At 42.8% G+C, this 60,000-nt stretch overlaps 3 protein-coding genes across 8 annotated transcripts in view; 2 read left to right on the top strand and 1 right to left on the bottom strand.

The window, feature by feature from the left end:
• The first annotated feature begins 6,626 nt into the window (after window positions 1-6,626).
• Window positions 6,627-41,807, top strand: LOC143277199 (uncharacterized). 6 transcript variants are annotated; one of them, XM_076581980.1, is made up of 11 exons: window positions 6,627-7,024; window positions 8,540-8,714; window positions 13,068-13,298; window positions 14,636-14,740; window positions 16,332-16,406; window positions 17,524-17,598; window positions 21,268-25,373; window positions 28,830-28,956; window positions 32,720-32,893; window positions 35,514-35,731; window positions 39,187-41,807. In XM_076581980.1, exons 3-11 carry the CDS (start codon window positions 13,070-13,072, stop codon window positions 39,349-39,351), a joined length of 5,274 nt encoding a protein of 1,757 aa, XP_076438095.1. In that variant the 5' UTR covers window positions 6,627-7,024; window positions 8,540-8,714; window positions 13,068-13,069; the 3' UTR covers window positions 39,352-41,807. The 6 variants fall into 6 exon arrangements, with proteins under 6 accessions (XP_076438095.1, XP_076438094.1, XP_076438096.1 ...); XM_076581979.1 differs by having other exon boundaries at window positions 8,509-8,714; XM_076581981.1 differs by having other exon boundaries at window positions 6,627-7,123.
• LOC143277200 (uncharacterized) lies at window positions 39,835-45,027 on the bottom strand. The gene has a single exon (XM_076581984.1). The coding sequence runs from the start codon at window positions 44,794-44,796 to the stop codon at window positions 43,666-43,668; it is 1,131 nt and encodes a 376-aa protein (XP_076438099.1). The 5' UTR covers window positions 44,797-45,027; the 3' UTR covers window positions 39,835-43,665.
• Window positions 45,028-59,287: 14,260 nt separating this feature from the next.
• LOC143276914 (histone H3.3-like) overlaps window positions 59,288-60,000 on the top strand; it is a 4,267-nt gene continuing 3,554 nt past the window's right edge. The window contains exon 1 of the mRNA XM_076581578.1: window positions 59,288-59,445. The gene's annotated coding sequence lies outside the window, so the exon portion shown is untranslated. The remainder of the gene's footprint in view (window positions 59,446-60,000) is intronic.

Genomic DNA, 60,000 nt, shown 5'->3' with positions numbered 1-60,000 from the left:
GTGGGTAAAGGGTGGAGATTTTTCCGAGTCCGATCTCACAGGTCAACATATGAGCAAACCTGAACCCCCTTCGTGTGTATACGCACACACAAGATCAAATACGCACGTTAAAGATCCTGTAATCCATGTCAGCGTTCGGTGGGATGTTGAAACAAAACACACCCAGCATGCACACCCCCGAAAACGGTATATGGCTGCCTACATGGCAGGGTAAATGATCAAAGCGATTATACACATAAAATGTTATGTTTGTCTGAGTGTGTATGTGTGCATGCCTGAAACCTGATTGAATGACACAGGAAGCGAATGATGCACGCCCAGTGGCAACCGTCTGTCGGCTCTACCCAGGTAGGCAGCCGAAAATGACCCCGTGTTTGTAAAGCGCTTAGAGCTTGGTCTCCGACTGAGGATAGGCGCTATATAAGTATCCATAATATTATCATCAAATGACCCCGTGTTTGTAAAGCGCTTAGAGCTTGGTCTCCGACCGAAGATAGGCGCTATGTAAGTATTCATATCATATCACATCATATCAGACATTATATTAAACAGATCAAACAGTGCTTGATGCTGCTACCGACTGGATGTACACAAATGGTAAGCCAAAGTCCCCAAAGCTACCTTCCGCAAACCTCGTTCAGTTGTTTCTCGGCTATGTCTTTCTGGTCTGGGTCTGCGATGATTCTGAAGAACCTGCGATGCGAAACAGCCACCTGGGTCCCCTTCTTCTGTGCTGTCTTCTGGAACTTTCAGAGTCTTCTTCTTCGCGGGATGCCGTTGCGCGAAATTGCATTCTGCGTCAGGATTCTCAACTGTGGTGTTTTTCTTTCGAAAGCTGAGCAAGTGGGTTGCTTTTTTGGTTGTTTTTGGATTCTGCTGGACATAAGTGGCCGGTCTGAAGGAAAGCGAGAGCTGAGCGTTCGTGCTCTTTCCCGTACACTTTTCAACCGTCATCATAAGTCTTCTTCTTCTCTCCTTGGAACTATCATTGGGACGGACGACAGGGCTTTCTTCTGCTTTCCTTTCTCACGGTGGGCTCATGTCGAGAACGTTCCAGACTTCGTGACGTCATTGACTTCAATGCTACGCCAGAATAAGACGTCACGCACGCACGCGTGTGCACACCATTGAAATCCTCAACTCGGTCTCTTGACTTGACTTGCTCGTGGTTGAGGCCTTGCTACAGGCCTGTTCACGTTCCAAGCTTAGCTTAGCATGCGTGGCTAGCAGTTCCTTGAGGCTTATCGAATGCACTGAGGGTCGTAAATGGTTGGCAGGTCCTTCCAGTGGCTGTCAAGGCGCCTTTTGAAGGCGGCGACTGATGGTGCTGTGACTACCTGATCTGGAAGTTCATTCTATGCTGAGATCACTCTCTGTGAAAAGAAATTGCCCCTGACGTTGAGGTGAAGCCTGTTTGTTAACAGCTTAAAAGATTTGCCTCGGAGGTTCAGCGTGCGAGATAACTGAAAATGTGGTTTCTCACTGGTGTAATGTCCATTAAGGTATTTATACACCTCGGTAAGATCTCCCCTCTTTCCTCTGTTCTCCAAACTGGGTAGTCTCAAGATCCTCAGTCTCTCAGGGTAGTGTTTGTCTCAGATATGGCCCAGAAGTTTTGTGGCTCGGCGCTGGATGTCCTCAACGTCGTTACAGAGGGACTTTGACTGAGGCTGCCAGACACAGTGACCGTATTCTAAGAGAGGTCTAACCAGGCTCTTGTATAGCTGCGTGAATGTCTTTTCAGTGACGTAGTCAAACGATCTCGCTGCGTGTTTGGAGGGGAAGACAAGGGACATCCAAGGTGTATATTATTTTGGCGTTAATGAAATGCGACAGAGAAAAAAAAATGGGACAGACTGCAAGAAAATGTCCAACTTTAGTAACCCAAATTCCTGGAGGTAAATGCACGGTATATTTCGTGTATGTTGCAATGCAGACATGAAGTATAACATAAATAGCAATAATTTGTCGCACCATAGCCTCCTAAATCCCTGGAGCTGAATTTAGGATTCTAAAGTGGGACGGAAAGCGAACGGTAATGTCGCACTTTAGCATCGGACTGAAATTCCTGGAGCTGAATTTGGGATGCTAAAGTGCAGTTATACCCGATTGGTAATGACCTTTGTCATCCACTCTGAGTCGGCAAATTGTGGAAAAATTGCCCGAAAAATTACCGTCATAAACCCATACAAACCTGATAACGACATGCACGCTTTCCTGTAAAGCCGCCGAAATTGCAATTGCAGGATAGCGTGTGATGTCGTTATCAGGATAGGGGTTATGACGGTGGTTTTTCAGGCAATTTACGCCACAATTTACCGACTCAGAGTGGATGACAAAGGTCAAAATATTGTTGATTTTGTTATACTTCAGGCCTGCACTGCAAAGAACACGATATATACCGTGCATTGAGCTCCAGGAATTTGAGTTGCTAAAGTTGGACACAGGCTGCTATATGTTTATCAGAGGTTTGTAAGAGGATGATGACGATAATAATTATGGATATTTAAATAGCAGCTATCCTCGATCAGAGGCCAAGCTACAGATGCTTTCAGTCTGGCCTAGGTAGAGCCGACTGACAGCTGCCACTGGGCGCTCATCATTCGTTTCCTGTGTCATTCAGTATGTTTTCAGTCAATCAGTCACACACGTACACACACACACACACACACCGTCACACACACACACACACACACACACACACATGTAACATTTTACGTGTATGACCGTTTTGTTTACTACCCCGCCATGTAGGCAACCATACTCCGTTTTCGGGGAGTGCATGCTGGATATGTTTTTGTGTCCATTGAACGCTGGCATGGATTACAGAATCTTGAATATGTGTATTTGATCAGTATGCGAATACGACACACGACGAAGGGGGTTCAGGCACTTGCAGGTCTGCACATGATATGTTGACCTGGGAGATCGGAAAAAATCTCCACCCTTAATCCACCAGGTGCGACGCAGACAGAACTCCAGCGCTCTAACCATCGAACCACCGTATCTGCACATTACAAACCAATATGAAACTGACCCGCAATTTACTGATGGCTGTGTATGCCGTTGACTGTCAAGTTCGTCAAGCAATGAGAGAGAGAGAGAAACGTCGGATGTAATAATAATAATAATGATGATGATATATTGCACTTATATGGTGCAAACTCCCCATAGATGGGTTCTAAGCCCCTCACGTTAAACAGCACACACACACACACACACACACACACACACACAAACATATATATATATATATAATAGATAAAACATAGTTGAAAACCCACACCTGTTTTGTTAATCAAAAGAATTAAAATCTGAATTTTCGCTGCCACCCGGCAGCTTGGTCACAAACTACACTTATAACAGGTGACGTAACGCTATTTTTACGTCATCTTTCTGACCTTACATGACGTCTTATACTACGTATGTTCTAAATATTCCTTCAATTGTCTATGTACACATCTCTCTCTCTCTCTCTCTCTCTCTCTGTATTTCAGTGATCGTGTGTAACCACCACCACGACAAACCAGACTGGTAACTCCACGAATTAGGGTTCACATGCATGTCACTCCTCAAATTCAGTCCACCAAAACTGTCCCAAGGCTACATATTCAGAACAGTTCTCTTCTTTTCAGCTCCTCCACTTTGTTGACCTGCTACGCTATCACCTGTAAAAAGCTGAGGTTGTCGTCAGAAGGGTGAGGGATGGAAGAAACGTGGGCAGCGACCAAACACTTGGTGCCTTTCCTCAGTTTGCAGTCACTTTTGTGGTTTGCCCATCTCTTCTCAAGATCGTAGGAGCATCCCACATATTGTGCCTCTGGCTGAAGTCTGCAGGTCAATAGATAGACCAAGTTTGGCGTGGTGCAGGAGAGGTGTTGGTTGATCTGCCAGCGCCTTCCATCCCGTGGAGAAATGACATGGTCTGTGAAGGGGCCATGACTGCAGGTGTCACAGCGAGGTGCCTTACATTTGAAGGAGCCTCGGATCTTGTATAATGCGCTAATATATATATATATATATATATATATATATATATATATATATATATATATATATATATATATATATATATTTAGTGCATTATACAACACAAGGGCACGTGAAGACAGAAGTGGAAAACAAGATCAGTATCAACCAATACAAAACTACAAATTGCAGAGATATGAATAATCACAGGAAAAAGACACAACACACACACACTGACACACACACACACACACACACACACACACACACACTGACACACACACACACACACACGCACGCACACGCTCTAAAACCTACCCACAAGCACACACACACAGCGCATGAATCAATACTACAATGGAGGTGGATACAAGAAGAGTGCAGAAGGTGGGAGGAGACAGAGAACTATGCTTCGTCACGTCCAAAGGCCATATTGAACAGGTGGGTTTTCAGTTTACTTTTGAAAGAGGACAGAGTTGGTGAGTGCCGGAGATCCAGGGGAAGAGAATTCCAAACAGAAGGTGCTTGATGCTGAAAAGCCCTTTGACCAAAATAATGTCTTTGAAGAGACTTTGGGGACTCAAAGGAGCTTTCTCCAGAAGACCTGAGAGAACGGGATGGGGTGTATGACGGACAGAAGATGAGAAGGAACCTTCGAAGTGGCGATAAGCCAATTTGCCAATTTTGTACTGAATGAAGTCGACGCAAGAGAGGGGTTACGTGATCTTTTTTTTATTTTTATTTTTTTAATTTAATTTTAATATTTTGAGATCGTGGCCATAACTCACAATTATATCTATATCAACGTTTAAGAGGATACTTTTCACCAGCCTTGGCTGCAATTCTTCTTTGGACATTTACAGAATAACTAAATCGCCTGCAGATATGCCTAGAAGTCACGCGGGATTCAATAAGTTGACTGAAGTACTGCCAATCGTCGGAGAGTGCATATCCGTCGTATCTATGGTGATACTATCATTTAATGCAGAAAATACAGAACAGGGTTGGGCTACATCTATTATCTTGATGCATCCCCTTTCGAATGATAAGTCACGCGATCTTTTGCATATATACATATTTCAATGATATCAAAATATTTGCCTTTATTCATAACAGTGTGCAGTTTCAGTGCACTAGCAGTGCATCATACCATAATCATATTGTCGAATGCTTTTTGAAAATTTGCAAAACAGCCACACAGCCGACATTTTAAAGTAAATTATTTATCTATTTTTTGGGTTATCTAGTCTACCATGCAGGTTCAGTTGTCGGTTCAGTTGAAAATAAAACGAAGACTTGATGGAGGATTTGAAAAATAAAGAAAAAGAAAAAAAAGTAATAGTACGGCAGACAATTGGTATCAGTATCAGTAGCTCAAGGAGGCGTCACTGCGTTCGGACAAATCCCCGGCATATACGCTACACCACTGACATCTCAGTGCGAAGCAGATGCCTGACCAGCAGCGTAACCCCGCACATACTCCGGCAGGCCTTGAGAAGCTTTTACACAGTCCTTTTACATTACGGTATCATAGCTTGGTAAAACTGAGTAGACGTTCTTTGCCAGAATTAATATATCTCGTCAAAACTCAAACATATTTGACTGAGAGAAATCAGCGATGCACTTCTTTACTTGCATAATTTCGCCGGGTTCTGTGGCTGCTTCTTTGGTGTGTATGTTTTCCGAACTGCGTATTCATCAAAGAATCTGTTAAACCTAGTATTGCACGTCTTGGCCTAGTTTTTACGACGGTGACGACAGTTTAACGAAAATACTGATCAGTATTTGATATCAGTATAGAAAGGTCTGTATATGAATGATGAGTTTTCTAATGGAGGTCAGATCATCTCAGCGAGCGTTTCTACATTTATATGTCTTAATTTCTCTGCAGAAATAGCCTTTTTTTTTTTTACTGGTATACCGGCATGTTAAAAATGTCACACGAAGGGGGTTTTGGCACCGTCAAGTCAACTGACTTGATACGCGGCAGGTATGCATATCTGTTGACCTGGGAGATCGGACAAATCTGCATCTTTTACCCACCAGGGATCCTCGTTGGTAGGATAGGGTGGAGATTTTCCGAGCTCCCACCTGAGTCCACAGATGTACAGACCTCAGTGCTAATCACCGCCAAAGACTTGAATCACACAGACCGGACGCCGCAAACACACTGACACAGACATACAGCCGAGTGACTCGGGACACACACACACACACACATGCGCGCGCACATGCAGAGACTATGTCAGTTAATAAAAGGAACATAAGAAGTAGCAAGGCATTAATAAACGCGCAAAGCGATTTTCCCGCTCCATATTCAAGCGGCTCACGATGCAACGAATGCCTGGCATCAGCACAGTTGACCAAAGGGACACAACTGACTGTTCAAAGTGTTCATGACGCAGAGTACTGCGCATTAAATGTCAGTCACTGATCTGCCGAAAGAAACTGAAGCCCAACCAGGACTCTTGACTCCACACGGATCCGTCTGTCTGTCACCCGGCCGGGCTTAACACTGACTGATCTCTTCGGATCAAATGAATTACCAACAATCTCCCACTATTTTTTTTCGGTCTTTTTGATTTTATTAATTTTTTTTAAACATTTTTTTTTTACCGATGAACTTGACTCCCACCAAAAACATCGGAATTTGCGACGGACGGCCGGGTTACCCCGGTACGGTATGTCGTCAGCGGCCCGCCGCGGTTCAATGACTGATTTTTCTCACTGTCGGGATCTCTGAAGCACCGAATTTCGCCGTATTGATCGAGGATCGACGCCCAGCTAATTCAGTCGATATAAAAAGTCCGCCATGCTCCCACTGAGCAGACCGAAGCGCCGTTAATTGTTACGTCATCATTTAGTCAGTTCTTTTTTTGGATTCGGAAAATGTTCAGTCGAGCAAATAGGTGTGTCAGAGGACGAATGGCGGAGTGTATGATTCCAGTCCCATGAAAAATATTATCAACATTGTCCGGAACGCCATCACACGTTCCTCAGTAAACAAAAAACTGATATAATTTGGGGCTCGCTTCTTTTGACTGTGCTTTATTGGGTAAGTTAAAAGGCGCGACGAAAAAAAATTGAGGTGATACTGCATACTTACGTGTCCCGTCTTGTTTGATTCGAAAATGGCGGTCACTGACAGCACAAGGTTGGCGTTTTTCTTCTTTTGTTTTTAAAATCTGAATTTTCTTGCTTTGACATTTTATGCACAATGCCAAGTAGACCGGCGTCAGTTAAACATGCCGGTGTTCATCAGTGAGACAGATATCGAAACATTTGAACTTGAACTGTACGATGTTTTAGGTCTGAAGACCTGTTCATCGCTCCGTGTGGGTCATCAGTTGTACATACAAAACTTTGCATGCGTGGCTTATTGGCAAGACGGAGTGTACTTGTCTGGTTTGTTCTTCCAGTAGACATCCAGTCTGTTCTTGAAGGCATTCACTGACGGTGCCAGGACCACTTCGTCTGGGAGACTATTCCACTGACGTTTTGGTGACCCTTTCACGGAAGAAGTGTTTCCTGGCGTCGCAGTGGATGTGGTGCGGGAACATTTTCTTCGCGTTTCCTCTGGTGCTTGATTCCTCGGCGGTTTCAAGTTTTAGTTTTTCAGTTTTATGGAGTCCGTGGACATAGGGATCGAGTGTGTGAAACAATTGAAGGCCGGACTCGAGTGTGCGCTGTTCGAGTGTTTGATTTCAATAGCAAGAAGTCTTAATAAATAAACTTTATGTAAACTTGTTTCAAGTTGTGTGCGTGCAGTGCGTCGTGGTGTTTGTTCTGTCCACTGCCCTTCACCGTCAATGCCACAGTGTGACAGAATTGAAGATTTGCGTTCGTTCCCAACCAAGACCGTATTGCGTGTGTTTTGCAGGAAAAAACGTGTAGACGGTGTGCATATATATATATATATGTTTGTCAGTACTTCTTTTTATCACAACAGACTGATTTCTCTGTGTGAAATTACCAGTAGTTCGGGCTGCTCTCCCCAGGGAGAGCGCGTCGCTATGCTACAGCGCCACCCATTCTTTTTGTATTTTTTCCTGGTGCAGTTTCATTTGTTTTCAGTTCCTATCCAAGTGGATTTTTTCTACAGAATTTTGCCACTGAGGAACAATCCTCAGTTTTGTTGCCGCGGTGCACTGGGTTCCGTTCGGTGGTTTTGTGCGCTAAGCCAGTGCAGTGCTGCACACGCCCGGGGACCTCGGTTTAGTCGTCTCATCCGAATGACTAGCGTCCAGACCACCACTCAAGGTCTGGTGGAGGGGGCGGAGAAAATATCGGCGGCTGACGGAGCCGTGATTCGAACCAGCGCGCTCAGATTTTCTCGCTTCCCAGGCGGACGCCGTTACCTTTAGGTCATCACTCCACTGAATATATATTAATCACTATATTTTTTTTTCTCTCTCTCTTTTTTCAGTTTCCCCCCCAATCATTATAATTTACGAGGCATTCTGTCAGGATTCGTGTTCTAAGTTAAGGAGTCGGAGGGTATGCAAACATAGCGACTGCCATGTTTCGATGTTTGCCAAGGTGTCAACTTTCCGTTCGGCGGATTTTCCAGGAACGGTCAGCCATGTCATTTCCTGCATTTCGAGGCTTGCCTCTGACGTTGTTCTGTCAGTCAACTGCCTGATTTCTTCATGGATACTGAAGTGTCAACTTCTTCTGAACTTGGGTTTCTTGTCACCGTTGAATAGATTGTGTTGGGAACCATTCATCTGGCACAACCTAATCAGGTAAAATGTGTGAAAATACTTATGCTTCATGTTACCAAAAGTTTGTGACTTTGTGCATTTGAATAGTTATATATATATGTGTTATACATGTAACCTCCTCCAACTCAGTAACTCGGATTGGGAAACGAAAAAGGAAAGCATTTTTTTTAGTGAACGGATGAGATTTAAGACTTATTGGGAACTAGCGATGACGTAGCGTTCCTAATAAAGCGGAGTGATGTCCGCCATGATAATAATACAGTGATAAGAGGTGGCGTTTCCCGTCTTTTCATTTCGTTCCTCGTGTCAGTCGAATTTAATATTTGAGTATGGAAGAACTCATGGTGAACGACAATAGAACGTAAGTCAGTAAATCAGTTGGACACAAAGGCTAGATCGAGCGCGTTATTTGGTTTTGATCCAAGCCGTTCAAAGGAATGAGAATGAACGGATTCCATCAAGATTTACGATTGCACAATCAGGGCAAACGTAAGACTTAGAATCAAACCAGATTTCTCACTCCTGCTTCAGTTTCTTCCGAATGTTACATGTCCCTACAGCAACCATTGTCTCTGAGACTCCAAGTTTCGTTGTGTGCTGCATTTAAGACTTACATGATCACTGGTGGGGATAGTACTTGGCGGCCGCCCGACTAATTGTGATCTAAATCACGTCAAAAAATTGAAAAATGAATATTGTATTTTTAGGGTTTTGTTTTGTCTTTGTTTTCTAATTCAAGAGTAAGTCAGTAAATGGCGATGACAGCTAGGGAGGAAAATGGTGCATTGAAAGATAATTTTGCTCTGTTTTCAAGTTATGTTTGTCACATGTACACATGTGTGCATGTGTCAGCATATGTTATTGTGCCAGTCTGTATTCGTGTGTGTGTGTGTGTGTGTGTGTGTGTGTGTGTGTTGCATTTGTCAGCTGTCACTGTTCCATGTCATCACAAACATTGACATTAGAATCATTCTGCCAGTGATTAAATCAGTAATGATGATGAGAACAGAAACTGATTAATCTTATGTATTTGTGTGTTTTCTGTGTGTGTCTGTGAATGTGTGTGAATCAGAATCAGAATCAATTTTAATGTCAATTAAACCTGAACAAGGTTTATAAGACACGCATGCAAAGTCACATGAAACCAAGCACAAAATAGCAAAACAAAATAGATAAATATTGAACAAGACATTGAGTCACTCCTGCACGCTATGGTGTTTTTGACAGCAGTTACTGACAAATTTCCCAAACAGTCCCACAAGTTTGTCTTCCAGTATTAGCTGACAGGGTTTAATAATATTTGGAATGTAATCTTGAATTTTTTGTATGAATTCTATTATTCCTTTGTATAATTTGCAGTCATCTAAGAAATTAAATTCATCCTCTTTTGTTTGACATTGTAAACATAGTTTCTGTTGCTAAATCATGACAGGATATTCATATTTTTGCACAATGATTGGTTTTGATTATAATTAAGATATCCTTCAAGCAAATAAGGTTCGGTTCTGTATTCATGAGTAATTTTATTATAGAATAATAGTTTAGATTTATTTTCAGATTTGTTTCTCTTCCAGAATAAAACATATTCATATTCTAGTTTATTCATTATAACGTGGCTTAGTCTATGAATATTGAATGTTGACTGATTATTCCAAATGTGTCTTAAACCAAGATTCTGTAATATAATTTCAACAAAATTAATCCATGTTTGCTGTTTTGTTTCCTCTAATACACACACACACACACACACACACACACACACATGCAAGTTATGCACTCCCAAAGGCTAAATGAGAAGCCACTTTTGCCATGTACAGTAATGGATAAATCAGACAATAATGATGCTCACTGTCACTACATGGCTGGGTTGGCTGAGATCTGAACCCCTGGTGGGGAACTACTATCAAGATTTAAAACTTCAGCAGCTGTAAAGTTTGGGGAAAAGGCCAGTCACATGAGTACCATCTTACTGCATGATTCCCCAACACTTGACAAAATGAGTTGTTTGTAATCCTGCTGGCCTCATACTGTCAGATGTCTGTTCATCTAAGATTTAAGATTGTAATGAAATTGTATCTATTATTTTGCCCTTATGCAATTGATCTGTTTACTTTTGCTTGATCTAGTAATCTGACAGATTTTACCTCCCACATAGATATGTATAAACACTGTATATTTGCATTTATGACACAGTCGCACAGTCTTAACATATTTTCACAATGGTATTTAAAAAATGACCATTTTGACAATGTACTCAACCATCCATAATTATTCATTCATTGCAACTGATAATAATGAATAATATTGTATTTTAGACTCTCTCAGCATGTTACTGTCTGTTACTATTAGCAGTGGTCTTGTTGCCTTTTACTGGATCAAACATAAATTGTGCTATTACTTCACTCCTTATGAGAACAAGTCTAAAGGCATGGTTCTTGTTTTGTACACAACAACATGTGCTTCATGATTACACACAAATAATGTTTGTTGTCAGTTCATTACAAATTTGACCATACAACACTGAGCTAATTTCTTTCATCTGTGACTGTTCTCTCAAGTTTCTGTTTTCATATATATGCCTGTTTATTTCCTCCCTCATCCTATCAATTTCTGAATGTTCTGGCAGTCAGTTCTTGTATCCTCAAGAGCATAAGCTGCTGATACACTATCTTTTTCTATTTCTGGTTCAACATCATGGGCCTCAGGCTCTTGTTCCACTCCTGTTCTTATTTCATGTTACTTGCACGTCCACTTGTCTGTGCATGTGTGTGTAACTGTGTTGCATGTTCTTCATCAGCATGGTTGTGCCTCTCATGGTTGAAATGGAATGAGTATTTTTGAAAATTACAAATTGTATGTCTCACACCATGGCGACGTATGTCTAAAAAAAAAAAAAATCAGATGGTTTACATTTGCATGTGTTGGGGGGCGGGGAGGGGGGGATTCTTTTTATTTAGTTTGTGGTTTATTGCAGGTTGCTGTCTGCATTGAGATACAAAGATACAAGTCAGACAGAGAGAAGAATTCTCATCTGGTTTAATCATATTTAGAGTTTGTTTAAACTGCCTGTTTCCTGAGCTGATGTAACAAATTACCATTCATTTTATTATGGAATAAAAAATAATCACATATGAAATATTTTGATTACTGGATTTTTGGTATTTTAAGAAATCAAATGGATGTCAAGAAATATAATTAAAAAAAACATTTATTTCCAAAGAGAGAGAGAGAGAGACATTTGATCTGAAAATCATTTATTCTAGTTCAAAATTCACACACACACACACACACACACACACACACACACACACACACACACTGATAGGTACACAAATATAATATTGCACAAAAATCCTGTCAAGCAGGTTGGGTTTTGCTGCTGTTCAAGAATCTGACTGGCAGATGTGGTGTGTCATATACATGGATTTGCCCTAACACCGCACAACATCTTAAAGTAATCAAAATTGATAGCAGGGTGTTACTGGTTTGAATTCAGTTATGTCTCCATGAGAATTGAACAGAAAATGACATTCGTGAGATACACTCGTACGACGTGGACATTCCTTGGACATTCCTGCACACAATACTCATCAGCCACCACGCCTCACGCACAAAACACACACAAACACAGAGGAAAATGTAAATCCCGCTAAAAACCTTCCTGACAGTGTCTTGAACCATATGTACCATCTCAAATGTGATGATGGTTTTGCTTGTGATCGCTGCTATCTGATCTCGATATCATCTTCTTGTGACTTCTAAGTGCTTTCATTTCTTTCTGCTTTAGAGAATGGGAAGAATTTCATTCCCACATCATTTTCCAATTCTTTGATCATGCAAAGCATTGTTGCAATCCTCAAGACATCAGCGAACTCATAGCTCTGAAAGCATCGACAACACTTAACTATCGTGGATGCGCAAGTTTATTTACATGTCGCATGTCACCAGAATGGTGAATGATCCTGCAATCCATTGCGCGTGATGTCATTCGCTTGTTCCCTATGGACACGACGCCATTTCAAAATGGGGCTTCAAACCCTGATGCCTGGTGACCACTGGATCAGAAATTCAACACTTAGCCAATTATGCTGTGGTGCCTCCTTGTGTTGGTGGAGCAAGTAGAGATAAATGAAAATTGATGATATATGAATAAGCAAATGAATATATTTTAAAATCAAATCAAGTTATGACTGTCAGTAGCTGGCACCATGGTAGCTGGCATTGCTCATCTTAAATCTGAACTTCATTATAGTCATCACCATCATGTTTTTATCACATCGTCAACCAGATGTACAGACAGGAAGGCAGGAGACAGATAGAAATGATACCAGTATCATCATCATAATCATGAGTATCATGGCTTGTCTTCTTCAGAGATGGAGAGGGGGCCACATGACAACACAGCTGTCACCATGTGGAGGCACAGGATTGAAGCTAACTGGGAGGTCCTTGTAACTCACCTCGACCTCCTGGGCGATATTATGGATCATCTGATTTCATGCCGCATCTTTACTTCTGATGATGCAGACCATGTGCATCTTGGTGACACAGACCGCACAAATAAGGCGACGAACAGGAGATTTCTGCATCGTCTGCTTAAAAAAGGTGGCCAAGCATGTAGAAATACAGCAGTGGATGAGTGGGGGCTGACTGATTTGTGTTTTGATTGGCTGATGTGTGAGCAATTGGTGATTGGTTCATTGTCAGTGATATATATATATATTTCTTTCTTTCTTTTTAATATTTAGTTTCTTTGGCGAAATGGCTTAAGAGCTCAGCCAAGCACAGAAAGCCAGACCAGGGTTGACACTCAGTACAAAATAAATCATCAAAACAGAATCTCATCACACTGCAAGAATCCTTTTAAACTTGGGAAGAGGGGTGGGGTGAGGGGTTTATTTATTTATAGTCTGTTCATCTAAGATGATGGTATTAGAAAAGGGGGTGAGGGGAAGCCTGGAAAATGATTTTGCATACAAGTACTCTCATATTACAGTGCATAACCCAGAACATACATCTGTGGGTTATTTTTGCCACATTGCTCACCTGAGGATTAAACAAATGCACAACTGAAAAGACTGGCATAATTGATTGGAATTAAAGAAATGAAAAAAGGCTTACAGACTAAAGAAAAAATCTATCATGTTGCAATTTTTTTCAGGGGTGCAAAAATATGGCATAAAACTTGAAAGCACCCATTTTAACTAGGGTATATGTATTATAGGTAGTATTCTACCCTGGATAAGACAAAATATTTAAGGAGTTCCAGAATAAATACAGGCGAATGGACACAAAAGAGGCACAAAATAGGAAAGAATTAATGGAACAAAACAAAAACACAAAAGCAAGGCGTGATAGATCGGAAGAAAAGAAACATTTTCTTGCACAAAATTTCCAGAAGGTTGGGATACAACTTGGATTGCATGAACTTTGGGCACATCTATTGGGAGAATAACTTGGACTTTGAGTTTATTTTGTTTGTGATAGAGGTGTTTCACATGTGAATATATATGTGAATGTATAAAAAAAAAAAAAAAAAAAAAAATATGTATGTATGTATGTGTGTGTGTGTGTGTGTGTATGTATACACTTGTTGTCCTTAGAGCCACTTACATTGGATGATCATTCATAAATTCTGCCAAAAATATTGGTCCATTTTTACTCATTACCAGTTACTCTTCAGTTTAGCACACACACAAAAAGAAGAATCATTTTCATTACATGCAGACTTGTGAGCAACTCAATTTGCAGTACCTTCTCCTTTCACAAAATTCATGAACTACTATCTCTCTTTCTCTCTCTTTCTCTCTCTCTGGATGTGTTTGAATGCGTTTTGAACCTATTGCAAAACTGAATGGAAGTTGTGTAACATAAAAATATTGGTTACATTGTTTTAGTTGTAAGATAGCTCTTCAGCATGGGGCATTGACTGTTCCATTCAGGTCCCGCTGTCTACCAGCCTTTCATTGAAGCACTGGAGAAGACGAGACATGATCACCTTGTTCACCAACTGGAATCCACAGACATGGGTTCCTCTTTGGACAGGAGTGAGAATTTCTGTGTTACATCTGCATGCATGTGTGTGTGTGTGTGTGTGTGTGTGTGTGTGTGTGAGACAGAGTACTGTAAAAAATTTTTGCAGATGATGTTAATTGCTGTCATACATGTATGGCAAACTTTTCAACTTGCGGCGACTTCACGCCAGGTCCAGGGTGTTTGAGGCTCTGTTGAGAGAGTTCCTCTTTGCTGATGACTGCGTGCTTGCTGCACACACCCATGAGGACATGCAGTCATGCTTTGGACTCACCATTAGCCTCAGCAAGACCGAGTCCATGTACCATCCAGCTGGCTCACAGATCAATGATACAGAGATCAAGTCAGTCGACAAGTTTTGCTACCAGGGCAGCACCCTATGCAGCAATGGAGCCCTTGATGCAGAAGTGACACTGCACATTGCTAAGGCCAGCTCCGCCTTTGGCAGATTCAACAACAGGCTATGGAACAACAAAGGCATCAGGCTCAGCACCAAAATCAAAACCTACAGTGCTGTTGTCCTGACCACCTTGTACTGCTGTGAAACATGGACGACGTGTCACATTCAACAACTTGAGCAGTTTCACCAGAGATGCCTACGAAAGATCCTCGGCATAAAGTGGCAAGACAGGGTCTCCAACCTCCAGGTCCTAGAGAGGAGCGGCCTGCCCAACATCGAAAGCCTGCTGATGCAGTGCCTGCTATGCTGGACAGGACACGTTGTCTGCATGGCAGACAGCAGGATCCCAAAGATGCTTTTGTATGGCCAGCTGAAGGAAGGCCACCGCAAACTTGGAAGACCCTGCAAGCGCTTCAAGGGCACCTTGAAGAAAAACCTCAAAGCCTGTGACATAGACATCGCTTCCTGGGAAACTGATGCCCTTGAGCGCTCTCGCTGGAGGATGCTGTGCTCTAGTAGCATAAAGATGTTTGAAAACAAGAGAACGCTGGCCATTAAGGAGAAGTGTGAGCGAAGGAAGCCGGGCTCAACTTCTGGAGATGTTTTCCCTTGCAACACCTGTGGGAAGTTCTGCGCATCCAGAATCGGCCTCTTCTCCCATATGAGGACACACACCAACAGATAAGCCTGCCTGCCTACTCATCTGTCGGGTCGGTCCGACGGGAGACTCCATCATATGTATGAATTCCTAACATTCTTTACTTTCTCAGCAAAATTTACTGTCTGTTATTAATGAGTTCATAGTGTTCTTTGAGCATTTTTTGTTTTGTTTTTCGTTTTTGTCAGTGAATTTAATCTATAGCAGGAAAAATATCTTTTTCCAGTGCCAGCTCTGCACAGATAACATCCATGGGGGCCAACTTCAAATTTTCTGTTAGTAAAACAGTATGTCCGTGTTTACAAGTGGAAAGGTTTCTTTCTTAGTCCCAAAGATCTGACTTGGAAAAAGAACCATCCAAATTGAGATAGAAGCCAGTTTCTTGGGGTTAATTTGTACCCCCCCCAAAATATGATTATGTTCAGTGCTTGAAAACATTTTCAGAAGGCTGTTAACATTCCTGCAAACAGTAGCAAAAAATGTGTGATGTGAAACGATTGCCACGGCTGCCGATCTGTATGATGTAATTGTGTTGTTCTGTGCACAGTGCCGTCATCACCACCGCTGTCTGCAGCTGATGACACAGACGGAGCAGGAATGGTTGCAGCTGGTGGACTGAAAAGTGAGCTGTAATCTTGTGAGAGAGGGAAGTGATTCCCTTTTTCTGAGAGAATTTGATGTATCTACAATAGTCGCATAGCATTTCTGGTTGTCCTGGATTGAAGTTGTCATAGTATAATGCCTGTCTGAAGGCGTTGATTTTGGTTAAATTGGTTTTTATTGTTTGCATGCTGTGCAGCAGCCTGTGGTTTATTGTTTGCATGCTGTGCAGCAGCCTGTGGTTTATTGTTTGCATGCTGTGCAGCAGCCTGTGGTTTATTGTTTGCATGCTGTGCAGCAGCCTGTGTTTTATTGTTTGCATGCTGTGCAGCAGCCTGTGTTTTATTGTTTGCATGCTGTGCAGCAGCCTGTGTTTTATTGTTTGCATGCTGTGCAGCAGCCTGTGGTTTATTGTTTGCATGCTGTGCAGCAGCCTGTGGTTTATTGTTTGCATGCTGTGCAGCAGCCTGTGTTTTATTGTTTGCATGCTGTGCAGCAGCCTGTGTTTTATTGTTTGCATGCTGTGCAGGCTGTGCAGCAGCCTGTGGTTTATTGTTTGCATACTGTGCAGCAGCCTGTGGTTTATTGTTTGCATGCTGTGCAGCAGCCTGTGTTTTATTGTTTGCATGCTGTGCAGCAGCCTGTGGTTTATTGTTTGCATGCTGTGCAGCAGCCTGTGGTTTATTGTTTGCATGCTGTGCAGCAGCCTGTGGTTTATTGTTTGCATGCTGTGCAGCAGCCTGTGTTTTATTGTTTGCATGCTGTGCAGCAGCCTGTGGTTTATTGTTTGCATGCTGTGCAGCAGCCTGTGGTTTGGGGTCATTCTGACACAGTGAATAGAATGGTGTTTAGGTTCTGTTTGGTAAATCAGATGATTTTCTTTTTTTTATTGGTAAATTGGATGATTTTCTTTTGTTACTGTCAGATGGTAATTTAGATATATTTTCTTTTGTGTTGTCTGTTGGTAATTCAGATTATTTTATTTTATATTATTGGGTGGTAATTCAGATAATTTCTTTTGTGTCAGATGGTAATTCGTATGATTTTGTTTTGCTCCTTGGTGTGGTAATTCAGATAATGTTCTGTTGTGTAGCTGTAAGGTTGGAATTATGACCAGTGTTTGTGTGACTGTTGGACAGGTAATAACCCACCTCCTAGGAACATCCGTTATGTGGAGAATTTATATATGGCGAACACTCAGTTTTTCAATACAGGTAAGACTTATTTATTGTCGCTTTATTTCAGGTAGATTATTTGTCTGTGGTGAGAATGACTACAACCTCAGCCATCTGGGAGGGAGTTGTGTATGTGTTCATGTATGACTTCATATATTTGAGAATTAGGTTTGTTAATTTCACGTCAGGGTGATTATTTGCCTGTAAATTAAATGACATTGCCCAGGGGTGGGTTGCATGAATGTTCGTTAAAAGTTACCAAAGATAAGTTTGCTTCCGGTCTGAACAGATTTCACATTAGATTGTTCTTTTCCTTGGAGAAATATGGGAGATGACAAATTTGTGAAGCGTGTTAGAACGGCAAATTTGATGGATTATGAAGGAAGAATGCTGCTTGAAAAAGTTTCCAAACACTCTGAGATAGTTGGACTGCCAGGGATCAACAGCAACAGCAGGGTGGAAAGAGAGGCTGTGGCAAGAAGTTGCAGCTGCTGTGAATGCTTGATGAAAGTCAAAAGCATCTGCACTCAAAGAAATAAAAAAAAGAAATAACCAAAGCTGTGGGAAAGGGAATTTCCATCAAAAATAAAGAAAACCCTCCCCCAGCTGGTGGTGGACCCCGATGATACACCCTGGTGCGTGCAGGCAGCATTGGACTTCACTGGCGAGATATGTCCAGATGGAATGCAGAATGCTCCAACTACAAATGGAGGTCTTGACAGTGAAAAAGACAATCTACAAGTCCAACAGCTGTTTTATGGGACCACATGACATACGATGAAGTGCATAGAAGAGTCAAACAAGCTATTGAGCTAGCCACTTGATGATCCACTGACCACTGCACAGAAAAGGAAACTGAAGTGGTATGGCCACGTCCTGCGTTTATCAGGACTGGTCAAGACCTTCCTGCAGGGAACAGTGCAGGGAGCAAGGAGAAGAGGCAGGCAGGAGAAGCGATAGGAGGACGACATCTCATAGTGGACAGGTCTAACCCTGAGTGAGACAGTCAGGACAGACAACTGTGAGGGATGGAGGAGGCTGGTTGCTGAATGTGTGGTGTCCCCACAGCCTACAAGATTACAGGATAGATATATAGATAGATCTATGTGAACTCAAAAAAGACTTGAATATACCACTTCAATTTGGGAATATGTGAACTCATTAGTACTATATAGTAGATTTCAAATGAATGTGCCACATATGCCTGACAATCAGCATACATGACTTACATGTCCTGTTTTGAGCCCTTTTCTTCTGGTGTCGGCGACATACTGACACAGGTGATAACCAGCCAACATGGAAAAAGTCTGTTAGAATGTTCTTACAAGCACATACCTATATAGATTCACAATCTAAAACACATGATCACAAATAAACTACACTATGAGTATGAATGTTTTATTATTTTTCTTAGGGAAAACAAGTATGACTAAATCAAAATAAAAATTATATCAGAAAATCCTACTTGTTAAAAAAAGAACCAAACCTTATTTACCAGACAGATTTCTCAATTACAGTCAAAACCAGTCATTGTGCAAAGAAAGGATCTAAACATACACACAACAAAACAACTGAAAATACGAAGAAAAAAAGATTATTATCATTTATTAGATGGATCACTGTGAACTATAACAAAGAAAAGAGAAGAGACTTTTTAAGCTCACACTGGAAGACAAGTCTTGCGAGCTTTTTGAAAAATGTTTGGAGAACTGCCACCCGGACTGCTGTCATATATATATATATATATGAAAAATGTTTTGACATCTTCTGTCATGACTACTCTCTCTCTCTGTCTCTCTCTCTCTCCACACACAAAAACTATGGTTTGATGTTCCCTTGCTCATGGTGAAAGACATCATATTATGATAAGATTACCATTAGTACTGTTTGCCATTTGACAGCTTTAGTCCAACTGATTGTTTACATATTGTCCGATGTATTACTATGCATACCAACACCTAAAAATGCATGGTGCGAGTGACGAGCTTTTGTTTTGACCCCATACTGACCCCTGTTCTTTGTGGCCCAAGGCGGATGTACATAAAAATATTTCTGAGTTCTGAGTTCTCTCTCTTATGCACGCGCGTGCACACACACACACACACACACACACACACAAAGTCTCATGCACTCAGTCTTATGAACAAATGTTACACTTCTGCACCACACAAAACTAAAACTCTTGCACACCCAAGACACCATTGTTAACTTGACTGGTTGAGTTTCACACAGATCTGTATGGGGAAAAAATTAAAGATTTTATTCTGGAAATAATGGCAAAGTTTCAGCTCTGCTCTGGTTGAAAGTTGCTCAACATCATCTGCAATTATGTCACAGAGTTCCAGAGCATTTGGCCTGCATGAACAAAAGTGATTATAAAACTCGGCATCATTGAAAACTTCAAACAGATGTGTGCCGTCTTTGAATGTTATGTTCTCGTCTAAACATTGATGAAATACAAGCTGAAAGACCAGATGATTCACCATTTGATTGCTCTAGCATAGCAAAGATCACACCTATGCCATGGTGATAGCAGTCAGAGTTACAACGGATTTTAAGATCACTTAGCAGATGAGCAAGTTTGTGCAACCTGGATTGTATAATGTTAGGAAATTCTTAGTGTTAAGCAAATTTGGCACTGCAGAGTTCGCTCATGCATCCTACCCCAGGGATGTGTCAGTGTATGTGTGTGTTCCTGTGCTGCATATATGTGCAGGCAGGTTTCATCAGTTCAGCATAATTTGTCTGCAGTACAATTCCCCCCTCCCTGAGATACTTGGGGTTTTGTTTTTAAATTTGGATTTTCTGTTGCTGAGACTGGAAGAGCTTTGGGGTAGAGCAGGGCAGCTCAGTGGTTACGGGATAGGTGGTGTGAGAGAAACACCATGTGATGGGCACAATGGTCAGAGCGTCAGACTTTCAGTCTGAGGGTTCAGTCTGGGCATCGGTGCCAGGTGGGTTAAGGGTGGGTTTTTCTCCTGATCTCCCAGGTCTACTGTAGACCAGCTGGAGCATTGATCTATATTGTGTGTATTTGTACACATGCAGAAGACCAGATATGCGCAACAAGTAGTGCATCGTGTCAGTGACGGTTATGGAACCTCAGCTTACTCTGCAGTCTCCTTCTCTTCTTCATAGTGTAGGATGGGAAGGTGAGAACTGTGTGTATCTGACGCCAGTCTTTGAACAACACTTCTCTGCCTTAAGCACGGCACACAGTTTATGTACTCACGTGCTTGGTTGTTTGCATGCTTATGCATACATACCCAGACACTAAGACTTTTTTTTATGCTGTTCAGAAAATGAGTAAGGCAAAGAGAAGGGAAACCGTCAAAAAGGAATAAGTACTGTTATTTTTTTAAAGACAGAGTTGTTCAGTTCAAAGAGTTGCTGCTTGCACAGCCCATCAGTTGGCATACATGTGAATAAGAGGTACAGAGAAAAAAAACCAAGAATAAACCCAGGCATTTTCCTTTCCTCTAAGTTGATATCTCCTTACCTGCTATTTACTTGTATGCTGGCTGAATTATGCGCTTTTGTTGTATTCAGAATAAGAGTACTTATTCCTTGTTTAGCATTTCTTGTCCAAGTTTGATGTTCCCAGTTCTTGATTCAGTTGAAAATCAACAGCCTATTGTTATTCACCATTAGAGCCAGGTTATCTTATGACTATGGTCTATGAACGATGTTCTCATTTGTGTGTTTCAGAAACAGCAAGTTCAGGAACAAGCATCTCTGAAGCTGACATGTGGGTCACTTTGATAAAGGAAGAACTGGGACAGTGTCCGGAGAAGAAGGAAGCTCTCCGCACTCTAGAACAAAAAATATGTGAGAAGATAAGAGTACAGACAAAAAAGCACTTTTCTTCCTTCAGAGAGATATCAAAAATCTCTTTCAAGGAATTCATTGAACAGAAGGGCGATCACTTTCAGATAACAAATGATGGCCAGCACTTCATAGTCACTTTGAAGAAGGCAAGGAAGAAGAAGAAGAAAAAAGCCAAAGACAGTTCCAACGCCAAAGACAATGCTGATGGATCTGCTCAGCAAAGAGTACAGCCCAGTCCATTTTTACCAGAAACTTCCATCAGTGAAACTCCTTTGAAGTCATCTGTTCCAGAACAGATGTTGGATGAGGAAGAGGAGGATGTGTCTGATACTGACGGAGCATATGGATGGGAGACTGTGCCGAGGAAACAAAGGTCTAGAAGCATCAGCAAGGTAGAAACTGCTGTCCAGAAGACCACAGATGAAGTGCTGATTTGTAGCCTGATCCAAAAACCTGCATCAGACAGCCTTATTTTTAGAGGCAGTGATGATGCATACAAACATGATAGAGTGGAATTCATCAAGGATGTAACAAGCTTGTACAACATCCCGAAGGCACACTGTCCAGCTTACATAATTTTAGGGGTCCAGACACGCTCCTCACTGCCTCACAAAATACAAGGCCTCCGGGCATCAACCCCTGAGTCAGTCTATCAGTCCATGTTCCCAAAGAACTTGTTCAGAATCACACCAAAATTCAGATACAGGGAAGTCTCCCATTTAGGTAAACCTGTCGGCATAGTCGAAGTTGACAGTCGACGATCTCATGATCCACCAAGTATCGTTATCAGTGATGACATGAAGGCTTCTGGGCTGAGAAAAAACCAACTTCTTTCAAGAGAGAATGGCAAGAATGTGTGCACTGTTCATGGTGAACCACCCTGTCAGCCGTTGCATGAAGACAGAACGAAGAGGGACAAAGGCAAGCAAGAGACCCCAATCAAACCAACCTCATATGCTCAGACAGTGCAAAGACCAACACAGCAAGCCATGAAAATGGGTTCTGGGGATCAAATACCAGCTTCTCTTGGTAGCCCAGGTAAAGCAAAGGCACTGATGAAGGCACTGAACAACTTCCAGAAGTTTGACTTTGTGCTCATCACAGGCAGCATGTGCATCTCCAATCCTAACGTGAAAGCTCTGGCACTGGCACCCTGGGTGGCTGTGTATGATTTCAATTTCCTTGGTCGAGATACTGGCCTCCTTAGCATGTTGGAAGAAGAGATTGGCAAGAGAAGGAGTTTCAGCATCTTCACATGGTGTGATAACTGCAAGGGAATCACAGAGAAGGGAACTCAATGGTGGAGTCTGCTAGGTCGCCGTGAAATCAGTGAGAGTCATTCCCCTGACACATGCCAAAAATGGTTTGCCCAAGTGAAGGACAAGCTGGAAAAACTATGTTCAGAGCTTGCTCATTTCGCTGAAGACTGCACAGTTTTAAAGGTGCTCATTCTGTGGCCAGACAGTGAGCTGGAGGCAAGGTGCATGCACAAATTCCTGACCAAGTTGCAGGAGAATCTGCCTTCCAAGATGGTTCTTTGTTTTCCTGATTCTACAAAAGATTATTCTCAGTCGAAAGCTGCAAATCTTCTGGTTATGGAGTATGAAGAAGAAGGGCTGATTGAGAAATACCATGTACCTCTGGAAGACTTTTGTGCAGAGGTTGAGCTGACACAGCAAGCCCACTTTACTGAAAGTGTCCCATACCAGTTGCCTTCTTCTGCTGATTCCAAAGTCACCACGCTGCATGAAAAAGACATAGCATGGCTTGCTGAAGATCTGGATGTTCTCTATCTTCAGAATCCACATTCAGAGCCACTGCCAAAGGAACATCTTGAAGAGGAAGCGGATACATTTTTCAAAGGTGGTTCAATAAAATGGTCCACATTGTATGATCCCAATTACAAACCTTTTGACACCAAGCGTTCAGTGGCAAAAGACATAAAGAGCTACATTAAGAAGGAGTTCATTACGGATACCAGGAATGGTATGGTGACAATCTACCATGCACCTGGTGCAGGAGGATCCACAATGGCAAGACGTGTGCTCTGGGAGATGCACACCCTTACTCCCTGTGTCCATGTCAAGCAGCGGTCAGGATCTTCTATGGAAGAGATTGCAGGAAAACTGATCTTCTTATATGACAAATGCAGAATGCCAGTCATCACTCTGATGGATGGGGAAGATGAAAGGAAAATTAAGCAGTTTTCCAGACAACTGGAACGTCACAATGTGGTTATTGTGTGCGTGAAAAGGTATCCATACAAGTACTCCAAAGAGTCCAAAGGGAAGTTCTATTTGCCAGGATCCGTGAAGAAGAAAGAATCAGATGATCTTGTCAGTCGCTACATGGACCGATGTGAGGGTGATGAGACCAAGATTGAAGCATTGAGGAATCTGGACAGAAATGTCAGGAAGGATATAATGGTCCAGATGTACGAGTTTGGAATGACAGTGTACCTCCATGAGTTCCAAGGCGTGAGAGCCTTTGTCAGGGGGCATCTTCATTTGGAAGAACAGCGCCAAGGAATGTTGGAAGTGTGGCAGAAATGCCTTGGATTTCTGTCCCTTGTTTACTACTATGGGCAGTGCACCCTTCCCTGTCAGTTCTTTGCCAGTCTTCTTGGGAAAATGACCAACTACAAAGTGGATCTAGATGACTTTCCAAATGAAGTGAAGGTTTTCCTGGTTCAAGACCAAAATGAGGGCAGGGAACATTGCATTCGTATTGGACACTATATCATTGCCCAGGAGATTCTGGAACAGATTCTCAACAGGCGTGTCAGATCTCCATTGGGAAAACATGGCAGAACTACAAGTGACAGACTGAGCTCAGAAGCCAGAAGGTATTTGAAGGACTTCTGTATAGAATTAATCAGCCAGGCCACAAAAAGAAAAATGAAAACCTCTGTGGCATCACAAACAATTACGCGCATCTTGACCAGAACCTTCATCATCAGAGACGATGAAGAGACCAGTGACATGGGTGAGCAAGGTCTGGAAACTCAGCAGAAGAAAAAACCTCAGTTTTCCCAGATCATGTCAGATCTGGACTCGGACCCCCCATACCAGGGTCGCCTGGAAATTCTCCAGAAACTGTGTGAAACATTTCCTCAAGACCCAAACTTCAGAGCTCATTTGGGGCGTTTCTACACATGCTGCAGACCAGAGGAAGAAAAGGAAGCTGAAAAGCATTTCCAAGAAGCTCTGAAGCTTTGTAAAGAACACAGCCCATCCAAAGACAAGAATGAAATTGAGGATAAATCCAATCTGACCCTGATGCATGTTTATCACATGTATGGCATGTTCTTTCAGGTCCGTGTTAACAAGCTGATCAATACTTGCTCAGATCTCAAGGACAAAAGACAGGCTGAAGAAATGTTTGACGTTGTCATTGACAACGCAGCAAGAGCATGTGACAAGTTTGACGACAGCCGAAATTCTACACCAGCAGGACATGAAGAAAGCTACATTTACACAAATGAGATTTATGTCAGACTACGAACCTGTGACTTTGTGCATCGCTACTTTCCAGGAGGTATGGGAAAATTTCTGGCAGGAGATGATGAATGTAAATCTCGCATCAAGGATTTCGTAGCCCAGAGTGTGACAGAGATTGACAATCTGATCATGGAGTGCAATGACATGCAAGGGGATGAAGACAACATTCTGCAGAAGTATGCTATGTGGTTCCACACCCTGTTCAGTACCTGCTCCATTCAACTGCAACGACTGGTCAGACCAGACAGTTTGGCAAACCTGCGCCTTACCATATCTGCCACCAAGCTCAAGTTCCGTGAAAAAGACGACATGATCTGGACTGACAGTCCCATACCAGAGCCAGAAATCACAAGAATTGTGGATCTGCTGGAAAACATCTTCAAGGAGTTCTGTACAGATGCCGGAGACCGGAACAGAGCCAAGGGGAAGCTGGATCTGGACTACAGAGACTGGGTCCTGGCCATCAGACACGTCAATTTCAAGAAGGTAACCTTTTCCCACAGTCTTTGATGGTGTTAAGGAAATGGTACCACGTAAAGATTGATAAATAGGAAGTTCAATAGCTAGCTAATTAGGTAGGTATATTTGTAGAGAGAGGGAATAACAGGAGTGGAGGGAAATAATGCAGGAAGGATGCTGAGGACACATTCTTAATAGAACTCAGTTTAGTGTTTGATGTGAGGTTCGTGTCCTTCCACACCTGTTGAGCTTTCCTGCCTCCACATTTCTGGTTTGATCTCTGCTTCAGGGGACTGGGTGCTGGAGATGGTGGGGCTCAGCAAAATCTACATTTCACATGATCTTCTCAGTTAGATTGGTGCTAGAGAAATGCTGCAATCTAGGAGACCTCCATGCTGGGCATTTGTGGACCTTACCAAGGCCATTGATTCTGTCGGTATATGTGGACTGTATGAACTTCCACAGGAAAGAGGCTGTGTCGCCACCCTCTTCCCAAGAACTGTTGTTTGATTGCCTTCCTTCACAGCAGCATGTATGCAGGGCACAGGTTTCTTTGAAGGAGAAACAGATTCTTTTTGCATTATCAGTGGAGTAAAGCAGGGCTATGTCCTGGTAGCCACATTCTTCAGGATCCTCTCACTGTTCTTGTCTAATGCCTTTGACAAATCATCAGAGGGTGACCTGCGCAAAAATGATCAGACAGCAAGTTTCAGGTGCTTTCGAAAACTTATTGTTTTACTGATTATACTGCACTTGCCTCCCTCAAGCAAGAAGACTTCCAACACTTGGTGGTTAGAATAGCCAAGGCTTTCCCCTCAGTGCATCCTGTTTCAGGTCCCCATGCAGTTGTTTGAATTGACCCACGCTCCTCACTTTCCTGACATTCAGGTACACTGCCTGAGCCTCCAGGGTCACTGCCTGTTCCTTCAATGTCACTCTGCTCCTTCAGGGTCACTGTTCCTTCAAGGTCACTCTACTCCTTCATGGTCACTCTCCTCCTTCAGGGTCAATGCCTGCTTCTTAAGAATCACTCTTCTTCAAGGTCTCTGCCTGTTTCTTCAGGGTCACCCTGCTCCTTCAGGGTCATTATCTACTCCTTCAGGGTCACTGCCTGCTCCTTCAGGGTAATTGTGCTCCTTCAGGGTAATTCTGCCCCTCCAGTGTCACTCTACACCCTGAGGGTAACTCTACTCCTTCAGGGTCACTCTACTCTTTCAAGGTCACTCTGCTCCTTCAGGGTAATTTTGCCCCTTCAGGGTAATTCTGCCCCTTCAGGGTCACTCTACATTCTCAGGGTAACTCAACTCCTTCAGGGTCACACTACTCTTTCAAGGTCACTCTGCTCCTTCAGGGTCACTGCCTGCTCCTTTAGGGTCACTGCCTGCTCCTTTAGGGTCATTCTCCTCCCTCAGGGTAACTCTGTTCCTTCAAGGACACACTACTCCTTTAAGGTCACTCTACTCATTCAGGGTCACTCTACCCCTTCAAGGTCACTGTCTGCTCCTTCAAGGTCATGCTTCTTCTGCAGTGCTTTTCTGTGAAGGGCTCAAAAGTTTGTAAGGAAACAAAAAATGTTTCAACAGCAAATTTGCTACATTACCTTTTTTTTTTTTTTTTTTTTTTTTTTTTTTTTTACTTCTTTTTCACAAAACCTTTATCTTTGCTCTGTTATCATAAAAACTTGACACATGCTTAATCCTTAATTGTTTTATCATAATTGGTTAGAATAGAAACTTCTTCTTCTTCTTAGTAATACTATGTTACATTGATGCATGCCAGGAGTTGCATAATCTGATAATGGGACATTAGTCTGAGTATATTTTGGGATTTTTTTGTCTTTTAACGGATCTCCCTCTTCCCAAACATTTTTTTTTTTTTTTTTGGTGTTAATATGACTGAAGGCATAGAAGGGCTGTTGAGTTTTCTAATCAGTCACTGAGCGTGAAGGTTTTACATTATCTCTTGTCCACTTGGTCATACTGTCTGTAAAAGTAGCATCAAGCTTGCACGCACATGTTTGCGCCACACATACACGCACACGCACACACACGCACACACACACACACACACACACACACACACACACATATCGCATGCACGCACAGACCATTGAAATAATTCAGTTGAAAGGTTTAAATTGATATGGTGCTATACATGATGATGACACATGGATAGGTACTTATATGATGCCCGTCTTCAGTCAGAGACCAGACTCTGAGCGCTGTACAAACATGGCATGATTTGCACAACAGGCTGCGTACCTGGGTAGAGCCACCTGACAGCTGCCATTCAGTCAGGTTTCAGTCACGCACACTCACACAGACACGTTCCATTTTATATGCATGTCTATTTTGTTTATTTACCTGCCATGTAAGCAGCCATTTTCGGGGGTGTGCATGCTGGATATGTTCTTGTTTCCATAACTCACCAAACACTGATGTGGATTACAGGATCTTTAACATACAAATTTGATGATATTCGGCATGCGTATAAACACAAACGGTTCAGGCACAAGCAAGTCTGCACATACATTGACCTGGGAGACTGGAAAAATCTCCACCCTTAACCTGTCAGGTGTGATGGGGATCGAACTCAGAAACTCGAGTGAGAATCCAGTGCCTTAACCTTTTGACCATACCTGTCAATTCAGTGCTCAGCTTGTGGGAGGCAAAAGGTGTGGGGGTCGGAGCAGTCACGCAGTCTGTGTTGTGTAATGTTGTGTTATGTTAGTCATGTCTGCAGGTTTTTGCATTATAATGGACAAAAGGCCAGCTTCAGGAGGAAGGTGGCAGAATGGTTAAGACACTTACCTGCCAATACAGTGTCTGTGAGGCTCTGGGTTTGAAACCTGAGGCTCTGGGTTTGAAACCTGATCTTGCCCTTTGTATCAAGTTTGATGGGAAAATCAAACCGAGAGTCAATCATTCAGATGAGACAATAAACCAAGGTCCTGTGTGCAGCATGCAATTGGTGCACTGAAAAAGAACCCACAGCAATATAAGTGATTTCTTGTGGCAAAATTAAGTGGAGAAGGTGCTGATTACAGGTATGCACGCCATGTGTGCAGGTGTATAAAGTGGACAAGGTACTGATTACAGGTATGCACGCCGTGTATGCAGGTGTATAAAGTGGAGAAGGTGCTGATTACAGGTATGCAGGCTATGTATGCAGGTGTATAAAGTGGAGAAGGTACTGATTACAGGTATGCAGGCTATGTATGCAGGTGTATAAAGTGAAGAAGGTACTGATTACAGGTATGCACACCATGTATGCATGTGTATAAAGTGGAGAAGGTACTGATTACAGGTATGCACGCTGTGTATGCAGGTGTATAAAGTGGAGAAGGTACTGATTACAGGTATGCAAGCCATGTGTGCAGGTGTATAAAGTGGAGAAGGTGCTGATTACAGATATGCAGGCCATGTGTGCAGGTGTATAAAGTGGAGAAGGTGCTGATTACAAGTATGCAAGCCATGTGTGCAGGTGTATAAAGTGGAGAAGGTACTGGAGCATGTCCGCCAGTGGAATAACCACTGTCACAGTCCTCTCTCTACCTATTACCTTTTCCTCTTGCTCACCTTGCTGGGTATCGGAATGGGCTCCTGTCCCGGTGAGTTGCTCCCCCTCTCTCTGTCGCTTGTTCTCTCTGTCTCTCTCTGTTTCTTGTTCTCTCTGTCTCTCTGTCTCTCTCAGCCACTTGGTCTGTCTGTCTGCTTGCTCTTTCTGTCTCTCTTTGCTTTTTGTCTGTCTCTCTCTGCCGCTTGCTTTCTCTTTCTGTCTCTCTCTGCTGCTTGCTCTCTCTCTTTGTCTCTCCCTGCCTCTTGCTCTCTCTGTCTCTCTCTGCCTCTTGCTGTCTCTCTGTGTCTCTCTCTGTCTCTTGCTCTCTCTGTCTCTTTCTGCCTCTTGCTCTCTCTCTGTGTCTCTCTCTGTCTCTTGCTCTCTCTCTGTGTCTGTCTCTCTCTGTCTCTGTCTCTCTCTGTCTCTTGCTCTCTCTCTCTGTCTCTCTCTGCCTCTTGCTCTCTCTCTCTGTCTGCCTCTTGCTCTCTCTCTCTCTCTGTGCCTCTCTCTGCCTCTTGCTCTCTCTCTCTCTCTGCCTCTTGCTCTCTCTCTCTCTCTGTCTCTCTCTGCCTCTTGCTCTCTCTCTCTGTCTGCCTCTTGCTCTCTCTCTCTCTCTGTGCCTCTCTCTGCCTCTTGCTCTCTCTGCCTCTCTGCCTCTTGCTCTCTCTCGCTCTGTGCCTCTTGCTCTCTCTCTCTGTCTCTGTCTCTCTCTGCCTCTTGCTCTCTCTCTCTCTCTGTCTCTCTCTGCCTCTTGCTCTCTCTCTCTCTCTGTCTCTCTCTGCCTCTTGCTCTCTCTCTCTCTCTGTCTCTCTCTGCCTCTTGCTCTCTCTCTCTCTCTGTCTCTCTCTGCGTCTTGCTCTCTCTCTCTCTGTGTCTCTCTCTGTCTCTTGCTCTCTCTCTCTCTCTGTGTCTCTCTCTGCCTCTTGCTCTCTCTGCCTCTCTCTGCCTCTTGCTCTCTGCCTCTTGCTCTCTCTGTCTCTCTCTGCCTCTTGCTCTCTCTCTCTCTCTGCCTCTTGCTCTCTCTGCTCTCTCTCTGTGTCTCTCTCTGTCTCTTGCTCTCTCTGTCTCTCTCTGCCTCTTGCTCTCTCTCTCTCTCTGCCTCTTGCTTTCTCTGTCTCTCTGCCTCTTGCTCTCTCTGCTCTCTCTCTGTGTCTCTCTCTGTCTCTTGCTCTCTCTGTCTCTCTGCCTCTTGCTCTCTCTCTCTCTGTCTCTCTCTGTCTCTGCCATTTGCTCTCTCAGTCTCTCTCTGCTTTTTGTTTTCTCTCTCGGTCTCTCTTTGCCACTTGCTCTCTCTTTCTGTCTCTGTCACTTGCTCCTAAGTTAATCTTTCTCGGTCTCTCTGTGCCGCTTGGTCTCTCTGTATGTCTCTGCTGTTTGTTCTCTCTGTCTCTCTCTGCTGCTTGCTCTGTCTCTGTCACTTGCTCTTTATCTTTCTCTGTCTCTCACTGCCGCTTGCATGTCTTATGCATTATGCTGAAGAAAATGAACTTCACTTTGTGCTGCGTTGCCATGTTTTGAATGACCTTAGACATAAGTTAATTGCACAAAAATATTTAGGGCACCATACTTTATTTTGTCTTGACATGCTTATGTCATCAACTAACTAAACTATTATAACGCAGTTTGCTATTTACTTATGTTATACAAGGCTTTTGAATTTGGCAGTTTATCTTCTTTGTTCATGGACGGCAACTCCCACATTCACTCATATGTACACGAGTGGGCGTTTACGCGTATGGCTGTTTTTATCCTGACATGTGGGCAGCCATACTATGTTTTCGGGGGTGTGCATGCTGGATATGTTGATGTTTCCATGACCCACCAAACGCTGACATGGATTACAGGATCTTTAACATGTGTATTTGATCTTTTGCTTGTGTATACACACGAAGGGGGTTCAGACACAAGCTGGTCTGCACATACGTTGACCTGGGAGATCGGAAAAATATCCACCCTTTACCCACCAGCCACCATTCACGAGATTCAAACCTGGGACCCTCAGATTGAAAGTCTAACGCTTCAACCACTCGGCTGTCACTCACTGTATTTTGTAGTTATTGTTATTATTAGTTGTGTATTATTGAATTTGTAGATATCAGTTGCAGTTTATCATTTAGTTTTGTCATGGGATGTTGGTCCACTCTCACTTGTTCATGAGGGGGCTTGGTCTTTATTGAATAAACTATTGTATCTCTGCCTCTTGCTCTCTCTGTCTGTCTGTCTTTATCACTGCTCTTTATCTTTCTCTGTCTCTCTAAAGCTGTGTTACTTGCTGTCTGTCTGTCTCTCCTCCTGTCACTTGCTGTCTCTCCCCCTAGAAACGGAGTATGGCTGCCTACATTGTGGGGTTAAAACGGTCATACATGTAAAAGCCCACTCGTGCATGCATACAGGTAAATGTGAGAGTTGCAGCCCATGAATAACAACTCTCTCTCTCTCTCTCTCTCTCTGTCTCTGTCTCTGTCTCTCTCTCACACTCTCACTGTCACTCTCTCTCCGTCATTTGTAGTCTCTCTTTCTCTCACTCTCTTTGTGTCACTTGCTCTGTCTTTCCCTGTCTCTCTCTCTCACTGTCACTTGCTCTGTCTTTCCCTGTCTCTCTCTCTCACACTGTCACTTGCTCTGTCTTTCCCTGTCTCTCAGTCTCACACTGTCACTTGCTCTGTCTTTCCCTGTCTCTCTCTCACACTGTCACTTGCTCTGTCTTTCCCTGTCTCTCTCTCTCACTGTCACTTGCTCTGTCTTTCCCTGTCTCTCTCTCTCTCACACTGTCACTTGCTCTGTCTTTCCCTGTCTCTCAGTCTCACACTGTCACTTGCTCTGTCTTTCCCTGTCTCTCTCTCACTGTCACTTGCTCTGTCTTTCCCTGTCTCTCAGTCTCACACTGTCACTTGCTCTGTCTTTCCCTGTCTCTCAGTCTCACATTGTCACTTGCTCTGTCTTTCCCTGTCTCTCTCTCTCTCTCTCTCTCTCTCTCTCTCTCTCTCACTGTCACTTGCTCTGTCTTTCCCTGTCTCTCTCTCACTGTCACTTGCTCTGTCTTTCCCTGTCTCTCTCTCTCACACTGTCACTTGCTCTGTCTTTCCCTGTCTCTCAGTCTCACATTGTCACTTGCTCTGTCTTTCCCTGTCTCTCTCTCTCTCTCTCTCTCACTGTCACTTGCTCTGTCTTTCCCTGTCTCTCTCTCTCACACTGTCACTTGCTCTGTCTTTCCCTGTCTCTCTCTCTCACACTGTCACTTGCTCTGTCTTTCCCTGTCTCTCTCTCTCACACTGTCACTTGCTCTGTCTTTCCCTGTCTCTCTCTCTCACACTGTCACTTGCTCTGTCTTTCCCTGTCTCTCTCACACTGTCACTTGCTCTGTCTTTCCCTGTCTCTCTCTCTCACACTGTCACTTGCTCTGTCTTTCCCTGTCTCTCAGTCTCACACTGTCACTTGCTCTGTCTTTCTCTGATTCTGTGTTGCATGATGTCTCTCTTTCTCTCTGAGTCGCTTGCTCTCTTCCTTTTTCTGACCCTATGTCACTTTTTTTTCGCTCTCTTTCTCTGTCTGTGTCACTTTGCTTTCTCTCTCTCTCTCCCTCTCTCTCTCTTTCTCTCTCTCATGCATGTAAAGAATCCTGTAATCTGAGTCAGTGCTCAGTGGGTTACAAACAGTATGACTGTCTACATGGCAGGGTACAGAACTGACATGACATGCAAAGGCCCACTCATTGAACAATAAATTGAACGTGGGAGTTGCAGTCCCATGAACACGGACGAAAGAAGAAGAAGAATGCGACCTGAGTGACAGCAGACTGTATGGTCCATCCACAGGGAACACAGAATGTCTGGTGGAGGCCCAGATGCTGCTGGAGCCTATGCAGAAGAGGAGCAAGGTCATCCAGAAATCCCGTTTCCCCCGCGAGTGGCTTGGCAGGGAGGAAGCTCCAGGCATCAAACGTCTGGTGACAAACAGCAACATCAGCCACGAGGATCGCAGGATAAAGAGTGTGTACCTCCTGCCCTGTGTGTAGACTGTGTCATTTTAACACGGATGAGTTACAGTGTGTACCTCCTGCCCTGTGTGTAGACTGTGTCATTTTAACATGGATGAGTTACAGTGTGTACCTCCTGTGTAGATTGTGTGTCATTTTAACATGGATGAGTTACAGTGTGTACCTCCTGTCCTGTGTAGATTGTGTGTCATTTTAACATGGATGAGTTACAGTGTGTACCTCGTGCCCTGTGTAGACTGTGTGTCATTTTAACACGGATGAGTTACAGTGTGTACCTCCTGCCCTGTGTAGACTGTGTCATTTTAACACTGATGAGTTACAGTGTGTACCTCCTGCCCTGTGTAGACTGTGTGTCATTTTAACGCTGATGAGTTACAGTGTGTACCTCCTGCCCTGTGTAGACTGTGTCATTTTAACATGGATGAGTTACAGTGTGTACTTCCCACCCTGTGTAGACTGTTTGTCATTTTAACGCTGATGAGTTACAGTGTGTACCTCCTGCCCTGTGTAGATTGTGTGTCCTTTTAACATGGATGAGTTACAGTGTGTGTACCTCCCACCCTGTGTAGACTGTGTGCCACATCAGCACTGATGAGTTACACAGTGTGTACCTCCTGCCCTGTGTAGACTGTGTGTTGTATTAACCCTTTCACTGCCAGTCAATTTAGAGTACAGAATTCCCTTGTGGTATAAACACAGAAAAAGACAATGGCTAAGAATAGCTGGTGATTCCCTCTTTGATGTACAGAAAATATTGTCTATCCTACCACCGAACATTAAGAGCAGTAGGTTCATGGACAACAGACCAATGAATGGCCACTTTTCAGTGACACGGATCCTCTACCATGCCTGTGCATAAATGCGAGCTTGGCGGTGAAAGGGTTAACACTGATGAGTTACAGTGTGTGTACCTACCCTGTGTAGACTGTGTGTCGTATTAACACTCATGAGTTACAGTGTGTACATACCTCCCACCCAATGTAGACTGTGTCGTATTAACACTGATGAGTTACAGTGTGTTACCTCCCACCCTGTGTAGACTGTGTGTCATTTTAACACAGATGAGTTACAGTGTGTACCTCCCACCCTGTGCAGACTGTGTGTCATTTTAACACGGATGAGTTACAGTGTGTACCTCCTGCCCTGTGTAGACTGTGTGTCATTTTAACATGGATGAGTTACAGTGTGTACCTCCCACCCCGTGCAGACAGACTGTGTGTCGTATTAACACTGATGAGTTACACTGATGAGTTACAGTGTGTACCTCCTACCCTGTGCAGACAGACTTGTGTGTCGTATTAACACTGATGAGTTACACTGATGAGTTACACTGTGTACCTCCTACCCTGTGCAGACAGACTGTGTGTCGTATTAACACTGATGAGTTACAGTTTGTACCTCCCACCCTGTGCAGACTGTGTGTCGTATTAACACTGATGAGTTACAGTGTGTACCTCCCACCCTGTGCAGACTGTGTGTCGTATTAACACTGATGAGTTACAGTGTGTACCTCCCACCCTGCGTAGACTGTGTGTCATTTTAACACTGATGAGTTACAGTGTGTACCTCCTGCCCTATGTAGACTGTGTGTCATTTTAACACAGATGAGTTACAGTGTGTACCTCCTGCCCTATGTAGACTATGAGTCATTTTAACACTGATGAGTTACAGTGTGTACCTCCCACACTGTGCAGACTGTGTGTCATTTTAACACAGATGAGTTACGGTGTGTGTACCTCCCACCTTATGTAGACTGTGTGTCGTATTAACACTGATAAGTTACAGTGTGTACCTCCCACCCTGTGCAGACTGTGTGTCATTTTAACACGGATGAGTTACAGTGTGTACCTCCCACCCTGTGTAGGCTGTGTGTCATTTTAACACTGATGAGTTACAGTGTGTACCTCCCACCCTGTGTAGGCTGTGTGTCATTTTAACACTGATGAGTTACAGTGTGTACCTCCCACCCTGTGCAGACTGTGTGTCATTTTAACACTGATGAGTTACAGTGTGTACCTCCCACCCTGTGTAGGCTGTGTGTCATTTTAACACTGATGAGTTACAGTGTGTACCTCCCACCCTGTGCAGGCTGTGTGTCATTTTAACACTGATGAGTTACAGTGTGTACCTCCCACCCTGTGCAGACTGTGTGTCATTTTAACACTGATGAGTTACAGTGTGTACCTCCCACCCTGTGCAGACTGTGTGTCATTTTAACTTTGATGAGTTGCAGAGACTATGTACCACCTGGCCTGTGTAGACACTGTATCATATTAACACTGATGAATAGTTGAAATCATAAAAATTGTGTTCCACCTGCCCTGTGTGTAGACTGTGTGTCATATTTAATTGATGAGTTACACATATTGTGTGCCACCTGCCCTGTGTAGACTGCTGTTTGTTCGCTTTTTTTTATTTAGCAACTGTCCACAATAGTGATTTTAGACAAGAAAACCACCTCCTTCCACATCCACCCATGTCTCAAGTCATCACTACTTTCCCTAGGATATTCCTCTTTCCTCGGGCAAAAGATCAATGTCAGATATGAACACACACTGACAGTCCTACAGGCACTCACTCAGCTGTGAAAAAAGTATCTCTTCCCCCTGCAGATTCTTCTCGAGCCAAGCTGGCTGTCTGCAAGGGAACCATCCGGGCCAAGTTCCAGAAGCTGGCTGGCTTCATCGACCTTGACCTTGGCCTGAACGCGACCCCTGTCAAAGTCTTCTTCATCCCTGCACGAGCGGAGAATGTGGAACCGCATCATGCGGGAGCCCGTGTTCAGTTCCACCTGGCCTTCACTCTGGACAAGGGTTATGAAGCCTATGAGGTAGGTGGGGGCTGTCCATTTTGAATATTTCACGTTGTAACCAGCCTGTGTGGCAAAGTGGTCTGCATCGCGGACTGAGGGCTGGGAGGACGTGGGTTGAATTCCAAGCGATGGTGGGGTTTTTTTGGCTTGCAGCTGGCTCCAACCCAGAGTTGAGTATGCTATGGGCTTAAATGGGAAGACTGGGACCACACAGTTGAGTATCACCCGCTACACGGATGCTTCTTAAGGTGTGTTGTATAATTTCCTGACCAACACTGCAAGTGTCTGTATCTCTTGGGGCTGGTTGACGCCAGGATATTATCATGACAGGAAGCATAGAGCACAGCCTTGACACGTAGTCCCAAACCTAAATGGACCTCCACAGCAGCATTGTCATGATCCTCCTCCTCCTCTTCCTCCTCTTCCTTCATCATCTTCAACATGTAATAAAAAGCCCCAAATTATGTGGCCTTTCATGCCTTGCTCTCATGGTGACCTCAGTGTTGATACACCTCCACTTCCGCACTTGAGGTGAGTCTTGTCAAGGTCTTCAGTGTTGGCAGATTCATGGGGCACTGCCGTTGGAGGCACATGGTGGCGGGTTCCACTCTGGGAGAGACGCTTACAGTCTGGTTCCGCGACTAAGTCATTATTGTCATCAGCGGGGGGCATAGCAGGTGATGTCCTAGGTACGTTATATCAGAACAGGCACTACCAAACGCCACCAAGTGACTCAGCAGCAGTGCAGGGTCTCCTCTGGTGTGTGGCCTCCTGGTGACCTAACATCGATGGTTCCTTGTGGACTGCCGGCCCTAGGACTGTGACAGACGAACCTGGGTGTGGCCGTGTATGGGGGACTTGGAATGAGCGGCGTGGGAGTAATGCCACTGAAACAGTGCAGATGATGGGGCAGCAAAAAAACAAAACAAAACAAAAAACGTTATTACAGATTGTCCATGTTATGAATTTGAATGTGCTCATAGTACACCAGCATCACAATGAAACACAAGGTAGAGCCTATGAGGTAGGTGGGTGATGATAGACAGTGAGTTGTGAACCAAATTCCAAGACTGCGGCTTGTCCATTGTGAATACTTTATTTGGATGAGACGATAAACTGAGGTCCCGTGTGCAGCACGCACTAGGCGTACTGATAAAGAACCCATGGCAACAGGAGTGTTGTCTTCTGGTGAAATTCTGTAAAAGAAATCCACTCTAATGGGAACACACACACGCACGCACGCATGCATGCGCGCCTGACGAGCGCATTGGGTTATGCTGTCAAGCAACTGCCAAGCAGATGGGGTGTAGGCGTATATGGATTTGCCCGATGTGGGACACCTTTAGAAACTGAACCTGAATACTTTGTTATTGTGGATTGTCTGCGTTATGAATATCTGTGTGTGTGCATGGCACATCAACATCACAGGCCAACAAAATGAGAACCATGAACCAGTCCATGACGAAGTGCCAGCACCAGCATCAGAATGAATGAAACACAATGCAGAACCATGAACCAGTCCATGACGAAGTGCCAGCAGCGTCAGAATGAATGAAACACAATGCAGAACCATGAACCAGTCCATGACGAAGTGCCAGCAGCGTCAGAATGAATGAAACACAATGCAGAACCATGAACCAGTCCATGACGAAGTGCCAGCAGCGTCAGAATGAATGAAACACAATGCAGAACCATGAACCAGTCCATGACGAAGTGCCAGCACCAGCATCAGAATGAATGAAACACAATGCAGAACCATGAACCAGTCCATGACGAAGTGCCAGCAGCAGCATCAGAATGAATGAAACACAATGCAGAACCATGGACCAGTCCATGATGAAGTGCCAGCAGTGTCAGAATGAATGAAACACAATGCAGAACCATGAACCAGTCCATGACGAAGTGCCAGCAGCGTCAGAATGAATGAAACACAATGCAGAACCATGAACCAGTCCATGACGAAGTGCCAGCACCAGCATCAGAATGAATGAAACACAATGCAGAACCATGAACCAGTCCATGACGAAGTGCCAGCAGCAGAGTCAGAATGAATGAAACACAATGCAGAACCATGAACCAGTCCATGACGAAGTGCCAGCAGTAGAGTCAGAATGAATGAAACACAATGCAGAACCATGAACCAGTCCATGACGAAGTGCCAGCAGCGTCAGAATGAATGAAACACAATGCAGAACCATGAACCAGTCCATGACGAAGTGCCAGCAGCAGCATCAGAATGAATGAAACACAATGCAGAACCATGAACCAGTCCATGACGAAGTGCCAGCAGCGTCAGAATGAATGAAACACAATGCAGAACCCAGAACATTAACTGAAAAAACAGGAGGGGGAGAGCACTCGGCCGGTTAGACATACTCACATATAGTCACAGCCAAAACACACATACAAAAAGAAAACCACTTAATCACGCTTATGCACGTACACACAATCAGAGTTGCATGACAGTAAGCTTATAATACGCACGCATGCACGCACACGCACACACACACACACACACACACACACGGAATTCAGACATGAAAACATGGAATAACAAAAAGTAAAGTCATCTTCAGGGTGCAGCAAAGATCAGATTTTTAATTCAGGCCTGTTTGTATATGGTAAAACAAAAAACAAACAAAGCGAGAGAGAGAGAGAAAGAATTGTTAGGGGGAAATGGTGGTGGTGGTGGTGGATGCAGGTGATTGAACAGAAAGTAGAGTTTGTCAGTCCCTCCTCCCACAACCTTCCTCCACCCCACCCCCCACCATGGGCATTGTTGCGCCTCTGTTGTGTGCCTGTATGCATGTTCAGTTATCCCCCCCCCTGACCCCCTCCTGTCTTTCTTCCTAGCGCTAGCGAAGAAAGGAGAGTTGATGATGATGACGATATGAGTACTTATGTAGTGCCCATCCTCGGTCGGAGACCAAGCTCTAAGCGCTTTACAAACACAGGGTCATTTGCACCACAGGCTGCCTGCCTGGGTAGAGCTAGAGCCGACAGATAGCTGCCGTTTGGGTGCTCGTCATTCATTTCCTGTCAGTCAGTCAGGCTTCAGTTACACACACATAGTGATACACACTCTTACAGACATGTAACATTTTATGTGTATGACCATTTTGTTCATTTACCCCACCATTTAGGCAGCCATACTCTGTTTTTGGGTGTGTGCATGCAGGGATGTTTTCGTTTCCATAACCCACCAAACAATGGCATGGATTACAGGATCTTAAACGTGTGTTTGATCTTCTGCATGCATATACACATGAAGGGGGCTCAGGCACTAACAGGTCTGCACATAGGTTGACCTGGGAGATGGGAAAAATCTCCACCCTTTACCCACAGGCGCCGTTACTGAGAGTCGAACCCGGGACCCTCAGACTGAAAGTCCAACACTTTAACTACACGGCTATTTTCAGCTTGTAGTGACTGACACGGGCCCCTTTGGGGCTGCCCTTTGCCCACCTTTGCAGGTGAAGTTGCTGAACCGCTATCAGTGCCTGCACTGTCCCCAGAGTGTGGAGATGACCTGGGAGCAGCAAGAGGTCAGCTGCCCCAGCTGTCGCAACATCGTCACCAAGAACGAGCACTCCCTCGACCTCAGGAGGACGGTGTTGGAGGGGGAACCAGGGAACTGACTGTTCTGTTTGTCTGTCGGTGGGTGGGTCTTCAGAGAGTTGATTTCAGGAATGGATGATTCTGGTTTTTGTACTGATGGGTTTTTTTGTTGTTGTTTTTTATTTTGGGCGTGGGGTGGGGGAAGGGGGTTGTTGCTTTTGTTGTTGTTTTTTCCCTGGGTCACATGATGATGGTGGTGTTGGAACACACCGTGCCGAGCACAGTGTGAAAAAGTGCAGGGGACAGAACTCTTTGTTACTTGAATTGTTGGACTTGCAGCATGGTCGCAGTACTTTTTGGAATTTATTTTTGATACTGTTATATATATATTTTTATTTGATGTGCCAGATGGACTGTGTGAATGAATTTGTGATGGTTTGTTTTGTTTTTTTCTTTCCAAAAAAAAAAAGACTAATGATTTAATGAAAGGAATATTTTAACATGACTTCCCATTCGAGGCATGTGTCATATATACATATATATATATATATAATTTTTGTTTGTTTAGATAGAGAGACAGAGGCGCACACAGAGAGAGAAGCTAAAACATCTGTATAGTTTTGTTGTATGTTTTTTAAATATTCTTGTGTTGATCAGGCTCCCAGTGTTGTGTATATAAAAAAAAGATATGTGTGTTGTTGTTGTTGTTTTTTTATGTGTGTTTGTGTGTAATTCTATATATCAAAATGGCCAAATTCCCCATTAAAAAGAAGTAATTGAATACCAGTGACCTGTTATGAATGTTATTGCTTATTTGGCCTTTTTATGCATTTCTGTATGGTTCTGAAGGGGAGGTGGGGGGGGGAGGGGGGGTGTTTGTGTTTTGTGTGTGCAATTTTTCGTGGTAATTTTGTATTTGTATTTGTATTTCTCTTTTTATCACAACAGATTTCTCTGTGTGAAAGTCGGGCTGCTCTCCCCAGGGAGAGTGTGTGACTATACTACAGCGCCACTCATTTTTTTGTATTTTTTCCGGCGTGCAGTTTTATTAGTTTTTCCAATGAAAGTGAATTTTTCTACAGAATTTTGCCAGGAACAACCCTTTTGTTGCCATGGGTTCTTTTACATGCGCTAAGTGCATGCTGCACATGGGACCTTGGTTTATCATCTCATCCGAATGACTAGCGTCCAGACCACCACTCAAGGTCTAGTGGAGGGGAAGGAAATATCGGCGGCTGAGCTGTGATTCGAACCAGTGCACTCAAATTCTCTCGCTTCCTAGGAGGAAGTGTTACCTCTAGGCCATCACTCCACTTGGAAATATGAAATAAGCAGAAATGCTGATGTCCTCACCACAGCCTTCTCTTATTTGCTTTAACTCTTTCACTGCCATTGGCGACTTTAGTTGACTAGACAGTACACCACCAGAGGCAACTTCGATGGACATGGAGGGGTCACTGATGTTGATAGGACCATTTTTCACATTGTAACAAAGCTTGACAGCTGTTTACATCTGTCATCTGCCATCAAAATGTGTAGTTAAAGTGTTCATCTGTTATCAAAATGTGTTGTCAGAGTGTTCATATTTCAAATTGTGTTGTTACAATGTTGTCAAAATATCTAGTTCACCATGTGAATTTTTTTTTAAGTGTTCATATTTCAAATTGTGTTGTTTCAATGTTGTCAAAATATCTAGTTCAGCATGTGAATTTTTTTTTTCTCTCTTGCATTGAAGGTTATATTTCTTATCTTGAGATATTATCATCATCATCATTACCAGAATGTGTGCACATTCATACATATCACTGTAGACGAAGTACACCATTAACATAGTAAACAATTACAGAGTACTACAGCAACAGTTCACTTACAAGGGTATTTCTGGTTTTTTTCACATATAAAGAAGAACAACAAACAAACAAGAAAACAAATAAATGAATTTAAAAAAGACGGAGCCATACAAATGAGTGCTCCTCGAAGACTGGACCTGTTCAAGAGGATTTACACTAATAATTAACTTGATGAATAAATTGATAATTAATCAGTCAACCCGGGGTATCCCTGTACAGAATATGCTGGATTTTCAGTTCGTGTTCCTTCATCATTACATTCAAACCGAACACCATCTTCATATCCCATGAAATAACTGCTTATTCAGAACCCTTCTACAGGGTTGCTGATCATTCTTACAATTATTTTATTGAGATTCATGTTTCAAAGATACCAGTGTAGGGAAACCATTTCCTCTGCAATTCGTTTGAAGATAATTCATATGTTTATCAACCTTGTACCGTTCACTTAATTCTTTCAGAAACATTTGTATATTTCGTTTTCTTTTGTTTAGTCTGTACTTATATAGAAAAAAAAAATCCCAAGTAGAATAATTAAGTCCAATACTTCATTGGTTGCAATGAATTTTTGTTGTTGTACCAAATGGTATAAGATCAGTATCAAACAATGATCTGTTAACATGTGTACATTTTTTTCTCTTAGAATATATTCTAGTTCTTCCCAAAAGGATTGAGAGTAGTGACAACTATATAGATACTATTCAATTGCATCTTTCTCATTGTCACAGAAATTGCACCTGTTGCTCTCTGCAATACTCTTTTTCCTTAATATGCTGTTAGTCTCTAAGATTCTGTAACATAAACTGAAGAAGACAGCAGAATTGATGACATATTAGATCTTATCCTATTACTTGGAAAATTCTTCATATACAGGTGCAGAATAAACACACTTTGACCAAATATCCAAACGTTGTTGACAGAAATAAAGATAAGATACAAAACTGAAAAACACACACACCTGCTGAATATGTAAAATCACGAATTGGTTATAAAATGGCAGCTATACATGAACTTAATAGAATAATGAATTATGTCAAAATAGTGCCTTACTTTTCAGTGCCTTATTGCCTTAATTTGTTATTACTCAGTTGAGATATATGTTTGTGAATGTATATATTTGTGTATGTGTGTGTGTGTATACATATATATATATATATATATATATATATATGTGTGTGTGTGTGTGTGTGGTGTGTGTGTGTTTTCACATTAGCTCTGCCTTTTTCGTGCTTTGTCTTGTGGTGATGTGCCAGCTTGCATCTTGAGTGTATCATATTACCTGTTTAGATAATGAAAAAATGAATTTAGACATCTATCAGAAGATGTTACTTATCTGTTCATATAAAGAAAGTGTCCTTAGTTTTGTCCTTGTATCTTTTTTGTTGTTGTTTTTTGTCTTTGTCTTTGTCTGTCCTTCACTCAGTTTCGTTGTTGTTCTTAGTTTTGTTTTCCTTTGTAGTTTGTGCAGAAAACGAGGGAAAGGGTGCAGGGTATGCAACATGTATATCCTATATCATTATATATATGTCCAGTGTCTTATTACAGATCTTTTTTCTTATCTATGCATTAATCTGTTGTGATGTATTGTATCTGTATTTAGTATTAAAATTTTGTGCATTGTAAAAAAAAGAAAATGATAAGAAAGAAAAAAGAAAGAAACGAATGAATTGAATATTTTTTTAAAACTTGAAAATGCTTTAACTGCTCGGCTATCACGCCCATCCTTTATTGTTTTGATTTCTTTAACTACCCCTTCCCAGTCCGCCAGTATATTTAATTTTTTGTCCCAATTTATGAACGGTTTGATTTCAGATATTTCTATGTCCTCAGGTAAAACGTTGTATGTTATAGATCCTTTTCTCACACTGAGTAACAAATGCACTGTTTTTGTAAATGCGTCACTGTTATTGTCAGATATCATAATGTTTTTCCTTTTGTACTCTTTAACTGATTTCAGGCACCTTATCAATTCCAAAAAATGTGCATTCATCCTGAATTTGCCTAACATTTCTGCGTTAGTGAAGAACTCACTTTTGCTCTTCATCAGATTCTCCATAAAACAGTATTGTTGTGCACCATGTGTTTTGATTGACAACCTTTGGATTAATCTTGAATTTTCAGTATGAAATATTGGTTTGGTTAATGATTTATCACCTTTTTTTTTTAAAACATACCTTTTTACAAAATTTTGTATATGCTGAAAAAACATTGTTCCAAAATGTGTTGAATTTGCTCTTTTGAATCAGTTTCGGACCAAACATGTGAATATCATTTACTTTGGTGTTTAAAGGTCCGTATGACTTTATTATTCCTAATTTTACCAAACTTCCAATTTATAACAGCTTGCTTTAAACTTTGAAGCCATGTAATCAGAGTTAGTTTGACTGGGAACTTGTGAGACATAGGGATAGAGCATTGTTTAAGGACCATGTCCCTCGTTGTTGACTTAATGGCTGACAAAGTGAAGAATTTAACACAGGTGCCCGTGGTCGGCACCGATGGCTTTACTGTTGACAACACCCTTGTTCTTAAAGAGGTGTTTCTTTAAATTGGAAAGTTTGGTTCTTCCACTGTTGTTGTTGTGAGCACGTGTTGAATGTACAGTGTTGTTTGCTGTGATGTTTTTTTAAAAAAGCTGTGGCCAGATTGACATCTTCCCCCCCCCCCCCCCACCCCCGCACCCCTTTTTTCTTTTAAGAAGAAGTGTCTTGGTTTTGTTTGTTGGTTCATGTTATTGACCTGTGTGGTGGTTGGTAGGGGGGTATTCTGTCTTGGTTTTGTTGGTCGGTTCATGTTATTGATCTGTGTGGTGGTTGGTAGGGGTGTATTCTGTCTTGGTTTTGTTGGTCGGTTCATGTTATTGACCTGTGTGCTGGTTGGTAGGGGGGTATTGTGTCTTGGTTTTGTTGGTCGGTTCATGTTATTGATCTGTGTGCTGGTTGGTAGGGGTGTATTGTGTCTTGGTTTTGTTGGTCGGTTCATGTTATTGACCTGTGTGCTGGTTGGTAGATGGGTATTGTGTCTTGGTTTTGTTGGTCGGTTCATGTTATTGACCTGTGTGCTGGTTGGTAGATGGGTATTGTGTCTTGGTTTTGTTGGTCGGTTCATGTTATTGACCTGTGTGGTGGTTGGTAGGGGTGTATTGTGTCTTGGTTTTGTTGGTCGGTTCATGTTATTGACCTGTGTGGTGGTTGGTAGATGGGTATTGTGTCTTGGTTTTGTTGGTCGGTTCATGTTATTGACCTGTGTGCTGGTTGGTAGGGGGGTATTGTGTCTTGGTTTTGTTGGTCGGTTCATGTTATTGATCTGTGTGCTGGTTGGTAGGGGTGTATTGTGTCTTGGTTTTGTTGGTCGGTTCATGTTATTGACCTGTGTGGTGGTTGGTAGGGGTGTATTGTGTCTTGGTTTTGTTGGTCGGTTCATGTTATTGACCTGTGTGGTGGTTGGTAGGGGTGTATTGTGTCTTGGTTTTGTTGGTCGGTTCATGTTATTGACCTGTGTGGTGGTTGGTAGATGGGTATTGTGTCTTGGTTTTGTTGGTCGGTTCATGTTATTGACCTGTGTGGTGGTTGGTAGGGGTGTATTGTGTCTTGGTTTTGTTGGTCGGTTCATGTTATTGACCTGTGTGGTGGTTGGTAGGGGTGTATTGTGTCTTGGTTTTGTTGGTCGGTTCATGTTATTGACCTGTGTGGTGGTTGGCAGGAGGGTATTGGTGGTCTTCACTGGTTGGAAAAAATTGGGAAGGTGTCTTGTACTTTTTATTAGCAGCACAAGTTACTGTGCTTGTTTCTTTTCCTGTTGAAAGCTTTTGCCCTTGTTACAATTTCAGTATGCTTCCTTTTTTTAAAATAGCTTTTGTAATTTGGATACATTTTATAATTGTATGTGTGTGTGTGTATATATATATATATATATATATATATATATACACACACACACACACACACACACATATTTTATTTATTTGTTGAGACATCTTGCATATATATATATATATATATATATATTTGTCTTTCTTTTTTTATCACAACAGGTTTCTCCTTGTGAAATTCAGGTTGCTGTCCCTGGGGACAGCGCGTCGCTACACTACAGCGCCACCCTTTTTCTTTTGTATTTTTTCCTGCGTGTAGTTTTATTTGTTTTTCCTATCAAAGTGGATTTTTCTACAGAATTTTGCCAGGAACAACCGTTTTGTTGCAATGGATTCTTTTACATGCGCTAAGTGCATGCTGCACATGGGACATTGGTTTATCGTCTCTTCCGAATGACTAGCGTCCAGACCACCACTCAAGGTCTAGTGGAGGGGGAGAAAATATTGGCGGCTGAGCCGTGATTCGAACCAGCGCGCTCAGATTCTTTCGCTTCCATATATATATATATATATATATAGAGAGAGAGAGAGAGAGAGAGAGCTTGATACATAGCATATTTTTCATAGTTTGTGAAATACAAGGGATGTTTTGTTCACTCGTATCTACAAGTGGGCTTGTACATATATATATATATATATATAGAGAGAGAGAGAGAGAGAGAGAGCTTAATACATAGCATATTTTAAATACTTTGTGATATACAAGGGGTGTTATGTTCACGCATATCTACAAGTGGGCTTGCATGTGTGTATATATATAGAGAGAGAAAGAGAGCTTAATACATAGCATTTTTTTCATACTTTGTGAAATATATGGCATGTTATGTTCACTCGTAACTACAAGTGGGCTTTTACTTGCATGACCATTTTTATCTCCACCATAATTATAGGTTAGGCAGCCACAAATCAATTTCAGGGGTGTGCATTCTGGTGTGTTTGTGTTTCCATAAACTACCAAATACTGATGTGGATCACGGGGCTTTTAATGTGTGTATTTGATCTTCTGCATGTGTATATCATCATACACAAAGGGAATTAGAGCTAGTATGTCTGCATGTTCGTTGACCTGGGCAATCAGAAAAGTCTTCACCCTTAACCCATTAGACACTGATACGGAGATCAAACCTGGGACTTGCCTTGTCAGTCTGTGTGACATATCGGCTTCAGTGTGATGAAGAACGGAGTCATGGTCGGACTGCTGCATGATTTTGCTGCAGTAGATGAGTGGTTAAAGCTCTTGACTTTCAGTCCAGGGTTTGAATCCCAGCTTCGTCTGAAGTGTGAAGGGAGGAGCTCCTTCTGATCTGGCAGGTCAGCGTGTGAGCATACCTGCTAGTGCCTTGACCCCCATTCAGTGGAACATCAAATACGCACGTTAAAGATCCTGTAATTCATGTGAGACTTTGGTTGGTTATGGAAACAAGTAGATACCCTGCATACATCCCACCCCCACCCCAAAATTGTTCTACAGATGCCAAGATGGAGGGGAGAAAAATGGACAAATGTGTAAAAAGCCCAGGTGCAAATAGAAATGATTGTGGGATAAGCGGCTCATGCACAGGATGAAGAAGATGAAGACCAGATCCTGAGGAAGAATGCAGTGTTTTGCACTGTCTACATCCAGAAAGGGTTATGCTCTGGTTAAAGCAGCCCAGTTGAGGGATTTCACTTGTGACTCTGACTCTCAGGTCCGTGCAGCTGTCACAGTGTTCAAAGGACAGACGCCTGTTCACAAATAGACTCCTGGCTTCATCTTGAGACTTTATCTTGTTATTTTGATTGGGAGGGGGGGGGGGGTACTGTATATTTATTGCTGTTGATGTACTGTATTGCAAGTTGTAATAGTTTTACATTTTTATACTAGAAGGTGATTTTATCTGGACAATGTGTTGTGATGAAAGAAGGGAGAGGCAAGGGATGGGGTGGTGGTGAAAGAGAAGGGGGAAGGTTGAAGAGGGAATATCTTGAGGGGGGGGGGGGGGTAGGGGGGGGGGACTCTGGGTTTGTGAGCTTCTGGTGAGAACAGCAAAGGGAAAGAACAGATACTGCTGTTCTGAAACTGTGGGCTCAAACACATGGGTGTATTCAGGCCATCACTCTTCCTCCCCCACCAACACAGTGGAGTGATTGTGCAGTGGTTGTGCGCCAGACTAGGAAGCCAGTGTCCACGGGTTTGAGCCCCGTACTTTATACTCTCCCCCTCCACTAGACCTACAGACCAAATTTTAATCTCTCCCCCTCCACAGATCTACAGACCAGACTTTATACTCTCCCCACCCACTAGACCTACAGACCAGACTTTGTACTCTCCCCCTCCACTAGATCTACAGACCAGATTTTAATCTCTCCCCCCTCCACTAGACCAACAGACCAGACTTTATACTCTCCCCCTCCACTAGACCTACAGACCAGACTTTATACTCTCCCCCTCCACTAGATCTACAGACCAGACTTTATACTCTCCCCCTCCACTAGATCTACAGACCATATTTTAATCTCTCCCCCTCCACTAGACCTACAGACCATATTTTCATCTCTCCCCCTCCACTAGATCTACAGACCAAATTTTAATCTCTCCCCATCCACTAGACCAACAGACAAGACTTTATACTCTCCCCCTCCACTAGACCTACAGACCAGACTTTATACTCTCCCCCTCCACTAGACCTACAGACCAGACTTTATACTCTCCCCCTCCACTAGACCTACAGACCAGACTTTATACTCTCCCCCTCCACTAGATCTACAGACCATATTTTAATCTCTCCCCCTCCACTAGACCTACAGACCATATTTTAATCTCTCCCCATCCACTAGATCTACAGACCAGACTTTATACTCTCCCCCTCCACTAGATCTACAGACCATATTTTAATCTCTCCGCCTCCACTAGACCTACAGACCATATTTTAATCTCTCCCCATCCACTAGACCTACAGACCATATTTTAATCTCTCCCCCTCCACTAGACCTACAGACCAGACTTTGTACTCTCCCCCTCCACTAGACCTACAGACCAGACTTTATACTCTCCCCCTCCACTAGACCTACAGACCAGACTTTATACTCTCCCCCTCCACTAGATCTACAGACCATATTTTAATCTCTCCCCCTCCACTAGACCTACAGACCATATTTTAATCTCTCTCCCTCCACTAGACCTACAGACCAGACTTTGTACTCTTCCCCTCCACTAGACCTACAGACCAGACTTTATACTCTCCCCCTCCACTAGACCTACAGACCAGACTTTATACTCTCCCCATCCACCAGATCTACAGACCAGACTTTATACTCTCCCCATCCACTAGACCTACAGACCAGACTTTGTACTCTCACACTAGACCTACAGACCAGACTTTGTACTCTCCCCCTCCACTAGACCTACAGACCAGACTTTATACTCTCCCCCTCCACTAGACCTACAGACCAGACTTTATACTCTCCCCCTCCACTAGACCTACAGACCAGACTTTATACTCTCCCCCTCCACTAGACCTACAGACCAGACTTTGTACTCTCCCACTAGACCTACAGACCAGACTTTATACTCTCCCACTAGACCTACTGGCAGTCATTGTTGTTTGGAGTTATTTTCATCAGTTCAGCAGCCATTTTGTCAGAGGTTAGATCCACTGCCTCTCACATAATTGCATTGACCATAATGCTTGCAGAAAACTGGATACATCAGATTTCTGTTGTTTTTGTTCACTTTTTTATTTTCTCTCTTTTTCTTTTCGTTTCTGCTAATCAAAATGGCTGATTCTTTTTATGTATGCTGTGTTGTGATTTTACGATCATGAGGAGATAATAGATTTGCTGATTTCAGTATCCTCTACTGTTTATGGGGCAGAGAATAACTGTCACACAGTTTTGGTGTGAATGCAAAGAAAATGGTGTGCTGGAGGACTTTAAGATTTTTCCACCTTCAAGATAAGATAACAAAACAAAAGCGATTACAGCATTTACAGTGTGTCTTCCATGAAATGTGATACTTTTTTTTCTTCCTGGTGTGGCAGCCTGCTTGTACCCCCTGGTAGGCTTTTACCCCAGGGTCAAATCTAGACCCAGCCCTTAACTTGATTAAACTTGTAGTGGGTAATTGAAATGGTTAATTCTGAGGCGGGGGTGTTGATTTTGACTTGCCACAACTGATCCTGGGAGTCTTTGGAGGCTTGCTCAGAAAGACCCTGTGGTAAATCCAACGGGGGAGAGGTTTGAAGCTGTTACACCTGTTTGTTTTTCTTTTTACATTCAGTTGACAGGAATAAGATTTTAGACTGGACTAATGGTTTTAGCCTATAATGATGATGGCAGTTTCTTCGTATCCGAAGATCACTGGGAAGAAGGTCTAGTCCGGGTGAGGCAAGCCTTCTGATGGCTGTACAGGCCAATCTTGGATTTGCAATGTCGGGAACAGCTGGCGCACGTGAAGGTTGGCTGGTCGCTGGAGGGGTAAACTTGAGATGATGCCTCCTTTCTCCGCTCGTGTTTTTCCCTGGCTGTCTGTGTCCTGACCTTTTCAAAATTCCTGACAGCTTTCCTGGTGGAAGTTTTCCAGGCAGATCTGTTTGCTGCCAGTGTCTCCCAGCTGTGGCGGTCAATTTTGCTACGTGACATCTGCTGCTTCAGTTGGTCCTTGTAGCGTCTGCGTGGAGCTCCAACGCTGCGTTTACCTTCACGCAGTTCGCCGTAGAAGACAGCCTTTGGCATTCTGGAGTTGTCCATACGTGCTACATGACCTGCCCAGCACAGCTGTCAAAGCATCAGCATTGACTCGATGCTTGGGAGATCAGCTTTCTCCAGGACTTCGATGTTGGTGGTATAGTCCTGCCAATTAATGCCCATGATGAAGCGTAGGCATCTCTGGTGGAAACGCTCCAGCAGCTTGATGTGTCTCCTGTAGAGGACCCAAGCTTCAGATCCATACAGCAGGGTACTGATGACGACTGCCCTGTAGACCTGGATTTTGGTCGAGAGTCTTAGGGAGTGGTTTTGCCAAACACGTTTCTGGAGACGTCCAAATGAGCTGCTGGATTTGGACAGACGATGGTCCACATCCTTGGAGATTGTGGCATCGCTGGAGATGATGCTTCCAAGGTAAGTGAAATGTTCCACATCATTCAGTTGGTGCCCGTCAATGTAGATCTTGGGTGGTGCGTAGGTGCCATGAAGGGGTGCCTGGTACATGACTTCGGTCTTCTTCAGACTAATGATGAGGCCAAAAGCCCAGGCTGCATCAGCAAAGTGATTGACGACTAACTGCAGAGCTTCCTCAGTATGAGCGAGGAGAGCACAGTCGTCTGCAAACAGCAGCTCCAGGATCAGTTCCTCAGTGGTCTTGGTACGCGCAAGGAGACGACGGAGGTTGAAGATGCTGCCATCAGTTCTGAATCTGATGTAGATGCCTTCAAACAGATCTTCCTTGGCTTCCCTCAGCATCAGGCCAAAGAAGATTGCCAGGAGTGTGGGGGCCAGGACGCAGCCTTGCTTGACACCGTTTCCAATGGGGAACGGCTCTGAAAGTTCGCCTCCACACTTCACTTGGCCACGCTGATCTTCATGGAGTTGCTTGAGGACTGCAAGAAACTTTGGTGGGCATCCAAGCTTTGTCAGGACCTTCGAGAGCCCATCTCGGCTAACCGTATCGAAGGCCTTGGTCAGGTCGACGAAGGCTGCGTAAAGGCCCATGTTCTGCTCCCTGCACTTCTCCTGCAACTGGCGTAGCACAAAAATCATGTCTGTGGTTCCTCTGTTTGCTCGAAACCCGCACTGGCTCTCGGGGAGATTTTCCTCGGCGATGGTGGGAATCAACCTGTCCAGTAGGACTCTTGCCAGAATCTTTCCTGCAATTGACAGAAGGGTGATGCCTCTGTAGTTGGAGCAGTCAGATTTCTCGCCCCATATATATATAATATGTATGCACCGGTATATGTAACATGAAATCATTTGACCATAATTTAACAGTATGTGATGAATTAATCTATTTACTTTTGTATATATCACATTTTAACTATCCATATATATGATATACATATATACTGTTCAAAATAAGAAACGCAATAACCCATTACATTGAACTGATCTTTTTTTTTCTTCTTTTTTTTTCTTTTTCCAATCGGAAATAAAAATGTAGAAAAATAACTGAAGAACCGAGAATGTCCAAACTTGTTATACTGTGAAGGCTGTTCTTTTGATATTTCATTCAGTTTCAAAGGTGTGGTAATTGGACAGCAACTGTCCAGTGAGCCAAGTCAGAATCAGTAGGGGTTTTGACCACCTTGGGCAGCAATGACTGCTCGGCAGCAGCGGGACATGGATCCGATGTGGCGGGTGATTACTTATTGTGGGATGGCATGCCACTCCTCTTTGAGTGCCTTGAAAGGATCCTGCGAGTTTTCTGACATGTTGACCCTGACTCGGATCACATGTGCTCAAATGGATAGAGATCTGGAAACAGTGAGGACCAGGGCAGCGTGTTAATGTTGTTGACAGCCAGGAAGGCCTGGGTATAACTTGCCATGTGCAGTCTGGCATTATCCTGCATGAAAATGACGTGTGGGGGGGACAGAAGTGGGAGAGCATGAGGCTGCGGGATATCAGCCACAAAGTGCAGGGCGTTCAGAGCCCCGTCAACTCGCACCAGTTGACTGCGTCCATTGTCACTGATGGCGCCCCACACCATCACACCCCCACCACCCCGAGCAGGTGCTTGGTCAACGCAGTTTGCTGCATAGTGTTCGTTCATTCTTCGGAAGACTCGTCATCTCCTGTCGTGACGTTGCAAAAGGAATTGTGATTCATCATTATATAGCATATGGTTACAATGACGGGCTGAAGTCCAGAAGCGATGCTCGGTGGCCCATTGGAGGCGGTCTAAGCGGTGGCGCTTTGTGAGGACAGGTCCTCTGACCAGACGTTGAGCGTGCAGGCCAGCTGCGTGGAGCCGATTGCGGATGGCCTGGTCAGAGACATGTGGCACTCCATTCAGTACCTGGACTGTGGGTGAGGCTGAAAGGAAGTGGTTTCACAGATGTCGTAGGCGAATAAAGCGGTCCTGGGCTGCTGTCGTCGCTCTTGGTCGTCCAGTGCGTTGTCTGTCTGCTGTGACACCAGTGGTTTCCAGTCTGGCCCACAGCCAACTTATGGTGATTCGCGCCACGTTGAAATGTGCGACATCAGCTTGAGACTGTCCAGCCTGCAGTCGACCAATGGCGTTGTTTCGTTGTGCTTGAGTCAGACAAGGCATTTTTGGCATTGGAATGTTTGCATTCAGAAATATTTGACAGACTGTAATTTTTCTGGGTTTTATACTGGGTAAACAGTTCATCGGCATTGCCATCAAAAACATGACTGCCATGTGAAGCACACACACAAAAAAGACAAGGCACTTTCCCCACAGGCTTCACAATTCGCCCATGCAGCATGCTCTGCGTGTGTGTGTGCGCCTGTTGTTTTACAAGTCACTTGACAAGCGTAATTATATACAAGCCATGCCCAACCCATTTGTTTAGTGCAATGATATTACATTGCTTTCTGAACATTGTTGCTTTTCTATTCTTGAACAGTATATATATATATATATATATATATATATATATATATATATGTATCTTTCTGCCTGATAAAGGGATGGAAATGTTTGCATTCATAAAGAAATAAAAATTGTAACTCTCAGCAATATTACGCTTACAACAAATTGTATGGAGCAGGAAATTTCAATAAACACCAGCTGTCACCATGAAGTTGTTTGTGCTGTGGACTGAGGGCTGAGAGGCTGAGGGTTTGAACCCCTTGTGACAAACAACGCAACGGATGGAATGGTCAGCGGCACAGCACATCGGAGGTTCATGTGTGCGGGTATCAGGAGTATGCTGTTCTGTTTGTCACATTGTTTCCTTTGCACTTGTTTTGGCTGTTTTGTGTTTGTGTGTACCTGTCTTTTCAAGGGAATATACTGGACTTTCCCAAACTGGAAACAATATCTTTTGAAATAAAAGCTAAACATCAACATCCATTTCCGATTATTTTTTCAACAAAGGAAACATTTCCGTCAGAACAGGAGATGATATTTACATCTAAAACTACATGGACATCACTGGAATGATATCACAATAAGCATGGGCAACGAGAAAACTAGTTTTTACATGAATATGTATGTAACGCATAAAAAACGATGAGTAGTTACATATCAAGTGCAAATAAAAATTAACATACATTGTATAAAGTGATATTACATAAGCTCTTTAACAAATCTCATCACTAATGACATACATCTTACTAAAAGTGTACACCTTCCTTCTTACACATCCTCACAACATAAGGTACACCAACACCAACACATCCTCAAGTATGTAAATACATGCACATCCTCACAAATATGTAAAGTAACTCGACGCCAACACATCCTTAGGAACAAAGACTACACATGCACATCATCAAGTTCATAAAGTACACCAACACAATTACATCATCACAAGTACATTAGGTTCACCAACACAATTACATCCTCACAAGTATGTATGTATACCAACACAATTAAATCCTCACAAGTACATAAAGTGCACCAACACAATTACATCATCACAAGCACTATGTTCATACATCTTTGCACATCCGTTAAAACTGTGACATGGTATTGATCATAGCACTATGTTCTCTGTACATCCTTTATAACTATGACACAGTATTGATCACAGTACAGTAGTCATACATCTCTGTACATCCATTATAACTGTGACACAGTATTGATCACAGTACAGTAGTCATACATCTCTATACATCCATTATAACTGTGACACAGTATTGATCACAGTACAGTAGTCATACATCTCTATACATCCATTATAACTGTGACAGTATTGATCACAGCACAGTATTCATACATCTCTGTACATCCATTATAACTGTGACACAGTATTGATCACAGTACAGTAGTCATACATCTCTATACATCCATTATAACTGTGACACAGTATTGATCACAGTACAGTAGTCATACATCTCTATACATCCATTATAACTGATAACAATACTGAAAACATGAATGAATGAAAAAGGCACTAAACGCACAAGACACATCTCAATAAATTACTGTTGAAAGTATGAAATACAGTTCACATTATTTGGTTATTTTGTTCGTCGAAGCAGATCAGCTCAGTTCAATTGCTCAAGGAGGCGTCACTGCGTGTGGACAAATCCATATACGCTTATCGGTATACCACATCTGTTAAACAGATGCCTGGCAAGTGGCACAACTCGACGAATGTAGTCAGGAGGGAATATACAATAAAATAAATAAAGTGAAATACTATTTACAATAATCATTTAATAATAAACAACCGTGCACACACACAAACACACACACATTCCTACATATCACAGATCCAAGCACACGCGCACGCACACACACACTCTCTCTCTCTCTCTCTCTCTCTCTCTCTCCAGCAGCGTAACCCAACGCGCTTAGTCAGGCCTTGAGAAAAAAAAAAAAGATAGATAAGCTTACATAAATAAATAAATAAATAATAATTATGATATAAAAAAAGGTAGTAGTAATGAAAATAATAATAATAATAATAATAAATAAATAATTAAATAAATAAGACAACAATGATGATAAATAAGCAAATAAATATAAAAGATGAAGACACACATTCACACATACACCCACACATGCATAACAGATATGCCCCCAAAACGCAGTTTCACAGATATGAAAGCACAGTCAAATACATATAAACGTACATGAGCTCCAACACACACACACACACACACACACACACACACACACACACACACACACACACACACACACACACACACACACACACCACATTACCCTGCACCTCCTCTACCCCCCTCCTCCACACACTCATTTCTAGTCTATGTATCGCAGCTTCCATGGCACACACACACACACACACACACACACACACACACACACACACACACACACACACACACACACACAGATGAACGCTTACTTGTACAAGCACACACACACACGCCCATATCTCCCACCCCCAAAACCCCATACATATATACAAAGATATATATATAATATATACGTTCCAATATCCTGTTGCTCCCACAGTGTAGGCATGCATACACTCACATACCTCATCCTCTACCCCACCTCCTCCCTGCACCCCCACCTCCCCCCCTCACACACACACACACACACATACACACACACACACATGCACATAACTCTCCTGACACTTGTGTACACTTACACTCTCACGCATGCACAAACGCACTCAAAAACACAGACCCACACATACACACAAACACACACATACACACACGCACAGAGGCTGCCACTGATTGGCCGCAAGAGGGATGGGAAAAGATCTCTGATGCCAAGAACGTGGCGTCTAGTGTGTTGCTCAGTCTATTGTATTTGGAAAAGCCCACAGAGACTCTGTTCCGTCCGTTTTGAAGAAATTTGCGCAATGTTGGTTTGGAAATGATGCCGATATTTGTTTGATTTGCAAAGCATCGTGCTCTACCTTTCATGTTAGACTTGCGGCCGCTCCCTCTCTCTGCTTTTATTTCTTTGAGGCGATCGATGGTGTGATGGCCTTGTACCTGTTCTTTTTTATATTCTTTGACTTTTCTGAGGATTTCCGATTTTCCTAGATGTAGGCCGCTCGTTGGTGTTGCGTTACCAGCAAGTCTGTCAGCTCGCTCATTTCCCTTAACTCCTGCATGTCCCGGGCAGTATGACCATGTGAGTTTTTTAATCTGAAAGTTGCGCATTGCCTTATGCCACTCTGGGCTTCCCATTCCGTTTTCAATTTTCTGTATGAGGTTCATTGAGTCGGTTAGAATCATGGCATGTTGGTTTCCGGGCGTATGGATGGACGATAGCCACTGGAGGGCATGTGTCACAGCTTCAACTTCAATCGTTAGGGTGGAGGTTGTGACTTTGTAGGCAGCATTCTCTTCCCTAACTGTTTTTCCATTTTGTTTCGCAGTGAATCCCCAACCGGATTGGTCTTTGGTGACTGAGCCATCTGTGTATATGATGATGTCCTCTTTACCGTTTTCTACTATGAGTAGCTTCACTTCCGCATCAGTTTTGCCCTCTGGCCATTCCCGACAATGTCTTCCTAGAGTGGGTGAAATGGCTGTGTTGAATAGAAGGTTGAGGTTTTCAGGGTTTTTCTCCCATTCTTTTGTTTCTTTCAGGTCTTGTAGTCGGCATACTAGCTGGATTGTGTCTTCTGCTTGCCCCATCCATGATCTTCCTCGTCCTAGACGGCTGCCTTTTGGTTCTTTGACTGCGTCATGCAGTGGGTTTTGAGGATTTTCTAATGCTTTGAAGTAGGTCTTGACCTGTTCTAACTTGTTTCTGGCCTGCACTGAAGGAAGGTCAAGCAGGTATCGCATGGTTTCTGTGCACAACAGACGTGCAACAAATATGCAGTCACACAGACAGACCATTGTGGATTGTTGCCCTGTACAGGGATTACCACAGGATTATAGACACAGGCCCAACATTACACATAAAAGCACTTAAGTTCCAACGCATAACACACACACACACACTCATCTACATTCCCCATCTCCCACATTACCAACCACACACACACACACATGCATGCACACATCCACACTCCTACGTATCGCAGCTCAAGCACACACACATCTACATTCCCCATCTCCCACATTGCACACACATGCATGCACTCACACACATATTCCTATTTATCACAGCTCACACATACATGTGCAGGCGTGTGGCGACTGTTGATAGAAAACAGCTGACAACTGCAGATGATGGAGCCTGATGGAGCGTTCAATGTTCTTCCGAACAGTGCTGACCTAGGAGGAATGTAGCAGAATGGTTAAGACGCTCAGCTGCCAATACATTGAGTCCGCTAGGGTGTGGGTTCAAATCCCCCTCTCGCCCAAGTTTGACTGGAAAATTAAATTGAGCGTATAGTCTTTCGGAAGACACGATAAACCGTGTGCAGCATGCACTGAAAAAGAACCCATGGCAACAAAAGTGTTGTCCTCTGGCAAAATTTTGTAAAAAGAAATCCATTCTGTTAGGTACACAAATATATAAGCATGCGCTCAAGGCATGACAAACACGTTGGGTTATGCTGCTGTCAGGCATCTACCTAGCAGATGTGGTGTAGCGTATGTGGATTTTTCCGAAGGCAGTGACGCCTCCTTGAAAAACTGAAAGTGAAGATGACCCAGCCACGTCGATCTGTTCACACGGTATTCGCGATAGATATATTTGCGTTGGCAAGTTTAAATGAGCTAAGTTGGTGTTTCTGACACCATCTAAAAATGTGAATGTGCTTGTGTGACTAGAAAAGTGTGTGATGGGGTGGTAAGGTGGTGTTAGAGAAGGTGAAGACAGGTATAAGGTGTTTGCAGAAGAGAGCTGCAGCCAGGCAAGGTAGACTCGGGAAGGCAGTGCGCTGATTTTTGACTCACATGTGTAAACAAAGTGAGTCTATGTTTTAACCCGGTGTTCGGTTGTCTGTGTGTGTGTGTGTGTCTGTGTGTCCGTGGTAAACTTTAACATTGACATTTTCTCTGCAACTACTTTGTCAGTTGACACCAAATTTGGCATAAAAATAGGAAAAATTCAGTTCTTTCCAGTCATCTTGTTTAAAATATTGCGCCTCTGGGATGGGCACAAAAAAAATAAAGAATGAAGCCTAATTATATGCAAACTGCAGTTACTGTTATATTTATATTTTTTGTATTCTCTAAACTTGGCACTTTGATCTGATATTCTGACCCAACAGCTAGAGCAGTCATTATTATCATTTTTTTGTTCAAACAGGAACTTCTTTTGCTAAGCATGGAAGTTTTATTTATTTTGCAAACGTTTTGGTACAGAAGTAAAAAAGGAAAATTACTCTGTAATGCTAGGGGAGTTAATTTGCTTCAGACTGATCGTTCTCATCTTAAACATTACATTTTGAAATATACTCAATACATAAAAAGCTTGGATTTTTTTTTTTAAAGTGTATCACATGTGAGTCTTGAAGGCCTTGCCTCTCTTGTCTTTCTTTATTCTCTCATTCTTCCAGACCAGGAGAGTTCTCTATTTGTCTGGCACTCGCTCACTCCTTATATTCTGTTCCGCCGAACCGCAAAGCCAGCGCCGTGAAGCGACTCAGGAAACCGGCCCTCCGCGAGCCTTGAGGGGCCAAGCTTGTGTTTGTTTGACCAAATTTAGAGGCTTCTGACTTTCAGCTCGGGGAACTAACATAGACATAATTATTATATATCACACAAAACTACAAGAGACGAGCATTTTCTTAAGCTAAACCATTTTCTACAAAAATAATGTAGTTAAAAACTGTAAACAAAAAGAGTCACTGAATGAACGAGCTTTTAACGAGTTCATGTATCATTTTTGTACATTACAACAATTAATACGTCGCAATATGTAATATAATTGCAACAATTAAGTAACTGAACATCCTGAATTTCCAAATATATAAAAATCATCTATAGAATCTGCTTCTAGAGTAAAGATATATTTTTGTAAAATTCAAGAGAAAACTCAACGGACAGCTCCCGTGTCGGCACCTTTGGCACTCAGGTTGTGATCGACAATGAAATACTTCGTTTAAACCAACTACAACACAATTATACATGCACGATACTAATCAGATTGATAACAGAAATGCAAACATCTGCAAGACACGCTATAAAAATGTCTAGGCATTGTAAAAACATATTTTGCTCAAATCGGCACTGACGAATTCCAATGGCTTGAAGAAAAGAGTTTTGTGGGGCCGAAATGCTATCAGACATTTCGTACCATCGCATGCCTATAACTTAGGTGTACACGGAAAGCAGTAAACGAGAAGAAAGCTTAATCATTTACATTTTAATGCACATTCTAAATTCCACGGCAACTATATTGATTTATAGAAAACGAAGGTATTTTGTATGTTTCAACTGAGTGGATTTCGAAGATCGCGCCAAAACTCATTCACATAAATATTAGTTTTAAAAAGTTATAGGCTTTCTGGCCAAATGATATCATTACATTTGAGACGTATGATCGTTCTGAAGTCCCATAACATAAAACTATAATCTCATCTATAAGGAAGTGTTTATAATTTAACAAATTGATGAAAAATCATACGGTTCCCTGTAAAGGGAGATAACTTGTGACCGATTTACAGCTTCCTTTAGTAACCTTCGGCGAGTCACAAAAGTCGTCTGCTAAGCTGGCCCAACGAAGATTGTAGCCAACCCGGCTACAAGTGCATATGTATTAGCTAACAACCCCGGCAGATTGCCGGCGACTGGAAACAATAAACTGTCAACAAAACCAAGGGAAAGAATCCAGTCCTTTTCTACGGGAAGTCACTATAAATGAAAGACAAATTCGTTAAAAGTTGTCGTTTCGGTTTCAGTTTCCACCTTCCTCATTGAATTGAAAAAGAAATCCGGATCTCCAGGTGCAGTATTTTTATATTTGTAACAAATTGTCTAAGTACAAACCTTGAAATACGAGATTGTATTGCTGTTACATGAAATCAGATATTCCTTTTACTCCATGAATAATCGAATCCACGTAGACTTCGGCTCGGTGAGGTTTGCACTTCTGTAAACATGTGCAACAAGGCCTTGAAAACTCACTGGTAATACGCACTTTATCCAAGAGAGATAAAAACAATGTTAAAACTCCGTATTAAACACCATTAAGCTTGAAAAAGGTACTGAGGAGATTGAACCATATACAGTACATTAAGATTGGAAGTGAGAAGACTTACCACAGGGCCAAAACACACCTGACCATTTACATCCAAAATTAGTATCTAAAATTTTTATATAGCGCAATGAATTGATCACAGTGCTCGAGGTGATAACATGTGTTATTTTGATGTGTCTCGATTATTATGTAATCAGAAAGAACATTTAAATTAAATCACAAGTAATATTCATTGACAATCCATTCTTCAGTTATGCTATCCGCAAATCATGAAAGGGAATATGAATTATGCAGTAATAGT

The sequence above is a fragment of the Babylonia areolata genome, chromosome 33, assembly GCF_041734735.1.
Source record: "Babylonia areolata isolate BAREFJ2019XMU chromosome 33, ASM4173473v1, whole genome shotgun sequence".
Lineage (NCBI taxonomy): Eukaryota > Metazoa > Mollusca > Gastropoda > Neogastropoda > Buccinidae > Babylonia > Babylonia areolata.
Note: the sequence above shows the minus strand (reverse complement) of the source record. Positions and strands in the feature narration are given on the sequence as shown.

Coding starts and splice junctions, on each gene's coding strand:
- LOC143277199 (XM_076581980.1), top strand. CDS start 13,070: ATGGAGAGGGGGCCACATGACAACACAGCTGTCACCATGTGGAGGCAC. Junction 13,299..14,635: donor GCATCGTCTGCTTAAAAAAG/GTGGCCAAGCAT, acceptor TGTTCCATTCAG/GTCCCGCTGTCTACCAGCCT. Junction 25,374..28,829: donor GACACGTCAATTTCAAGAAG/GTAACCTTTTCC, acceptor CCATGTGTGCAG/GTGTATAAAGTGGAGAAGGT.
- LOC143277200 (XM_076581984.1), bottom strand. CDS start 44,796: ATGAACCGACCAACAAAACCAAGACACAATACACCCCTACCAACCACC.